Source organism: Trematomus bernacchii, unplaced genomic scaffold, assembly GCF_902827165.1.
Source record: "Trematomus bernacchii unplaced genomic scaffold, fTreBer1.1, whole genome shotgun sequence".
In the NCBI taxonomy this organism is placed as follows: domain Eukaryota; kingdom Metazoa; phylum Chordata; class Actinopteri; order Perciformes; family Nototheniidae; genus Trematomus; species Trematomus bernacchii.
In genome coordinates, this window is record NW_022987547.1 from 9614400 (window position 1) to 9670017 (window position 55618).

At 39.4% G+C, this 55618-nt stretch overlaps 6 protein-coding genes across 8 annotated transcripts; 4 read left to right on the forward strand and 2 right to left on the reverse strand.

Annotated features, from left to right (window-relative positions):
• The first annotated feature begins 3379 nt into the window (after positions 1 to 3379).
• Positions 3380 to 6177, forward strand: LOC117476696 (proteinase-activated receptor 1-like). The gene is made up of 2 exons (XM_034123399.1): positions 3380 to 3591; positions 4079 to 6177. The coding sequence occupies exons 1-2, from the start codon at positions 3516 to 3518 to the stop codon at positions 5332 to 5334; spliced, it is 1332 nt and encodes a 443-aa protein (XP_033979290.1). The 5' UTR covers positions 3380 to 3515; the 3' UTR covers positions 5335 to 6177.
• A 1189-nt stretch (positions 6178 to 7366) lies between these two features.
• On the forward strand, positions 7367 to 12617 carry f2rl1.1 (coagulation factor II (thrombin) receptor-like 1, tandem duplicate 1). 3 transcript variants are annotated; one of them, XM_034123346.1, is made up of 2 exons: positions 7367 to 7550; positions 11264 to 12617. In XM_034123346.1, exons 1-2 carry the CDS (start codon positions 7478 to 7480, stop codon positions 12322 to 12324), a joined length of 1134 nt encoding a protein of 377 aa, XP_033979237.1. In that variant the 5' UTR covers positions 7367 to 7477; the 3' UTR covers positions 12325 to 12617. The 3 variants fall into 3 exon arrangements, with proteins under 3 accessions (XP_033979237.1, XP_033979235.1, XP_033979236.1); XM_034123344.1 differs by having other exon boundaries at positions 7400 to 7550; positions 11261 to 12617; XM_034123345.1 differs by lacking the exon at positions 11264 to 12617 and adding an exon at positions 8552 to 10061 and having other exon boundaries at positions 7400 to 7550.
• A 1748-nt stretch (positions 12618 to 14365) lies between these two features.
• On the forward strand, positions 14366 to 17239 carry LOC117476783 (proteinase-activated receptor 2-like). Its single transcript, XM_034123524.1, has 2 exons — positions 14366 to 14611; positions 15383 to 17239. The coding sequence occupies exons 1-2, from the start codon at positions 14545 to 14547 to the stop codon at positions 16471 to 16473; spliced, it is 1158 nt and encodes a 385-aa protein (XP_033979415.1). The 5' UTR covers positions 14366 to 14544; the 3' UTR covers positions 16474 to 17239.
• Positions 17240 to 20610: 3371 nt separating this feature from the next.
• Positions 20611 to 21513, reverse strand: ch25hl2 (cholesterol 25-hydroxylase like 2). Its single transcript, XM_034123327.1, has one exon. It carries the CDS (start codon positions 21511 to 21513, stop codon positions 20611 to 20613), a length of 903 nt encoding a protein of 300 aa, XP_033979218.1.
• Positions 21514 to 27426: 5913 nt separating this feature from the next.
• On the forward strand, positions 27427 to 33429 carry s100z (S100 calcium binding protein Z). The gene is made up of 4 exons (XM_034123385.1): positions 27427 to 27513; positions 30175 to 30220; positions 30307 to 30456; positions 32962 to 33429. The coding sequence occupies exons 3-4, from the start codon at positions 30316 to 30318 to the stop codon at positions 33115 to 33117; spliced, it is 297 nt and encodes a 98-aa protein (XP_033979276.1). The 5' UTR covers positions 27427 to 27513; positions 30175 to 30220; positions 30307 to 30315; the 3' UTR covers positions 33118 to 33429.
• Positions 33430 to 40184: 6755 nt separating this feature from the next.
• crhbp (corticotropin releasing hormone binding protein) lies at positions 40185 to 44077 on the reverse strand. The gene is made up of 7 exons (XM_034123432.1): positions 43985 to 44077; positions 43790 to 43883; positions 43280 to 43437; positions 42358 to 42568; positions 41733 to 41878; positions 40870 to 40987; positions 40185 to 40790 (listed from the first exon to the last, which is right to left on the reverse strand). The coding sequence occupies exons 1-7, from the start codon at positions 44072 to 44074 to the stop codon at positions 40636 to 40638; spliced, it is 972 nt and encodes a 323-aa protein (XP_033979323.1). The 5' UTR covers positions 44075 to 44077; the 3' UTR covers positions 40185 to 40635.
• Between the last annotated feature and the right edge of the window lie 11541 nt (positions 44078 to 55618).

Sequence of the window (55618 nt, forward strand, 5' to 3'; positions counted from 1 at the left end):
CATTTCTTCTAAGGAATGTATTAAAGAAAAATAACATTTACGTCAGCCATAGATTTGTGTGGATTTAAGGATTCCTGTTGACCCACTGAGAGGTTCAACTTTGCCTTGGCATAACATCCTCTGTGCTTGCCTCATTGTTCACCTCCGTGTTTTTGTATGTCCCTTTCCCCAGCACTGTACCACCCTATTGTTGAATTCAGAGCCCGTTTGGACTGGACGATGCCCAGAGAGCAATAAAATGTGCCAAAGAGAAGACAGTAAACAACAGGAATCACACTGGCCTGGAGCTTTGCCACTGACTTCACTTTGGACCTAATCTCCCACAGTCTGTATCCTGCCTCCTCCTCTGAGCCGGAATGCTCTCATGTTAGTTTAGACCCGCCCAGACGCAGCAGGCTACACGAACAAAACATATCCTCCAAAGTGGACACCATGTCCAGCTGCACTCTCTCATGAAATAATAAAAAATGGATATAATGAATATTTCTATACAAACAGGGTTGTTTAGGTTGATGAATTCAGATCTTATCAGCCAGCCATGCAGTTTCCCTCTGCTCTACGGAGGTCTAATTGTTTTTTATGGCTCTACTGTTTTGGTTTACTCCCACAGCTCCCATAGCGTTGTTTATGGCTATCTATGGTTAAGAAAAAGCTCAGATAAACACAGTACACTTCCTGCCCAGCTTCAAACTCCTGAAAACAGTTTAGCTACCAGCTGGTCAAATATAGGCAAGGCAAGGCGAGGCGAGGCAAGTTTATTTATATGGCATATTTCAACAAAAAAGCAATTCAAAGTGCTTTGATCAAAAATCATTAAGACCTAGTGCATAAGAAACACATTATTATTACATTTAAACAGAAATAATGGAATATTTAGCAGCTGTAAAGTATAATATCTTTCTCGGATGAGTCCAACAGCAGAGCTAAAACAGTTATATTTGTTAGATGGACACAAATATGTCTCTAGATAAATGGTTTTGCTGAATAAGTGCTTGATGTGTAAATAAGAAGATTGATAACAGTTTGTGTACATGAATCTTTTATCTCATGAAGCTACAGCAAGCACTTAGTTAGCTTAACTTAGTTTAGCATTAAGACTGACAACAGCTAACCGGTCTCTTTTCAGGTAACAACATCTATACCAGGACTTTCAAAGGTCACTAATCTGCACAGAAAGAAGAGAATAACAACAGCAAGTTACTGGTTATGGGACTTATATACAGTATGTCAGACTATTTCCTGCAGTCAAAGGCTTGGATCGGTGGCTTAATCGTATCTCGACGTATAGGCCTTGCAAACTCTTGGTGATGACAGGACGACAGGAAGGATATAGCGTGCTAATCAGTGTTCTTTAGAGGTGTTGGTATATGTTTTCTATTTTTGGGCTTGCAAGGCTGACAGTTCCTCCATATTTACAGTCTGTATGAGAAGTTAAGTTAATCAGCTCTTGGCCCCGAGCTTCACATATAACAGACACAAAAATGGTAACCATCTCCTCATCTCTTAGTAAGTGAATAAGCTCATGTCCAAAACTGGCAAACTAAACTCCATATAAACAAGCATTAAAAGAAAACGTATAGACAAGCATAAAATAATCTGATATCTCAATTGGAGTTAACTGTGCCGTCTGTGCATTACAGAAGCTGTTTGAAAAAATGAGAACAGATCATTGTGACGAATATTTTCTTCAGGAAATGGGTTTAGTCTGTCTGTCTGTGAGCTCAGATATCAAGTCCCGGTGGATACAAAGCTCAGGATGAGTGAGTCAGACGAAGCCCACCCCATCCTGCCCCGTCATTGGCCTCTAACTAATTCAGAGAAAATACCCAGCACATTTCTCTTCATTTCTAACACACACTTTCTCTGTTCCCCATTTTTCTGAAGGTAAATGCTTACATGACTTCAGCTTGTTTAATCTGTACCAGAATCAGTGGGAACTCTCTTGCCATTTGCTAACATGTAAATAGTTACCATGTGTGTTTTCCTGGAGAAGAGGCCATTAGAGACTGAACATCAAGCAAGTAAACAAATAGTTTAAGTCTAATAAAGGAAAAGACGCCACAGCTGGTTTCTGTTCAAAATGGTGATCACTGTGATACACACATTCTAAAGGAATGTTTTGTTGTAAGAAAAATAATCACAAAGGGTCGAACAAACTGTGCATCATCATCCACAAATAGTATGTGCTCTAAAAATGGCTTTTTCTGTAATGTACTGTTTATCTAATTTGAAGTATGGCTGCGAAGAGGAAGTACTTTAGCATCTCCAGGGATTCTCCTCAGACATTCTGTCCTCCTTCGTCCCTTGAAAGTGTGTGGGTGGATGTTTGGATCTCACACAGACTTTAACTAATTACTTCAGCTCTGTATTCTGATACTCAGAAACAACACCATGGAAATCATATCCATACAATAGGCTATACTTCTATCCTGGTGTGAGCCCAATTCAGTTCCTGCTAGCTTACTATTTTCTAATAGATGTCTTTTTATGTGTAGTAAACCTGAGTTTTAATGCAAAACACTTTCTAAACTTTACATAAAACAGTAAAGTGTAATTCAACAAAGAAAACTTACTCACACGAGGTGGAGTCACTGATGCCCCCAACAACACTACTAACACCTCTGCTAAGTATAGAAAAAAATACATGTAAATCTACAGGAACATTGCATTAGATTTTCTTTTTACCTAAAATGTACTAACTAGTTAAAAGTATATTTTGGAATTACAGTGTTTAATTGTAAGTCTTTATTTTGTTAAGCATGGTTTGGATTTGCATTGGATGTTCTCAGATCAGGGCTTTTTCACCATGACACCAAAGCAAATCCCTTGTATGTGTAAACCAATACACTTGATTGTGATTGTGATTTAAGATGAAGACAGAGAATTTGTTGGAATAAAATCAAAAAAAAAAAATCACTTGGTTGCCTTTTTGTTGTTGTTGATGTTTTATTTTTGTAGTTAGTTATGCTGCTTATATGATGCTCTTATTGTGAAGCCCTTATCCACTTTAACGTTTTGAAAAAAGCTATTTAATAGTAAATACCTCTTTATAACCGTAATTAATTATATTTTGTGGCAACATCGGATTACATAAATGGTATGTTGCACTGTCAGACTAAAGTGAAGAAGAGTGACTGGATGAATTCTCAAGAATCCATTGTATTGCTATTTTTTGCAGCCACACTGGTTTCCATGGCATTAAAACACAAAAAATAAAGAAAAAAAGGTTCCCAATTCAAAGCAAATGGTTGGTCTTTGTTATGGGTCATTTGGATAATTGCCTTTTGGATGTGTCTGCTGCTGTATGCCGGGAAGCTGACATCAGAGCAGAGGAATGTCTCTGCTGAAGACCCTGCGGACTGTGGGCGGGTCGCAGCGCTGTGTCACTCTCTGGTGCTGAGGAGCCGCAGAAACCAGAAACCCACCGGAGGAGGCAAGAGAAACACCTAAACGCGGATTACCGATATTCAATATTTTATCTCCTGTTTTTGAGGCTTTATTTTCTCAGCAGCAACATGTTTTCAATGTGTCCAAAAACGTTGCTGTTGCTTCTGGTCGGTGCCTGTGCTGCCTCGGCTGCAGGCAACAGCGGTAAGAGGACTTTCATTCACTTTGTATTCATTTAAAGCAGCGTATTTAATAGGACAGATTGAATGATGTGGGCCCAAAATATATTCAGATTTGATCTTTAAAAAATGACTGAAACCATTAATCCAAATAATATGTTTTCATTATTCTTTTTTAAATACATTTCTCTAACAAATGGCTAATTGATTTACGGCTGAAACTACAATATCTATTATTTCAATCATCAATAAAGCTGCTGATAATACTCCTAAATTAATAATATTGTCTACAATTCACCATCATTTCCCAGGGCCCAGTTGAAATACTCAAATGATTGTTTTGTGATATTCAGATAATATATTAATTTTAATATATCAAAAGAAGAAAAAAAACTATATTGCCATATCAGGAACGATTTAATTATTGGCATTTTTTTATTAGAAAAGTGCTTATAACGTCCAGTAATACCCATAATAAACCAGCACTTTAATACATTTCTTTCTCTCTCCAGGTAATTTAACGGTGAGGACCTTTGCCGCCTTCAACCCTTCAGCCACATATGAACCGATAGAGATGCATGACTATGGTGAAGGTGGTGATGTCCAACTCAATGGCTCTAGTAAAGGTCGGATTCGTAATATCAACATCTCCAGAAGGCTGGACATCTCAGAGGAGGCGCTGCTGTTTCTAACGGGCCCCGTGTCCACCATCCTCATCCCGTCCTTCTACACGCTGGTCTGCCTCATCAGCGTTCCCATCAACATCTGTGCGGTGCTGGCCTTCGCTCGGAGGATCCGCCCTAAGAAACCAGCAGCCATCTACATGCTGAACCTGGCCTGTGCTGACCTGCTCTTCGCCGTGCTGCTCCCCTTCAAGATCTCCTACCACTTCGGTGGCAACAACTGGGTATTCGGCGGGCTCATGTGCCGTGTGGTCACTGCAGCGTTTTACTGGAACATGTATTGCTCTGTTCTCCTCATAGCTTGCATCAGCGTGGACCGGCTGGTCGCTGTAGTCTATCCCATCAACTCCCTGTCTTGGAGAAGGCCGAGGAATGCAAACTTAGCCTGTGTCTGCATGTGGATACTGTCCCTGGCTGGATCTGTGCCACTCGTCCTCTCCGACCAGACCTTTCACCTCAGAGAGTTGGACATCACCACCTGCCATGATGTCCAACGTGTCAATAAGCTCATCGGGCACTACAAGATCTACTTCATCACCCTCTGCTGCGTCCTCTTCTTCCTGCCTCTGCTCATCACGGTGGTGTCCTATGCTCGGGTGATCTGGGCGCTGAGCAGAGTCCCGCGCGGGGTTCCAGGACGCTCACGCAGAAGATCAAGAGCAGTGGTGATGGCTTTAACCGTGCTGGTGATGTTTGTGCTGTGCTTCACCCCCACAAACTGTCTTCTGTTGGCGCACTACCTGCAGTTTAACGAGGGTGTCGTTCAAAGCCAGGAGGCCCCCGATGGCTCCTACGCAGTCTATCTGGTGTTTATGTGTCTCGGGAGTCTCAACTGCCTCCTGGATCCTATGGTCTACTACTTTGGATCATCCCAATGCCAGCGACAACTTTCCAGCGCGCTAAGGTGTCAGAAGATCACAGAGGGCAGCAGCAGCAGTGAGTCTTCATCCAATTCATGCAGATCCAGCTCCAGGACAATTCTCAAATCCAGCCGTGCAGACAGCTCCAAAATAAGCACTCAGAGCACCAAGATGGACTCTTTCCAAGCGAACCTCCACAGCCAATACAAGAAGCTGCTCGTCTGATGGACTCACATTGAGCAGACTTCCTTGAAGTGACTTAACTGACTCCTACCTGTTTAAAACAGTATTTGACTATGAAGTCCAAGTATTGGCAAACAAAAAGCACAAGTTAATCTGTGGGGTTTATTATTCTAATCATTATAATAAAGGGAAGAGAACTGAACCTCATGCCAACAGAAATTACTTAAAGTCTTGGTTCCATAACAACAGATGTGCAATGACATTCAATGTGCCCTTTGAACGAAGTAGCCTCAGAAAAGGAAGGAAGTTCCGACTAGATAACAACTATTCTGCTGAACAGTTGATACTATGAAGTATATAGCCTTAAAAAAAGGAAGGAAGTTGGAATAAGATAACTCTGCTGAACATTTAATACTATGAAATGTTTTTACTTTTGCACTGTATGTGTAAGAGCTTATGAGTGTATAAGCTGCAAACATTGTTAGTATATAATGGAAGGAAACAACTATTTTTTTTTGTCTAGTGAAAAGCTTATTTTCAAGCACGAAAAAGCTTTCTTAATCATGTCTTACTTTTAAATATAAATAAATTTACCACTTTTTGTGTACCACTTTTGGTCTCTGAATGAATATGTTATATCATCATGTGTTTTAAAGATATCCATAGGCATAGGTTATTTCATGCTGCTCTCTGCGGGTCAAACATTTGAGTAGTTTATCATGTAAAGCAGTCAATTCACATCATTGTCATTCTTCTCCAGCAGGCAGCGCTACTACACTGTTAATAAAATGTAACCTGAAGGATAACCTTTTCACTGTGTATCTGTCTTAGCACAGTCATGTGATAGTGTAAAGGAATACTGACCGAATAAAAACTTCTTGAATATTTCAATACAAGCTAAAACACCACTTTTTCTGTTGGGATGTTATATTTTGCTATTTTCCATTTTTAAATAAGTACAAGTATCAGTTTGTATCCTGTGCAGCTGTCTATCTTGGCCAGGACACCCTTGAAAATGATGATTTAATCTCAATGGGACCTGAGGTTAAATTACTGCTTATTCAATATGAAGGAATTCATTGACAGACTAGTCTAATAAAGAAAGAAACTAGGGGACAGCCAGCAGTTCAAACAAAAGCATCGCAAAACACACGTGTGTGTATTTTTACATGTACCGCAGCTTCTGTTCTGCATTCTTCATTATGTTCACATGTACTGTAAAGCAGTAGAACACAGAAGTAGGTCTGAATAAGACATTAATTATATCATACTTTAGGAGATGAATCATCTTTGCGTTTCAAAGGTGATGCTAACATTATTGAGTAAAAGTAAAAATGCTAAATGTAAAAATACTCGTAAAACACGTAGAAAAACTGCATTCAAAGTCATACTCAAGTAAAAGATCCAAAGTAAATACAAAAATATAGTCAAAGTACTAATAGCAAAATTCCTGTTTTGCAGAATGTCCAATTTCAGACTTGTATATTACATTACCCAATTATATTGTTTGATATATTTATGTTCTCATCACTTTATTGTTGCAGCTGAAAGAAGGAGCTCATTTAAATTAAATTACTAAAGTTACTTCACTTTTACTGTTGGCTTACCTGTGGTACACCATCTTTTGTGGGTTGATTTCGATGTTGTCATAATCTGATTCTGCAAAGTAACTACAGCTGTCAAATAAATGTGGCTTACAATATTTGAGAAGGAGTTGAAAGTAGCATAACATTGAAATACTTAAGTCTTCAAGAGCTCAAAATTGTACCAGAGTAGTTTAGTAAATGTAATTAATAAAATGCAACCATTCTATAATAGAATATTGTAGTATTGCACATATCTAATCAGGGTCTTGATAGGAGGGCAATAAGCACCAAATGTTCATAAATAACACCTAACCAGATGCAATAAATAAAGGTAGAATGAACTGCTTAATATCAAAGTTATTTTAACACCATATTAGATATTATTATAGTGTGTGCACATTATTACCTGATAAACCGGCATCACTCTACTTCCGCCCACCCTATCTCTGTTCCGTGTCACGATACGCTACGTGAAATCACGTGACTGAGTGACATCACACAGGTGTCAAAACAGGTCTATATGAAGAAGGCATGGCAGTAAAGACATCGACATACAAAGCCACACCTGCGGACACTACTCCCTTTTATTTTTTGCAGTCATGGCTGTTAGCACGCAATGTTTTCACCTGTTCCTCCTTTTGTGCTGCCTGCAGACCTGCCTTTCAGAGCAAGGTAAAATCCATCCGTTTATTTCCATCTCTGTTGTTTTTATTATCTTCAAACAATTAACTCAGATAAGATTAGCGACCAGAAAGTGTTTTACTAACCTACATTTTGTCGGCAACAGGCCCCGATTGACCTTAGGCTTGGTTAGTCTTTCAAAACCAATCCGATATTACTCAATAACAAAAGTATATGCAAAGTAGAACGTTGTTAAACCGGATGACTCGTGCTGGAAACCCAAATTGTAATGTAGAGAATAGGCCAAAGAAACTGAGTCTCGTTGTGCAATAAATACATATACTCAAGTCCTTTTAAGTTACATTAAATATTGCTTTATACTTCACTTCATTTTGTAACTAGTTTTTATTACGTTACTTTATTATTTTTCTGTCCGGTGAAACTTTGGGAATTCTTAATGTTTATTGTACACTAAAGGATTTAGTGTTCCTTTAAAAGTTTAAGAAACAATTCCCAACTTCTTAATTGTATCTAAATACACTTTTTAATAACCATTTTGAGCATCTTCTTGAACTTGAATTATCATCACAAAGCTAAAAACATGGCTGCCTGTCTGGTCTCATTAAAAGCTGACTTTACAGGGCTCACATGACAGCGAAGCTACAAATATATGAATGTCTTACGCAATTTGATACATTGTTTTAAACTACACAACATTATATATAGGAGTTTAAAGTAAGCACAACCTTCAACATCTACTGCAGTAAAAATGGATCCTATGCAACCTAATAACACTTTTTTTCTTCTTGTTGTTGCAGAAACTACTTACAAACTTTTAATCAAGTAAAGTTTTAAATGCAGAACTTTTACTTGTAGTGGAGCATTTTCGAAGTGTGCTTTTGGTACCCTTGTGTCATTTTTAACTAAAGGATTGGAATACTTCTTCCAGTCTAACTGAGTTTACATGTAGTTAAATTCATAGTATGTTCCTTCAGGTATTGTTAACCGGTTTTATTTCTGCCTTTATCTGTTTTCATATCATGTTGTGACAGGTAGAGGCTTCATTGGTACAGAGACCAACGACGGGGTGTGGGTCAGCCCCCAAGCCCGAAAAGCCCTGAGCAGCAACCTCACCACGGTCTTCCTCCCCATCATCTACATCATCGTGTTTGCTGTGGGGCTGCCCACCAACGCCTTGGCAATCTGGGTGTTCCTCTTCCGGACCAAGACAAAGCACCCGTCCTCCATCTACATGGCCAACCTGGCGGTGTCTGACCTGCTCTTCATCATCTGGGTCCCCCTAAAGATAGCGTACCACTTCAACAGCAACAACTGGATCTACGGAGAAGGGTTGTGCAAAGTGATGGTGGCCTTTTTCTACGGCAACATGTACTGCTCCATCGCCTTCATCGCCTGTATCAGTGTTCAGCGTTACTGGGCCGTGGTCCACCCGCTGTCCCAGCACCAGAAGGACAACCGTGTAGCCATCGGCATCTCCGTCACCATCTGGTTGTTGGTGTGGCTCATCACCATCCCTCTGTACCTGTACGACCAAGAGGTGCGTGTCACCAACCTCGATATCTACACCTGCCATGACGTCACCAGGCCCAGTCAGAAGAAAATCGCTGCAGGCTACTTCCTGACAATGGGAACTCTTGGATTTGTCGCTCCCACCATCGTGATCATCATATCCTACGTCCAGATTCTCAGGGCTTTGAGGAACAGCATGGCGGACCCTGCCATCGCCAAGAAGCGCAGGAAGGCTGTGGTGTTGATCATCACGGTGCTGGTGATGTTTTTAGTGTGCTTCACCCCCAGTAACATCATGCTGCTGGTGCACTACATTCTCCTGTTGGGAGAGGCTGACAACAACCTGTACGGGTTTTACATCACCACGCTGTGCTTGGCGAGTCTCAACAGCTGCTTCGACCCTTTTATTTATTACTTCATCTCAGAAGACTTCAGGGACCATGTGAAGAACACGTTCCTCTGCAGGAGTGAGAGGACAGTGGAGAGGATGAGGGTCTCCTTCAGTGCCCTCAAATACTCCAAGAAGAACAGCACTTTCACGTCTAGTTCAGAGAACAATCCGACTCAGAGCACCGAGTGCTAGTGCATTGTTTTTTGATTCCTCATTATTAACTTTCCTCAGGTATAAACTAACATGGATTTCTTTGGGAAAAAACTTTGGAGTCATCTGTGTCAAAGAAATCCTACAAGCTCTGAGCTGTCTAAGTTACTGCTTCGGTTATTTCTAATTTTGTAAATATATTTAAATGTTTTTATATCTTAGCACTTTGCTGATGTATTCATCTGCAGTTTTATTTGATTTCAATGGGACTTACAACATTAAACTTTGGTATTTCTTTTTAAATGTGTGTGATATTTTAGACCAGGCTGTTAATTGAATGAATTTGTTGTCTTTGGCAGAGACCTTACATTTTGCATCTTGTATGATACAAGCCTGAAACATGTATTTATCTATATGTGTTTTTAAAGTATCCATTTCAAGTTGTTTAACCTTATTGTTAAAGTTGATCAATAAAAGTTTTTTAAAATGTTTCTTTCATTAGTACTTTCTGTAGACCCTGAAAAGTCTTGAACGGGTATTTCTGAACTCTTAGAAGGTATTTAAAAAAAAAGCATTATATTCTATTTACAAATATCTTGAAATATTTTTCTTTGCCTGCCAGAGTTACATTATAATGTTAGTGACAGCATGTTTTTGTATCCAGTTCCAGTCTGTCAGGAGATGTGTGTACCTCTAACTTAAAGGTAGGGTTGTTATGACAGTGGATGTTTTGCAGGAGGCAGTTTTATCCTTTGTACAATTTGTACTTGGTTACATTTCCTCTGCCTTTATTGTCAGGCAGGCAATTGTAAAGGTTAAGCTACATGTTCCTTTTTTTCAAAACAATGTTCGTATTTAACCTTTGCTGTAACTAGTTTTTATTACGTTACTTTATTATTTTTCTGTCCATTGAAACTTTGGGATTTCTTAATGTTTATTGTACACTAAAGGATTTAGTGTTCCTTTTTTTAAAAAAGTTTTAGAAACACTTCCCAACTTCTTAATTTTATCTAAATACACTTTTTAATAACCATTTTGAGCATCTTCTTGAACTTGAATTATCATCACAAAGCTAAAAACATGGCTGCCTGTCTGGTCTCATTAAAAGCTGACTTTACAGGGCTCACATGACAGCGAAGCTACACATATGAATATCTTACGCAATTTGATACATTGTTTTAAACTACACAACATTATATATAGGAGTTTAAAGTAAGCACAACCTTCAACATCTACTGCAGTAAAAATGGATCCTATGCAACCTAATAAAACTGGAAGTGATCTATTTTTTTTTCTTGTTGTTGCAGAAACTACTTACAAACTTTTAATCAAGTAAAGTTTTAAATGCAGAACTTTTACTTGTAGTGGAGCATTTTCGAAGTGTGCTTTTGGTACCCTTGTGTCATTTTTAACTAAAGGATTGGAATACTTCTTCCAGTCTAACTGAGTTTACATGTAGTTAAATTCATAGTATGTTCCTTCAGGTATTGTTAACCGGTTTTACTTCTGCCTTTATCTGTTTTCATATCATGTTGTAACAGTTAGAGGCTTCACTGGTACAGAGACCAACGACGGGGTGTGGGTCAGCCCCCAAGCCCGAAAAACCCTGAGCAGCAACCTCACCAACAACACTATTGTTAACCGGTTTTACTTCTGCCTTTATCTGTTTTCATATCATGTTGTGACTCAGAAGACAGAGGCTTCACTGGTACAGAGACCAACGACGGGGTGTGGGTCAGCCCCCAAGCCCGAAAAGCCCTGAGCAGCAACCTCACCACGGTCTTCCTCCCCATCATCTACATCATCGTGTTTGCTGTGGGGCTGCCCACCAACGCCTTGGCAATCTGGGTGTTCCTCTTCCGGACCAAGACAAAGCACCCGTCCTCCATTTACATGGCCAACCTGGCGGTGTCTGACCTGCTCTTCATCATCTGGGTCCCCCTAAAGATAGCGTACCACTTCAACAGCAACAACTGGATCTACGGAGAAGGGTTGTGCAAAGTGATGGTGGCCTTTTTCTACGGCAACATGTACTGCTCCATCGCCTTCATCGCCTGTATCAGTGTTCAGCGTTACTGGGCCGTGGTCCACCCGCTGTCCCAGCACCAGAAGGACAACCGTGTAGCCATCGGCATCTCCGTCACCATCTGGTTGTTGGTGTGGCTCATCACCATCCCTCTGTACCTGTACGACCAAGAGGTGCGTGTCACCAACCTCGATATCTACACCTGCCATGACGTCACCAGGCCCAGTCAGAAGAAAATCGCTGCAGGCTACTTCCTGACAATGGGAACTCTTGGATTTGTCGCTCCCACCATCGTGATCATCATATCCTACGTCCTGATTCTCAGGGCTTTGAGGAACAGCATGGCGGACCCTGCCATCGCCAAGAAGCGCAGGAAGGCTGTGGTGTTGATCATCACGGTGCTGGTGATGTTTTTAGTGTGCTTCACCCCCAGTAACATCATGCTGCTGGTGCACTACATTCTCCTGTTGGGAGAGGCTGACAACAACCTGTACGGGTTTTACATCACCACGCTGTGCTTGGCGAGTCTCAACAGCTGCTTCGACCCTTTTATTTATTACTTCATCTCAGAAGACTTCAGGGACCATGTGAAGAACACGTTCCTCTGCAGGAGTGAGAGGACAGTGGAGAGGATGAGGGTCTCCTTCAGTGCCCTCAAATACTCCAAGAAGAACAGCACTTTCACGTCTAGTTCAGAGAACAATCCGACTCAGAGCACCGAGTGCTAGTGCATTGTTTTTTGATTCCTCATTATTAACTTTCCTCAGGTATAAACTAACATGGATTTCTTTGGGAAAAAACTTTGGAGTCATCTGTGTCAAAGAAATCCTACAAGCTCTGAGCTGTCTAAGTTATTGCTTCGGTTATTTCTAATTTTGTAAATATATTTAAATGTTTTTATATCTTAGCACTTTCCTGATGTATTCATCTGCAGTTTTATTTGATTTCAATGGGACTTACAACATTAAACTTTGGTATTTCTTTGTAAATGTGTGTGATATTTTAGACCAGGCTGTTAATTTAAATGAATTTGTTGTCTTTGACCTTACATTTTGCATCTTGTATGATACAAGCCTGAAACATGTATTTATCTATATGTGTTTTTAAAGTATCCATTTCAAGTTGTTTAACCTTATTGTTAAAGTTGATCAATAAAAGTTTATAAAAAGGTTTCTTTCATTAGTACTTTCTGTAGACCCTGAAAAGTCTTGAACGGGTATTTCTGAACTCTTAGAAGGTATTAAAAAAAAAAGCATTATATTCTATTTACAAATATCTTGAAATATTTTTCTTTGCCTGCCAGAGTTACATTATAATGTTAGTGACAGCATGTTTTTGTATCCAGTTCCAGTCTGTCAGGAGATGTGTGTACCTCTAACTTAAAGGTAGGGTTGTTATGACAGTGGATGTTTTGCAGGAGGCAGTTTTATCCTTTGTACAATTTGTACTTGGTTACATTTCCTCTGCCTTTATTGTCAGGCAGGCAATTGTAAAGGTTAAGCTACATGTTCCTTTTTTTCAAAACAATGTTCGTATTTAACCTTTGCTGTAAACTCACTATTTATTGTCACAGTCTTATTGTAGCGAGAGTATAAATCCATTGGAAATTCATAGCTCATGATTTCGTCAGTCACTAGCAAAATGTCTCACTGCCCAATAATAGGATAGGTTTATTAAATTGTGAAACAAATAATTCGATTTTTAGGTGTTCTAAACTGGAAAAAGGTATTTTATCAAGCCCTCAAATGTAGGAGGTGCACAAAGGTTATAGACAACAGTCACATCAAATGACAATGGTGGTCTGTAAAGAGTCCAAAACAGAGGATATTTAGTGGAACAACATTCATAAATGTGTCCATTATATCTAAAATATCTTCATGAAACACGTTCTTATAATTATTTTATTTTATGATTTTGATGGTTACAAATTGATGTGTTGCTTTCCCTCAAAGAGGGGATACAATCTTTTGGATTTTAGACTTTTGGTCGGATGAATAAAGACAGTTTCAGATCACATTGTGACAGATATTTTTGAATATGTTGTATGTTTTAAAATCATTAACTTAAGAAAAAAATTGTCACATGTCTAAGTTGTAAATAATCAATATCTGCTGTGATTCAAGATTCAAATAACGTAGAATGTTCACAAAATGTACAAATTAATTAAAGAAAATATCATGTTCAATTAACAATGCCAAAGCCAATAAAAACATCACTAGAGTCGACTGTACATACCCATTAAAAATAGAGAACACAGAAAAAACTTTTTTAAACCACAGAAGTCAACAGTCTAACGTTAACACTCCCTTTAATGTGAGGTTACATCTCTTACGTTGATCTTATATCTAATGCAGTCTTTATATTACAAAATACTTGTTTTTTTTACATAGTCTATGCAGATGATTGTGCTGCATATTATATTTCTTGCTGTTACTAAAAGATTTAACAGATCCTAAACGTTTTTAAACGTTTTTTTTTAATATGGGTGTCATCATCCAAATTCAATGAATGTGTTTGCGTTTTGTTTTTTTAAATACATTTAGGCTATATTAATATGTAGAGAAGGTGTGAGAAAATAAGTAACACAAAAAACCGTTGCAAACAGTTACTTATTCAATGTTTCCATAGTAACCCACTAAGACTGTCAAACTGCCAGAATGAAGCTAAAATATCTAGTGCTCGTGTGTTTTATTTGTTTTGTTAAACGTATTAATATCTCATCTTTTATATATATTTATTATTTTTGATCTCCTCCCTGGTTGACTCCACAGAAACCCTCATGGGGAAACTACAGCAGGTAGGCGGGTCAGAGATGACGTACAGCCGCTCTACATAAGGTAGTCTCGGGGTGTGTCTCTCAAGGTTGAAGTTAGTGCGACATTTAAGGAGTTGTTAGAAGGTGAATTTATTAAAGAAGAGCAAAGCTGAGAGCGTGTAAACACACAGACATGGATTTAACTCGGTTACTGTCGCTACTTTTGATTTTCTGCTGCTTTTCGGCCTCATGTACAGCAGGTAAGACCGGAAGTTTCTCTCTTTATTGTGTCGAGGAGCCCACTTTACATACAGAGCTCGCGAGACATTACCAGACTCATCTCTAAATTAAGATACATTTACTGTAGTCATTTTTTATTATTTTAAACTAAAAGTTTTAAAAACGGTGTTGTAATAATTAGAGGGAATCTTTGGAAATTGTTATTTTTTACTTTGGGTGGTGGTCAGCTCCCAAACAGACAGGAGTGACGGGAAATGTAGGCACCCCCAGGCATTATCGTAATTGCCATAATATAGGCCTACCTCTTGATATTAAGGAAAAACTGCATATTTTAACTTTTGAACTCCATTATTATTATTTGTATTATTAACCGCTATTGTGGAGTAGTTCATTTGTCATTTTGTATTTTGTTTATTCATTTATTTCTCTGTACAGCACTTTTTTTCCTGTGGTTTCGAAGGGCTTTACAAATATAGCTGTATTTTATTGTACATTACATTGCTCAAGCTACAGTTGTACTTGTAGATATTGTAAAGAAAATTAAAGGCAGTTAGAAATACTTATTTTATTAAAGATTCATGCGCCAGTTATTTATCTTTTAACCTTTTGCCTAAAAAGTTTCAAAAAATTAACCATAGAACAATTATTTATTTATTTTGGTCAAACAATATTCCTTGACATAGGATATAAAACGACGAAGCATCTTAACTTTTAGTAATATACAAAGTTCAGTATCTTTTGTTTGAAAAATGATTAATCGAATATCATCATTTTGTCAATTTTTTTTGTAGGACAAGGCCGGGGATTCATTGGGGTTAAGAATGCTGTCAACTCAAATCAAGTTGTTGTGGACCAGCAAACAATTGACACACTGAAGAGTAATCTCACCACAGTCTTCATCCCTATCCTCTACATCATTGTGTTTGCGGTGGGACTTCCTGCCAACGGCATGGCCATCTGGGTGTTCCTCTTTAGGATGAAGAAGAAGCACCCGTCCTCCATCTACATGGCCAACTTAGCTCTGGCTGACTTGCTCTTTGTCATTTGGGCACCTCTAAAAATCCAATACCATTTTAACGGCAACAACTGGATCTACGGGGAGGCGCTGTGCAAAGTCTTTGTGAGCTTCTTCTATGGGAACATGTACTGCTCCGTGCTTTTCATCGCCTGCCTCAGTGTGCAGAGGTACTGGGTGGTGGCTCACCCTCTGTCCCAGCAGAGGAAGAACAACAAAGTGGCGGTCGGTGTTTGCGTGGCCATCTGGGCTTTCATCTGGATCACCAGCACGCCTCTGTACCTGTACGACCACACCGCACAACTCAAAGACCCCAACATCACCACCTGCCACGATGTCAACATCATCGAGGACCCTCTCAACCCGTTCCCCTCTGTGCGGCTGCCTTACTACTACTTCATCTTCATGGGATTGGTGGTGTTCCTGGTCCCTTGTATAGTGATCATGGTGGCGTATGTTCTGCTTCTCCGAGCACTGGGGAACAGCATGGAGGCCAGCACGGCAGCAAAGAACCGCCACAGAGCCGTGGTGCTGATCGTGACCGTTCTGTTTACTTTTCTGGTGTGCTTCATCCCCAGTAACATCATGCTGGTGGTGCACTACTCTCTCCTGAAGGATGGAGTGATTAATAACGGTTACAGCTTCTACATCTCCACATTATGCCTGGCCAGCCTCAACAGCTGCCTGGACCCGTTTATCTACTACTTTGTGTCCGAGGACTTCAGGAACCACGTGAAGAACACTCTCCTGTGCAGGAGCAGCCGGACCGTGGAGAGGATGAGGGTTTCATTCAGCTCCATGAAATACTCCAGGAAGAGCAAGTCGTACATGTCAGAGAGCGGGAACACACAGAGCAGCTCCTGCTAGAGGTCCGATGGATGAAGGAAACAATAGAAAGACTAAAGGGATATCAAGGCTGTGAAAACATGGTGCCCCACAGACATGGTACGCAGAAAGGTGTGTGATTAGTGCTGGTTAGTCATAACCACGTTACCTCAACACATCAGATAACCAAAGATGAACTATAAATGTGAATATGACTGTGCTGGGACGAGAGCGGAGGACTTTTAAAGATGTCAAATACTTAATTATGAACTGTTGTTTAGTGTTCAAATGTGAAACATGCATGTATATTTTCATTTTTATACATATTAATGGAGAGAAAGCCTGTTAAAGACTGATATTAAGTTCTCTTGGCCGCACGAAATATTTGCCAGGATTTTTGAATGACCAGTTCACTGCACTGAAGACCATTTGAAAGATTATTTTCATTAAGGATTGATTAAGGATTTATCTTGATTAATCAAATAGCGAAAAATGTCTATTCCATTTTCTCAAAGTCAAATATGATATCTTTCAATGTCAGTTTAATATCATATAAAACAAAGAAAAGTAGGACATGCATTTTTAAAACAAAGCAACAGATTTAGTAAAAGAACCAAATTGACTGGATATGTTCAGAAGAATAGAGCAATAGAGAATATCAAGTTAAGCGTTTCTTATTTAATATGAATTACTGTTATTAACAGCCAACATGCAGCCAGCATTTTTAATGTATTTTAAGTGTTGATTTAATGTTTGAGTTTGGTGTTATTGTTACATAGTTTCTTAAATAAATAATAAAACAACAGGATGCAGTTTCTGTGAAACTCCTTTAACATTACGTCACCGATTAAATTCCTGTGTGGAGTGAGTCACTCGTCTTCGTTTCATCACGCAGACGGGACTCATTATCATGGATCTCTCTTTCAGCCTTGTAAACATTTCAGGAATTCATGGAATGTGTTGTAGTGGTCTTTAGTTTAGAAAAGAGTGCAGGCCAGTTCTTTAAAACACATATGTTGTTGTTTACCAAGTTTTATTCACAATGTGTTCTGAAGGAAAACCCCCAAAATGGAATGAAGATGGAGGGGTTAGGAATGTTTTAGAGCGGGATGAAACATGTTGTGAGGATGAACGAAACAGGTTATCCTCCCACAAGTTTCAGTGTCAGCTGTATGTGAATCACAGAAACATCACTCCTATTCAACAGTATTTATTGCCACACTCACAATGCCTATCCTAAACCTAAAGGTTGATTACAACAAAGGTGTTCTTCTTGAAGACACTATGCTGTCAACAAAGGAGTATTGTGAAGCAAAGTAAACACCTCGGGGCTTTTATCTGTAGATAAGAAGTAGGTGAACTGACGTTTCGAGCTCCAGCCCCACCCGAAGAGTCATCCCCCTCCCCCAGGTATGCAAAGCTTCCTGTTTAATGATTGGTTGTCAGGGCAAGGTCAATGATTGTTGTGTGAGTGTCAGCTTACCTTTTGTCAGCACTCTGAGTGGAATACCTTCTTTTCACATGTTAAGGACTGAGCCACTCCCTGGCCGTGCTTCATCTATACAGCTACACCATGTGACCAGGACAAATAGAAACGTTAATTAATCATGTTTGATGGTTTCTGATTAAATGTGGCAATGAAGGATAACTGATTATAAAATATAGCCAGGAGGAGAAGAATCATTCAGATTAATGGATTACATATCTGACAGTTTTATGAAACAGAAAGGACAAATACTTATTTAAGAGCTGTTAAAAAAAGGTTTTAAACGTCAGTGATTCGTAGAAGTTGGGAAATCATTTATTTGATGGACTCATTATGAAGTATACAGGGTGTGCTTTTTGCAGCCGGAATGCATGATCATGTTGGATTGAAAGGCAGATTACTTCATGGTGAACATGATGCAAGTACCAAACATACCAAAATAAATGCATTTTTCTGGTATGTACTAACATGCTACATGTTCCTCATTCTTGCGAAATTGAAGCCTTTGCACAGCTTATCTATAAGAGCCATGAGAGGCAGGTGTGGCAAGAAAGAAAAGTCTTCCGTTTTGAAGGGCTATATTATTTTCACATGCACAAGCACATTTACAATGGTTGCACTCCATAACGCTCAAAGCATAACATCAGTGCCCAATGCTATACAATTTTGGTTTAATCCTTACAAAAACTAAGGTGTTAAAGACAACGTGTTGTAATTATACCTGATTGTCTTAATATGTTAAGAGATGTTGGTATGTAGATTGTGTTTACTGCAGAGGCAGGCTCATTGTCTTCACCTGTTTTTAAGCTGCTACAGCACACAGAGGTGAGATCATCTTCTAGTCTAACTCCAAAAAGCAGTTGTGCATAGATTCACCAAACAAACAATTTAATTACATATTTATTTAAAATCTCCTGGTGTATTTGACTTCAGCTATTTCTCATAGATGAGAGCTCAACTTTTATGGTTAAAAAATAAGGAACTAAGGGCCAAAGTTCTAGTTGAGCAACTACAGATGCCTACTCATATACACACCCACATGTGGCGGTGTGTGTTGCATATTTCCATGATGCATCATGTATGGTATGCTTTAAAGTTGTCGTAAATCACAACTCTGTAACCACAGGATTGACATATAGTAGAATATGAGTATGAGTACTTTTTTAAAAATCTGATAAGATTTCTTATTTAGTCTTCTGGTAGATTGCAGAACAATTCCCAGATGTTCAAAAAGTCTCTGGTAATCTCTAAACATTTTTAAAACGTCAGACAAGAATTCAACCCCTTTACAGGTCCTTGTCATGCATGTCAAAGCATGGGGATAAGGTTTATTTATTCATACATCAAATCCCAGTTATTCAAATGAGGACACAGACAGGTCTAAATGCATTTTCCTAAAAATAAGCAGGACCTGTTGTGACAGATCCTTGTACACCAGAAACACGTCAAACCAGTTCTGTCTGCAAGTGTTGTGACTTTGGGTGACTGGAAACAAAGAGAAAAGAGTCAGTGTGGGAATAGGTCATCACAACAGAGATAGGAACCACACAACACATTTCCTGTGTGTTATCATTCGATATGCTTCTGCCCCAAGATAAACATGTGTAACTGTTGTTCAAATACAGATGAATCTGTCAAAACAGGTGTTGCTGCTGTGTTTGCCTGATTTGTGCTGATTCATGTGGGGAGGAAATGGGACCTCTGCTGGTTTGTTTGTGGGAATGCAAGTCATACCAGGGTTGCTATATGGAACCTTTTTCTAGCACATTTAATCTGCAAAGCTTAGAAAACAAGTCAGGACATTTAGTTATTTAGTAAGACTAATACATAAAATAACCTATGCTTTTTTTTATACATTTAAAAACCGTGTGGATAAAGATAAACTAAAACCAAACCACACTTCTACAAAGGTAACATAGTCAGTCAGTTTACAATTATATTTAATCAAACATCTGAAATCAACTTAAAAATCTCTTTATTCTCATATAAACTTCTATTGATCCAATTCAGTAAGATACAGTATATAAAAGAAAAACTGCATTGGACACAAAGACATTATTGCAACTTTATTGGTCATTGTTGTATCACAAAGGTATTGTCTTTTTTGGGGATTTTTAATTAGAACTCTTCCAGTTTTGTATCAAAGACAGTCACAGATTAGCATTGCATTCACACATCATACTGGGGTGCAGCTAAAAGGCTGCTATTCATTCATGTGAGTGAGAGGGTCAGTGCAGAGGAGGGGGACAGGGACAGTGTACGAGCTAACGTGTGTTTAATCATTCCGACGGATCACACTATCTAACATCAGCGAATCCTAGATAAGGGCTCAAAACATGTTAGTCATGTCTGGAAAGTGACCTGAGAATGCCATAACATTACAACACATTAACATAAATGGGACATCTCTATGAATGAGAGATACATGTGCAACAGTATAGACAAAACAGATATAAAAGATAATCCTTACCAACAGTTTACCATAGAGTCAAATATTGACCTGATAAAAGATTCTAAACTGAGAAAAATCATCCTAGTTCAGTGGAAAAATACAGTGAGTCAATATGATAATATCAAAAAGACAGGAAAGGAAAACAGGTAAAGAGGTAAACTGGTTTGAAAAAACAACTGTGAAGTAAGATAAGTTACAAGAGAGGCAGTTCAGAGTGAAAAAGCACAGAGTCATTGAGAGATTATTTGAAGCGCTTTAGTTTTCTCTCCCTTTCATCTCGACTTGCTCCCCTGGAGCGGATGGGGGGAGTTGGAGGGGTGTCGGTGCCTCCCAGCCAGTCCCAGTGAGAGAAGAACGGGGCGAAGTGAGTGTTGGGCCGCCGGTGGTGAGCATCATGCTTGGGTGCGCCGCCCCAGAGGCCAAAGGGCACCACGTTATTCATGGACCAGGGGAAGTCGTAGCCGCAGTGGTCCTCGGTGGAGATGTAGATGTTGAGGACCATGAAGCCCCATGTTGTGAGGCAGTGGCACTGCAGCAGGAGGGGGTCAATTGTGGTCCAAAACCCCACGCTGAACAGCTCCCAGCCGGACATGTACTGTGTGACGAGGCTGAAGGGCTGGTGGTAGCGGTGGTGCACGGCGTGGAACATGTGGTACAACCATGGAACCCGGTGGTGCAGGAGGTGCCACAGGTAATACTGGGAGTCAAAGACAATCATGCAGGCAAAGATGCCCAGGAAGAAGCTGCAAAGAGTGGGGGCCTCGCAGGGCAACGGGACGGGGGGTCTCCACAGCCATTGGGCAACAGCAGCGGGGAAGATGTAGAGCAGATGGTTGTAGATGGTGACACCCAGAGTTGTCCAGATGTCAGGCCAGGTGACCGGGGTGTCCGGATAGAGCCTGTAGCGGTTGATGCATGGCCAGGTGGGGGCCAGCAGGTCAAGCATGGTGTAAAGGCTAACCACCAGGAAGTAAGTGGAGATGGAGAGGACCACGGGGAACAGAGGGCTGGCCAGGAGATCGCAGTGGTTCTGTTGGAGGTAGTCCCACGCAGGCTGCAGGAACACACCATTGGACTGCCAGCTTGTCCCGCTGTCCTCATCTGACACACAGGATAAAGTTCTGAGTAACCTACCTGTGCTCATCACTAACCCGGCTTTCAATTCCAAAATAAAAGCAAATTTGAGGGTCTAAATGAATAGAATGATCCAATCAGCTTCCTCGGATAGTTTAAGCAACCACACATTGTCTAGTGATGCTGTGCCAAATGGGACTGGTGGACTGTCTTAGCCTCTTATGTATGTTCAAGCCCAACCTCCGCTCCCCCCAAACTCCCCGTTTCTTAAAAGAAGGCGCTCTTTAAAGACCCTTTTTCATGGGCACAAGGACCCCAGCCAGGACTCAGGAGCGGGGTCACAGCAGCTCTCATTTCTGTCCCAAATCCTGGAGAGAGGGTTTCCGTTTACTTGTGATGTTGATTATGATGTCTTGGTCACGTAGAAGCATAGGAGTTGTGTATTTGATTAGATGTTATAATGAACTAAATTAATACATCACACATTAAACACTAAGTTACATAGTCTCAGCTGCATGTTTTAAAAAGCAGCCTGTTAATGTTTATGTCTCTATCATCCTCATATTAAAAACCCACGCACGCTCACGCACATACATGCATACACTTAGAGTCAGAACATGTGCCCAAAAGAGTAATTAATCATTAAGCTGTCAAAGGAGACATGAATTCAAAAGCACTTTGTTTCTGGTGGTGGATGGTGATTGGCTGACTGCTCAGTTTGAGTTTGTTTACAGAAATAATAACATCTCATTGAGGAAAACTAAACTGGCTTCTGCTTCTATGGTGTGACACAATCATTTTAAGAGAGCTGATAGCCATCTGCTTCTTATTTAGACATTCGTCATTTGTATTCTAAAATGAGCCATTCTGTATAATGAGTACTATGAATGTTGGTACTTTTAGTATATTTTGATGCTGATACGTTTCACTGAGTTCTCATGCACTGTAGTATTGCTACTTTTACCTAAGAGACATAAGTTACATACAAATGTGAGTGCTTTTTCCAGCACTTATTATTAAACAAAAATGTAACTTATGACTAGTATACTAAAAGAATTAGTACAATAATGCAAAATATAGAAACATTTTCAAATGGTCCTCAGAAAACAATAGTTAGAACTACATTTAATCATGATAAATACAATTGCATCATTGCCTTACATCGCGGGTTTGTTGCAATATACGTTTTTCACAGAGAGGAGCATTCAAAGTCAGTGTGGACATTAGTCACAGACTTATAACTAAAAGGTATTTTAGAGACAGGATACAAAAGTAGTGTGTGCAGTTACAACACTGGGGGAACACAAACTGTATGACCAGCACACTTTCTGATGCCACTGATCAGCCAATAGAGGGCAGTAAAAATCCATTCTTCACCAAAGACACAGCTACAGATGACACTCGCATGAGAAGAAATGCAACTGGATTTGAAAATAGTTTTACCAATCTTACTCTAAAGACAAGGTAGAGAACCCAACATTGGGTGCACTGAGGACATTTCTTCCTCTTTTTCACAGCCACTATGCTGGTTACAATATGTAACCAATCAATAACATATTTGAAGAGTCAAAATGCAAAGGGCCTATTAGATTACAGAGGTCACTGATTAATTGACAACACAGTGAGATCTGCTTCAGGCTCAAAGTCAAATTAAACCCAGAGGAAAAACTGTCAAAGTCACAGTCCAAAATAACTCATGTATAAAAACTGGCCACTGACTTATTGACTCCTAAGATACAAAAGTATTGACCATTTTTAAAACCGAGTACGGCTGTTTGCACATTGTCAAAAACAATAAGAAGAAGTTGCTTTAATGCCTGTTTGAGTCGATACAGACGTTCACAAACCTACTTTTGGTTTTGTGTTACCACCTACCAGACAGTTGTTGGTATACAGAAAATGAGAAGTGGAAGTTCTTTTGATGTGAGGGCACTGTGGAACCCTCACATCACTAACATGTAGTACTTGGTGTCTGAGGAGACGATGACAATGTGTGAGAGTCTCCTCCATTCGATCCCGAGGGAGAGCACACATCCGGAGACCTGCCACCACCATCTCCAAATATCACCTCACTTTCTGGCTGCTTGCTTGACTGGCTTGTATGCTCGTTTGTTATTAAAAACACAATGTTCTGTACTGAAGAGTAATCACATTCAGTGTATATTGCCCTTTTTGTTTTTACAAACATGAAAGCAATACATTAAACATAAAATGAAAAAGACACGGATCCTAATACAACACATCCAACTATTATAAAAAATAAAAAAGGCCTTTATCACACAATATTCATATTTATTTAAAAAACGTAAGTCAAACTGGTTCAGACAGTGAGAAAACTTCCTGCAGCTGTTTACACTGATCATGACTAGAGTGGAGGACAGCTTGAAATTTGCCTTCATATTTTTTTTTAAACCTGCCATAATTCCCAAACCCTACATTCCTGAGACATAATTTTTCATGAGAAACGTAGGAAAACATGTCGTAGCTTGAAAAATAAAAATAAATTAAGCAAAACAATTTAACAAAATGCCTCTTGAGGGCATGAAGTGACAAAAACTTTGAACATTTCTCCATTAAAGCCCATTGTACATTCAGGCTCATCTTTCCTCACAGCAGCAGCCACACACCTTTAGTTAATCTGCCAAAAAGGCCACATTATTAATCCGAAAGTACACAAAAAGCACACTTCAGATGCTCAAGGTCCTTGAGATGCTTCACGCATTGAAATTTCACCGATATCTGTTACGGTTCTTCAACAAAACGCTCACATGTAAGAGGTTTATCTCTCATTCAGAACAATGTAAACGTTGTGTATTGCTTGGAGGGGGGGGGGGCTTCAAATCATAATCTCGCCTAGGGCAGGGGTTCCCAACCTTTTTTCCCAAGAGCCCCCCCAAATGACTCCTGTTGGAAGTTGCGCCCCCCCCCCCACACACACACACAACAGCAACAGCGGTAATTAAAGTTTAAAAGTCTCAAAAATGCTTCAACTACTGTCACAAACTGGATGAATGTGAAGTATTTTGTTAAAGGAGGATGAAAGCGTAATCAAGGAGCACTATTAGAGTGACTTTGATGGTTATTGGACTCAGGATTAATTAATTTGGATTCCCGCTGTATCGCCACGTGCTGAAAAGTGCTATATAAATAAAATTGCCTTGCCTTGCCTTGCCTTGCTGTATGAAGAAATTAAAGGACGGCGCAAGTGGAAACAATTCACAAAGGGATTAAACTGTTTAAAACACATGCTCAAAGTAAGCCGGATTTTGCCGATGTGTTTATGTGGATACAAAAGTTGTAAATAATCTACAAAATGGAGGAGACCGATCTGATCGGAGCAACTGTGACAAATAATCTGAAACCGGCACGGACAATGACTATGTTTTAAAAATGCGCTTATCCAGAAAAGCCTGGTTTGGACACTTTACGGGCAGAAGAAACATTTCTATTAAAGAAAGAATTATACATTTCTGTCTTGTTATGCCTATAATAGCTACTAACTTGAATTTTTATTCAAATTAATTAATCAATAATTTTGTATATGTTATTGTAATGTAGAGACAAGGCTTTTAGTGACAATCATGAATTGCGTTACAATTATATGTAAAAAAAAAAGAAAAAAAAAAAGAAAAGTCTAAATATGATATTTGGCCTCAAATCATCTGAGACCTGGCGCCCCCCCTGCGATCTTTGGCGCCCCCCAGGTTGGGAACCACTGGCCTAGGGCACCAAAATGTCTAGGGCCAGCATATTATGGGGTGTCATCAAATACCATTGCCATGGCGACAGATCATTCGCCATCAAGTTAGTTCAAATATTCTGCTGCTTTTCCAAGCTTTTTTACTTTCTTTTCTTCTCTTATCACACATTCAAGCCCCCAGTGTTCATGTATCATTTCAGTCTAAATTCTTCACTTTCTTCTTACATTACATTTCAGCATAGCAGTTCAGCATCAGCTTTTCAGCATAAAGCATTCCCACTAGCAATTTCTTCAGGAATTGCATTCTCTAGTTTTTTAACTGTTGTGCAAGAGATGGTTATATGGAGCCATGGACAGAGAAACAGAGTTGTGGAAATGGCTCTGCCTCAATTATTTCAGTATACTTCTGTCTTTGTGTAAGGCTATTTGAAGCTGTGTGACAGCATGTGTGAACATCACTTTAGGTATGAAAGGAACAGGAACAGGTGCAGGTCAACACAGAGCCTGCAGTCACCACAGCAGAGGAGTGTGAGAGAACCTGAGAATAGAGAGTCAGTCTGAGACCTGCATGTTTGATCTCACACAGTGAAAAAAAGTGTCTCCCCTGTCATCTCCTGCAGGGGGTGGGGTGTGAACCTGATGTGGTGGCACATGGCACTGCTGGCCTTCACCAAGCTTTTAAATATCAGCCACCTCCTCCTGTTGTCTCTCTACTGGGCTCCACATCTCCAGTTTTAGGTTTGATACTCACTCTTCTTCCCGTTCTACACCTTTCCTGGGACACATTTGTTTTGTTTTAACAGGCAGTAGCCTACTCAGGACGTTTGTAGCTAGCTTTGAGCTAAATGCTAACAGTAGCACGCTAATATGCTAATGTTTAATAGGTGGAATGTTTAACATGCTCACCATCTTATTTTGGTGTGTTAGCATGCTAGCATTGGCTAATTAGCAGTAAACAAAAAGTGGAGATATTGCTGTTTGGCATGACATTATTAGTTTCAGGTACCGCAGGTCCTTCCTTCCTGCAGCGGTCAGACTATACAACCAGCACAGCCCCTAGTAGACCCCCCCTCCCCTACACACACCACAACCTTTATATATACAGTCTATGACCACAACACAGACTATATCACCCCTGGCTGCTAAATCCTAAGAACTGTTACAGGATTTGTATTTTGGAAAGTATTTTTCTTTTACTTTTCTTTTTTATATAATATTTGTATTATATCATAACTTAGTACTTTTTTCTTAACATTGGTAACATTAAGCTGTCTGTGGCTCTTTCCTGCTGTAACGATGCAAAGTTCCCCTCTGTGGGACTAATAAAGGTATTCTGATTCTGATTCTGATTCTGATTGGTGATAAGCTAATAAACCAGTAGCCTATAGGAAAAGTAACACTTTTGAACAGTTTATTAAAAGTTAGATAATCACCAAAGTGAATTATATATAATGAACGTCCATATTCAATTATGTAGTAACTGTTATATAGATATAGAAACAAAATGCAAAAATGTCACTTAAAACTAAAAGGGACACCTATTGTACTAAAAAGTATGTAAGAATGGTGCCCTAAAAGGCAAAGACAGAAGTGCAGAAAGTTAACAGTTTAGTCATTTGATTAACTTTTACAATCTTCGTTAAAAATTAAAAAATGTAGTTAGATATTACTGAATACAAATGTGCTCATTATAAATGTGTTGCTTGTCTTATTGCAGCAGGAAAAGGCTTAGGTGCAAACAAAATAAATATGGTCTATTGTTTTTGCAGTGACATTGAAGATGAACAGAAAATTATGCTCCATGATCATCTTTCAAGATAGGAGGCAAGCATTTCGTCACCTTAAAGATCTCTAGGACGGCTTTACAATGCATATTTTTCAAAAGATACAGGCTCCCACATGCAAAACAAATTAGTTTTCTCTCAAAATATTGAAATGAAATTAATGTAGAAAGGAGTCTTGTGTTTTATGTATACCGTTTGAGGGTAGACATACTCAGATTAATATTATAAACATGTCTTTCATTTAACTGAGACTGACCTGCGATAATATTTGTTTAGAAATGTAACTAAACTGCTGATGAATTGCACATTTTTTGCTGTTGTCTTAGTTGGGAATTATTGTTTTAAAATTATTTGAAAGCCTTTCAGTGTTGGATGTGGTGTTTTAATGGATGACTTTCCTTCCAACAGTCACTATTAGCTGCTGTGATGAGAAACTGTTTCATCATCTTAATAAATGGAAACCTATTTTTTCCTTTGCAGTGGCTGCATGTGGAAGAAAAGCTTTGGTGACACCTGATAACTAATGTCCCTCAGGAGTAGTCTTCGGGGGCTGAGGGCTGATCGGAGTGTTATTCTCCACTGGCAGGTATGACTCAGTGACGGAGGAGGGACTATGTGTGTGAGAGCGACCGTAGGACACAGAACGACCAAGGATGCCGTTGCTAAAAATAATCTGTACAATGGAAACATGAGGAGTTTGAGTCGCAAGGTGGGAATGAGAGAATGGTGGCCTGCTGGCAAGCAATGCAAGTCACTACGAGTTATATTTATTTTACTGATATGAAGTGAAACCAGAGTCTGCCTAAGAAGAAAACACAAAAGACTCTTTGTCGGGTAAAGTACACACAACTCAAAATCAATGGACTATAGATGTCTGTGACATAAGATTTTCAACTACATAATTACTCTAGCTATGTCAGATTGACAATAAAGAACCTTGAACCTTGAATGTGGCCATTGGGAAACATGTCTTCTAGAAATGAGCTTTTTTTAACTAATTTGCATCATGTGCAATATGTTTTAGGAGAAACACAAATAATTTTTGAGGAACATAATTACATGATGTCTAGTGACAACATATTTTATTTTCAAGGTTCTTTATTGTCAATCTGACATAGCTACAGAGTAATTATGTAGTTGGAAATCTTATGTCACAGGCTTCTCCAACAATGCAACATAATAACATAATAACAATAAGAGCAAGAGCAATACAAAAAGAAAAATAGTTATAAAATAAAGTGATGATGTGGAATAGTGCAGTACAAGTCTATATACAAGTTATTGGAATGATATATATATATATTAGGTATTAGATACATAATACTGAGTAGCAGATGAATGTTTTGAAGTTGTTTCAACAGTTCAATTTTTTAACAGTCTCACTGCCCGCGGGAAGAAACTGTCTCCGAATCTTCTTGTCCTTGCCAGGATGCTGCGGTAACGTCTGCCAGACGGCAACAGAAAGAACAGTTTGTGGCTGGGGTGATGGGGGTCTTTGATAATCCGTAGTGATTTCTTCCTGAGCCGCTGGGAGTAAAGGTCCTCCATGGATGGCAGCTCCGTCCTGGTGATGTTCTGTGCAGTTTTCACCACCCTCTGTAAAGCCTTACGATCGAGGTCGGTGCAGCTGCCGTACCAGGCCGTCATGCTGCCAGTCAGGATACTCTCTATCGTGCACCTGTAGAAGTTGCAGAGTATCCTGGAATCCATTTTGAACCTCCTCAACCTGCGGAGGAAGAAGAGCCGCTGTCGAGCTTTCTTGGTGATGGTGGTGGTGTGAAGAGACCATGTCAGGTCCTCAGTGATGTGGACCCCAAGGAACCTGAAGCTTTTGACTCTCCACCGTAGTCCCATTGATGGCGATGGGGGCGTGTCCCTCTCCCTGCTGCTTCCTGTAATCCACAATCAGCTCCTTTGTTTTGCTGATGTTGAGATGGAGGTTGTTATCCTGGCACCAAGATGTCAGGTTTTCGACCTCCTCTCTGTACGCCGTCTCGTCATCGTCTGTGATCTGGCCGATGACGGTCGTGTCATCAGCAAACTTCACGATGGTGTTGGAGCTGTGTGTGGCCACGCAGTCGTGGGTGAACAGGGAGTAGAGGAGAGGGCTGAGCACACAGCCTTGAGGGGCTCCGGTGTTGAGAATCAGGGTGGAGTTACAGTTAGAAAACACAGTAGCTGATTGCTTATCTGGCGTAGCTTTTTCCTTTTTGAGTTCAACGGTTGTTATCTTTAGTCCTTTCCTTTTGGTCATTTTGTGTAGTAATGTTTACATTTTTTGCAGTCTGGTTAAAATACAAAAAAAAGAGATTTGATGCATGAGAAACAATGCGTTTCCAAATGTACCTATAATAAGAGATTTACCTGAAATAACATGATTTCCCTAACCAAGTTTATTTGTTGCATAAACCTTATCACACACTCTTTGGCATCAAGGCCCTTGATGTTTTACGACAACCATCGGCCAGACCACCACCTTTTATAAAAAATAAATAGTTGCCACCTAATGAAAACCAAGCAACTATTACGTTTCCTTCCTTTCCAAAACTATGTATTTAGACAGAGTTGGGCAAGGGATGCTCACAATTCCCTTCCTTATTTGTCTTGGGACTATTCCCTAAAGCGGAAATAGCAAAAATGCATTGTGTTGACATTTATAGTACACTAAAATATCCCCATATCTCAGTGTGACCCTTCACATCGTTGTACTGATTTATCACTGCAATATCAAAGAAAATGCATTTGAATTCAAGCTACTTTCCCACACTGTACTGTAGATAAGGCTATTGGGTGACTGATTTAGATTCCTAATTTACATTTATTTCAATTAATATATTTCCCTAGTGTTAGCTCCCATTAACCATTCCTGAAGATGACACATATCAGGCCAGGCATGGAATCATTAAAAGATGAGTGTAAATGTGCTTCTAGCATTGTTACGAACACATAAAACAATCTTCCTTAAAGATGAATATACGTAGATCTCTTAACACATCCTCCTTTGAGGAAGTACTGCTGGAGTGACTTCAGGGATGTAAGGGATTCAGACAGGTGTGAAAGCCGTTGCATTGCCGATGAACTCCCACAGGGTTTCAGGGTTACACTGGTACAGGCTTTGTTTTTCACTTAACAGATTTAGACCTGGAAAAAAACACAGTTACCATGGGCATCTCACCTGTGGAATTAATTATCAGCGCAAAGATAGGGGAAGGCTCTCTAAGCTTCTGCTCATTTCCTCATAAACAAGCTCTGCTGCAACGTCTCTCGTCTCATCTGTTCAGGACTCTAACCAGGTAAGGACACTTCTCACATGGACATTTTTGTTTCTTACTGTATTGAAGTATTAGTTTATTATATTTAATGACATTTTCATGGTCAGGAAGCTGCAATGCCGAGCCAGCTGGAGGGTGCAATGGATGCACTGATAACGGTTTTCTACAACTACTCCGGAAACGATGGAGACAGATACAAGCTCAACAAGGGCGAGTTGAAGGAGCTCCTCAACAGCGAGCTCACCGACTTCCTCACGGTTAGTGGACATTTCAACATCTATAAGGAAGTTGATTTCATTAATTGTTTATTTAAATACAATTAGTTTAAAAAAGGGATACGCTTATAACCTACAAGTACAAAATAATAGCTTGGGAGGATCCTTTAAAAAATGAATAATGGTAGAAGTTAGTTGTAGGCCTTTTGCTCTGCCCATGTCATTATCTTTTTTGCTTTACAAAAATGAAGCAAGGGAAGTAAAAGAGCTTCATTACATGTCAGATGACAACATATTTTCAGTTATTAGCTGTTATTTCAACTGGCTGAATTATTTGAATAATACTGCGTTAAGCATTTTTGCTCTGTTTGCTAATATATTTATTCTAATTAGCAACTTGGTGACTTTAATTATGTTGATCTTTCCAAAAAATAAACACATTAATTCCTTGTGCATGTTTAAATAGTAGGAGTTAATCATGATACCTTTTTTTTGTGTGTGGGAGTGCTTTCTTGACAAATACTTGCTGTAAGTTACTCTCACATACAATGCCATAGTCGTATTGGAACTAAAGAGAAACATAACAAAGTTTTAGCATAAAGCTTCAGTCAGAGACTGATTTATATAGCATTTATTGTTCTTGCAGTGTTAAAGGATACGTGACTCCAGATTCATTCAGATATTTCTTAGCCTATCCCCAGGAACGTCATCTCATTGGAAGTGTGTTGGATTACCAAAGTGTGGCCTTTGCATCTCCTTCATTTCCTCAGTGGATCTATAGTGACCAATGGACGATGCTTCGCTGTTGCTGACTCGCTTTAAAGTTAAATGAAATAACCATGTTTTGTGAGGTTTACAGAGGAGCATTGTGACCTTGTCTCAGGAAATTGTTTTCTCATTGATTGCTATCCAGCTGTCAGAGTAACACTGCTGCTGGCTCTCACGTCATAGCAGCGTGCGAAATAAAGGATGTGCAGCGGGAGATAGATGAGGCCATTTCAGATAAGCCCCGGCCCCTGGGTCCGTGTGATAGCCGCCTGTACCAGATTTCACATGATTGAGACCAACACAAAGCGGACGAGGCCTGAGAGTCAAACCTCCGATGTCTTCAGATAGATTTTTTTATTTCCACTTCTGTTCCTCCCTCATGCGGTTGGGGAGCCTCAGGTGCTCACACATCAACATCAGTGGCCCGTATTGCCTCCAAATATAGACACCGCCGTGACGTCACCACATCCCCTCGGGCTACATTCCCCCCTGAGAGCAGCCAAACATTTGAACTCAGTTTCCTCCGACAGAAAACACTGACACTCCCAAACCAAGGCTGGATGCATCACTGTATATGTATTAGTTTAGAAATGACTGGTGGCTTTAAAAAGATGCTCCCATGGCAGGCTATTTGACTTTTTCAATAATTTTGTATCATTATTTCAATTTGAGTTTAGATCAAGTTGGCTCTCGGTTCAGGACTGGTATCTTTATTATCATTTAATTTTATTTTACAACTATTGTTTTTATTCATTCAAATATTTAATATTAAAGAATTTGTCCAACTTTCTTTTATTTATCAAGTGTCTCTCTTAAAAGATGATAATAAACATGTTTTTTACCATTTTGTTGAAAAATGTCCACAAGGCTAAATGGAAATGAGATATATTCGACAGAGCAACATAGATGAAAGATGTTGCCATTAATTAATTTTGTATTCTATATATATTGGAATATACTGTATAAGTATACACATTATTTACATATATATATATATAACAATCTGAAATAGTCAATCTTCTTATAGTTGTCCAAAATTTGATTTGATCTAGGCTATTTTTATTTTTATATTTATTATTTTACTTAAGGAGAAAGCATGAAATTCAACTTTAAAAAAAAGTAAATAACAAAAAATATATAGATTTTGTTATGAAGTCCTGATAGGAATCTTTTGATAAGAAATGTAGAATATTGTTTAGCATTTTTTCTCATTTCACCTTAACTCAAACAGCTTTTTAATTGATCTTTGAGTATTTTTGACTATTAGAAATGAAATAAATAACTCCCATGAGGGTTTGCCCTTAGTGTAGACTGTATTTTAATTTGAACCTTTGCCACAAAATGTTACTTCAATGAGTTAAACGGCGTAAAGATCACCGGTGCCTTGGAGGTTTAGAGGGTGTAAGAGGAAAGCCATGTCTTGTTTCTCAATCCTGGAGGAAATGAGCAAAAGCAATACATTTTGTGGAGTGTGATGAGCGGCAGCTCAGGGCTCATTTAGCCGCGACATCACTCTGCTCTCTGCTGGACACGCATGGACGCATCTGCCTCCAGGCAACATGAAGCTCCAATAACTATCCAATAACTACAGGGGTGTAACTTAACATGGAAATACTGATATTTCCTATATTATGACCCAAAATGGCTAGAACAGTGATCTGAAGTGTCAATACGATTAGTGACAAGTCCTATTTTACAGGGGAATAATAGAAATACTACGAGCCACAAAACCGATTCTTTGGTTGGGCTAATATTTTCTTTTAATTTTCCATTTTCTAGTCTCAGAAGGATCCGATGCTGGTGGAGAAAATCATGAATGACCTGGACTCTAACAAAGACAACGAGGTGGATTTCAATGAGTTTGTGGTGTTGGTGGCCGCTCTGACTGTTGCCTGCAACGACTTCTTCCAAGAGCAGCAGAAGAAAAAGGAGTAGACGTCTACAGAAAGAATCCACTACCTGTAAATCTTGTCAATGTCGTGCAATTAAAAACAGAACAGTAAATGTCCCGTCAGTAGAATAAGTTATATTAGGATACCCCAAGTATGTAGCATTGTGAATGTAATACTTAGGAAGTAGACACTCTACCCCGAAGTCACAATAGAAAATGTTGGTACCAAATTCAGCCTGGAGCTGTTAAACAACGACTTTGTGATCTTAGGTGGGAAATATGTGAATTTTAAAACCTAAAAGCTGCAATAAATGCAGGATGTGTATTATCCCATGTCTCAAGAATCACTGGTCTAAATGCAGAGCTTCTTCTGATCCAAATTAAAGTAGTGTTTATATTAGCGTTATCATTGTTACTTGGAAATAAAAAAGGAAAATGAATATGGTGTCATTGTATTTTTAAAATACTTGTCGTCTCTCCTAGTTTTGTCTTGACGGTCAAAGAACGTCCAGGTCATTACTGACGATTCATTGAATGGCATTAACCTTTAAAAGTCATCTTTGTCATCTATAAAATGTGTCTTTAAACCTTTGTCATCGTTTTGTATTCGTCCCTAAAATGTCAAAAGTTAAATACTCCACACTTGTCCTTGGAGGCGTTTTCACAGCCAGATGGTGCATTTAAGAGGAGATATTTCTGTCCCTTGTCCGTCTTGCTGTCAGTCTGAGTTCCCTGAGGAGGGACACGCTTTCCCTCATGTTAGGTCATTAAAACATGCACAGCATCTCGGTGGATAGGCCAACTGTTGTGTTTACGTTTTCAGATGTTCAGTCAGTGAAGTTTATAGCTTCAAAATGGTGTTTTGTTAGTTCTTTCCTTAGATATACTGATATTTTAGAAGATTTCTTTGGAAAACTTTAAAGTTCTGAGTCAGTCTTTCCAAATAACAACTTACAGTGTGTGACAAAATAATGTATTATAATAAAATCTTAACTTGAGTAGAAGTGCTAATACCACACTGTAAAAATACTACATTTCAATTAAAAGTACTGCATCGAGAATGGTAAGTAAAAGTATTTAAGTACGATTAGGAAAATGAACGTGTGTAAAAATACCAATTGCAGAAAAAACGTTTAAAATATTCTAAAGCAGCATGTCTTCACATTTAAGAAGATGGAAATGTGAAATATTTTTTAACAAAAAACTTCTTGCTGCCAATAAATTATTAGTTAACCGACTCGTGGTTTTAGTTACTTTAATATAATGTTGGATGGTTTGATCTAGATAAAAAATATTCATATTTGATACGTTTTTCCTAAGCATTGTGTGTCAAAATCTGAGATTATCAAGCAACTAGTAAATACATCTTTAAAATAAATGTAGTGCAGTAAAAGTACAAAATTGGCTTCCAAAATGTAGCAGACTAGTTTAAAGTAAAGATGGACCTTTATTGATCCTCCGAGGGGGAAATTCAGTTTTCCACTAAGTTTTTTTGTATACATGCACATTCTTCTTATATGGTACATGCATGCACACACAGTTGTGTTTTGTGTGCACACATGCACATACAGATACAAATACACACAGTTATATATTCACACATGCACATGCACAAAGTAGTATAAAATGAATACTTGGGTAGAGTACAAGTTTCTCAAATGTGTATTCAAGCTCAGTACTTGAATAAATGTACTTTCATAAGACACAAGATCAACTGATGGGACATCTCCTAAAAAAGGATGTTCTGGTAAAACAAAACTGATAAAAGCAACTGATTTGGGTGGGGTATTGTGTCTTTCTTGCAAGGGGTTTGTAGCCAAAAACAAGAAAAAAAATTGTTTTATGCTCAATCGTTTTCATGTTAAAATCGTATTCCTAAAGTACGAATATTAACTAAAGTAGAGAAACCGTACATCAAGTCTCTCTGAAATGTGATAGAGTGGAAGTAAACCAGTATAAAATGCAGTACTCCTCTGGAGTGCATTATGAGAGTGTGTGAGGGCGTGTGCTGTTATTAGGCACTCACTGGACATTTAACAGTTTTAATGACACATGGCGGTCCCTGTACGCTCGGACCACCTGGGTCTAGGAGCGTCTGCCAATCACTCGGACATGTCTTACCCTCCGGCAGTAATGCTGATATTGTCACCTTGGGGAGGACAAAAGTGTTTGCTCAAGCTGCTGTTACTGAGGAGTTTCCTCTGTATGTGCCTTTTCCCAGAATACCCAAGCAGGCAGTTAATTTGCGATGACATTCTTAGCTGTGACGTGGGGCGGGGGGAAATTACTGAAAGCATGTGCAGTGGCAAGTGTGATGCTTTTATGTGCGCAGATGGTGCTTGCACAAACGCTCACCGTTACAATGCAATTTGTCTTTGATTGGCTGTAATCGAGCAGGATAATCAGCATATCTCCCTTGGGAAGATGCCATGCAGTAATTATGTATTTCTTTTTCCATTTTTAAAAGGTTGCAATCAATTACAAGTGTCATTTGATCATTTTAAAATGTGATTATTTATAATCTCACCCTCTACTTTCACACAGACTCTTCAAAATAACTGTCTCCTCATTTCCTGTTACCAAACGTCATGTTCAGGAACTGGTCTCCAGCAGAGGAGACCTTTCCCACCCATCGTATAGTTTGAGTCATATGTCGTGAGCATCTCTGGTGGTAATTGAAATCAGTATAATCATGATGTCTGCTAAGTGTGGGAGGGGGGAATTACTGGCAATTAAAAAAGGCTTAAGACAAAAGAGCTAACACCTTATGTCCACATGCAACTGTTTCCAGCACGAGTCATTTGAAATATCTACAGATCAACGTCATTTGGAATAAATAGGGATAATTTGTGTTTCACGCAAACATTTGGCAGATTTTTATATCAGACAATAAATACATTAACTGGTCTGTTATTTACTGAGAAATGTGTATTCCCAGTGTCTGCTTCATGACTCCAAGAAATCAACGTTGAATAGCCATACAGAAAAGGGCAGATAAATACTTAAACTAAAGAAAACAAATAAGGAAAGTTTCATTGACCCCTCAGAAAGAAGGAGGATGATGGGAAAACGTACAATTAGACAAAGGATCAACTGGAAAGGACAGAAAAAGGCAAAATAAATAATAATTGTGTCTGTTAAACATGCCACAAACATAAAGCATAATGCCTGTAAGAGCACTATGTAGGTTTTTTTAACTTCATGAAGTGAATAAAAAGGAAATGTCCCAAAAAAAGTAGAGTAGAAAGCAGGGACACGATGAAGAAATATGGAGATTTCCTTAATTCATTTCAGTATACAGTATATATCAATATGTATCATGTCTGTCAGGCATAGCACAGTTTTCTCCCTAGTCCAAGTGTCAATCATCCAAATCAGGCTGCTACCTGCAATAAATGTCTTCAAAAATATGCCTCAAGCTATCATCTCCCACATGCTGTCCATCCTACTGTTCGTCACTTTGTGCGTCATCGCCCTCATTAAGACTGACCTGTGTGTGTGTGTGTGTGTGTGTGTGTGTGTGTGTGCGTGCGTGCGTGCGTGCGTGCGTGCGTGCGTGCGTGCGTGCGTGCGTGCGTGCGTGTGTGTGATGATATCGAATGCGGTATGGTCCTTGTGGATTAAAGCATTTTATCAGAACAAGAGTTACACAGCTGCACACCATGTTGACAGGATATAGACATTTATTGAGCATAATGCGAGACACAAGCTTTCTATACTACAGAGTATACTTTCACAGAGTATACTTCCATGATCACTCATGAGTTATGTACTTGGACCAATGACAAATGGATTATTTTTCACCCGATGAAAAATAAGGGATCACCGAAGATATTACATTTCATCTTGTGGGGGACAGCCAAAAAAGTGTGAACGTCATGGTGACGCAAGAGGAAAAGCCATTAAGGTTGATCCCATAGGCAACACAAACAAGATCCATTGTAATCCATGAAATAGAAACAAGAAGAACAAGAAATGTCCCTAAAAGGCATCACCAAAAATAAAGGTTCTTTAAAAAATCAGCAATGCCAGCCACTAATCAGTAAGTTAATAATATAGAAATGTATTAGCAAATGGAAAATAAACATTCTAAACAAAACAAAAAAACCCTAGACAAACATTATTAGAATAACTTTTCTTAAATATGCACCGATTTAAGTTCTGCTGAAGAATTCATGAGTCATTAGTATGAAGTTATGAGAGGCACGGCTCTCACAATATCGAGTGTCTGCATCCGCTTTTTAGCCCCTGCTGAGCGATTGACAAAGTATTGATAATTAAGCCTTTTTGAAAGGTCAGACTCAAATGTCACGCTTGATTTTCTCAATCTGTGGAGTAAGAAAGGTTTTCAATCAAACCGTCATCATCACAGTAAGCCTGTCAGTCGAAAACATGCGGATACATTTCAACAGTTTTGTAGTATATGACATCAAGGTGACTGATGTACAGCGTGGGAACCGGCCTCTACTTATAATGTAAAGAAAAACATATTAATTATCTATATAAAATATTTTTAAAAATGAATTATATCCTATAGATAGATCATGTTTTTGTAACTTATTCATTGGTGTATTCAACAGGCTTGTTCGTCGTGGAGCTGCCTGAGTGACGTGGAACAACAGATATTCCACTAAATTAGCCCATTATTTTTAATGTACATTCAAATAAATAAAATGTACAAAGATCGAAATGTATGAAATATAGAACTATATAAACTTGAAGAATGTTTTAGAGGATAAGGCTTGTGATATTATAATTTTCTAATTGTCAAAAAATCAAAGTGAAAGACTAAAAACACCACTGATATGATCCTACTAACAGTTATTGTAGTATATCCAAAGCCTGGTATATCTTCTATTTTGTATTTTCCTAGGCCTTTACCAAAGCATTTTCACATCAAAAAACTGAACATGTGAACAGACAAATGATGCTGTCCTGCTGAAAATCAATTTTGTCTTTTTATTTCTACATGTTGCTGTTCAATTTCTTGGTGGTAGTGAATGGGCTTGGACCTAACTAGAGTGATGGACAAACACATTGTTGTTGCTTTTTATGGGATTTAATGAATGTCCTATGATATTAAAATTAAAATGAGTAAAAGCTCACTAGAGGTGCTTACTCTTACAGTATGTGGATACACACGTGGATTTCCGCAGTCGGAGGTCATCACACACCCGTTCATCACCAGCTGTGGCTGCAGGTGTGTGTCGATGATAATACACCTGCAGGCCTTTAATCACTGCTTGCCCCATTGGTTTGTTCCATTCAAACCATCATTTCAGAGATATCGCCTGCTGCTTTCTCTGTGGTGACATTGAGGGGCGCTTATATACCAGAACTAGTCATAAAAGACGTGAAGGGGGGAGGGGGGGAGTGGCACGTGCTCCATGATAACCTGAAAGGTCTCTTGGTTGTTTGAGACATGAGCAAATTGTGAAATATATGGAATGTGCATTAATAGTGAATGGATGTTTATTTGTATATTATTGCAAATAACTGAGTGAGTGTAAAGTATTAAGACAGCTGGTCATTGACTATTTTTACATCTTTACATCCTCCCCCTAACCCACAAGTAAAAGAGTTCACAGTCATTTTGCATATCAGTGCTTTGAGCTAAATGCTACAACAGCCAGGGCCGTCCCTCCCTACAGGCCGATCATGCAGACTGCGTGGGGCCTCACCTTGCGGAGGGGGCCTCATCTTACGGCGGGTGCCTCAACTGAGCCGAAAATGCGGCGCACCTCTGCGTTTATGCGGCGCAATTAGTGTGGCGCGGCACGGTGTCGCCACTGCGAGGCTCCATTAGCACCCCCCCCCCCCCCGTCGACGCTTGCGAAACAGAGGGCCTCATCATATAACTTTGCGTGGGGCCTCATGTTGGCCAGGGACGGCCCTGACAACAGCACACAATGCTATTTAGCGGTTTTAAGATAAGAGATCAGATAGAACTTTATTGATCCCACTTTGGTATATTGTAGTATTTCTTTGTATTTGTAATGGTTACCATGTTTGCATTCTCTCTTTAGCTTTTTAGTATGCCAACATTTGTTCATTAGCACGTTTACACAAAGTAGAGCCAGGGCTGATAGGAATGTCAATAGTTTTGCTTGTATTTGGTAGAGAAAATAAATATTGTGCAAGTTTAAACTGCAGGTGATAATAGAAAAGAAGTCGAAGAATCGCCAAAGTCACTAGGATTCATCCTCTGGGAACCATGAATATCTGTACAAAACTTTATGACAATCCATCCAATAGATAAGATATTTGGGTGTGGACCACAATGATGGACCAACCAACCAACAATGTATTTCCTAAAGCCACGCCATTACCATCAATGTTGTGATTAGTGCATAGAGCTCCAATTCACAGCCATGTTTTGGTTGTCAGTAGCAGAAATGGTTAGAAGGCCCCCACCAGGCAAACATGCCAATTAATCACAGATGGACTTATAACACAAACTGACATCTTTGTTAAAACCTTGTCTTTTTAACTTAGATGTTTCAAAAATACCAAAAAAAGGTGCCTTTAAAGTTCATGTAATTTCTGTCCTGTTATTTTAGTGCAATCCTGAACAGAACAGAACTTGACAGGTGGAGAAATGAACACCTCACTAATAGGGTTCTCCACTCAAAACTACTGTATTGAAAATAATTTCATTGCGCAATTATCAGAAAAAATAGGAATATTGCAGGAATTTCCTTTGAACACCACCAGCCAGAAGAGGGTGATTGTCCTGTATCTAAATATAAGTGAATAGAATATATATCCAAAAATGTAATAAATGGATGAGATCGTAAAATGATTTTGAAGTTCATTTTCATTTGCTGTCTGTTCTGTCTTTAGAAATAATATTATTATGAAACGTATCTCAATTCCACAAACATAAAGCTTTCCCAGAGTGGAGAATTATACTTTTTTAACAATATATTTAAATATAAATTCCGTTCTTGCTCTTAATACAATGTCGTAATACTTTCGATTTTGTAAGTTGTGCATTGCTTTGTTTCTCACTGCGGCACACTTTAAGACAGGAAACATATTTGATTGCTTTGTCATGCAGTATAATTTTATTACAAAAACATTTTATACAAATGTAACTTTACAATGGCAATGGACACTTGTATTTATTATATTGAACATTGAAATGCCCTCTGCATCATCAGTGGCAGGATATGACAAAATGATACAGAAAAATGAACAGATGTGACGTTCATTTCAGAATCACTCCTTTACAAGAATGTTGACCATGTGTAACATTACAACAATAAAACATGATAAATACACACAATTGTACAAAAAGCAAAAGTGAAAGCAAAAGGACACTTCTTCAAGCTAAATCTGAAAGAATAAAAACAAAAACTGAAGTCCAGTAAATGTGGTAGTCTAAATGAATGTGTTTGTTTATATTATTATTCACTTTTCTGTCTATATCTCTGGATTCAGGCAATGTTGTCCAATCAGAGAGCCTGACTGAGGTGGATGTCTTGTTTTATTGATAAAATAATTGGGATAAAATGTTTGCGGTCAAATGATACATTTGTCACTTTGTGGTCCTGCAGGGATCAGTTGTTGAAACAGAAATCCTCCACGTTGTTGAGTTTGATGGTCTGCAGCTCCTGGCTGTCCAGTACTCTGTAGCTGAAGGACACTCTGCTGACGTAGTTCCCGCTGGACACCATCCTCACCACGGTGTTATCACAGCCGATCTTCATGTGGGCTGCAGGGCACAGCAACAGATTAGTTTAGCCTCAGTTCAACCAGTTTGGTATCATGAGAGGAGATCAGTGTGTACTCACTGGGTCCAGTGAAGGAGATGCAGAGGTCTGTGATGGGCAGCAGCTTCGATGTGTCGATGCCACTTCCTCCCAGCAGCTGCACGAAATCCCCTGATTCTGCACACCCAGGCATGGCCCTCTGTGGAAACCAATACAGGGTTTTAATGTAAGTGGCCAACACCATTCCCATTCAATTAATGAACATGTATAAGACTGCTTTAAAACCATATTCCAATGAGATACAGCGGGAGCACTTTTATCCATGAAGGAACAAGGTCAGGCAATTTCGATTAAGGTGATTGCAGCAATTTAACGCTCTTTGTATTTCTCGGCATACTTGAGTTGGTGTGTCTCGTCTCAGTTGCAACTTTCCTGCAGCTGAGCAGTGTTTGTGTTTTTATGATGTAAGATATGGTGTTTTTTTACTTCTTAAATCCCTCCTCGATCCAATATTTGTACTTTCTCAACAACATAAACAGTAACTTCGTCAAAAGACTTGAAAACATGTGTTATATTCAGGAGAAAAATGCAAAGAAGATGAAATGTCCTTGAACTCCGTAAGAAGTGTAAGAGAGCAGATTGATGGCTGGGTTTACAAAGCATGTGCATTTGAAACTGGAAACAACTGTTTGTGTCCTCTTATCTCCTGCCAATGAATTACTTAACAACCCTTCTACTGAAAATGAGTAATACTAAGCAAGAGAGCCTTTGTTTCGGGACAGACAGAGTGCTGTTGTGGCTGCTTTGAACATCCTGAACACATTTTAAGTAAGCTCTTTTGAAGGTGCTGGAGGAGTGCCAACACTTTGGGAAAAATAAGGTAAGGAAATAATCAAAATAAATCTTAAAGTGGATGTTGTTCAGAAATCAATGTGTTTTTTTACCTTAGGAAAGTTGTTGTAGTGCCCCAGGCTGAACTCGGAGACGTCGATGGCCACAGGATAAATGATGGAGAAGCTGCAGTTCCTGTGCTGCTGCGGGATCACCATAGTGTAACTGCCCTCTGGTGACTGGGAGATGACATTACAGGCTGCAGGGAGAAGAAGAAGTGGCAAAGGGAAGGACGTTACAAGGAGTTTCCTGATTCTCAATGTGAAGCAGGTACAACATACACAGAAATGCACACAGTTCATTGCAAATGAATGGCAATATTGACAAAAGGGAAAGGTTTTGGTAATGAGCAACCTTTCCATAGAAGAAAAAGAACAAAACTCATATTTACAAGATGAAAACTGTATTTCTAAGTATTGAAATTGGTTGGTAACACTAAATATAAAGCTGCAGCTTCAAGATATATCTATCATGAAAGCATGGGTAGAAGTGATTTTAGTTTGATAGAGAAATCAACACATTTGGAGGTACATATTTCCCTGAAAGACAGTATTTGCCATGTGATCATGTTCCTAATCCAGAAATGTATTGATGGCAAACTATCCCTTGTTGGTTCAATTGATGACTGAAAGCTCTTTTGTATGTCTTTTCTATTTGCTTATGCATGTGACTACTTACGGAAAGGGTTGATGTGTTTCCTGACTGTTAGGGTGAAGCTGCTGCCGGCGTTGTGAATGCGGAAGAAGACCATGGCCACGTTCTGAGAGGAGCGCACGCTTTTCCTCAGAGATCCAGAGTCACAGTAATCCACATAGCGCTCGTACAGAGGCAGAGGGTGATCCTGGGAGCTGGGGAACTTCTCTCCCTTCATCACCCAGCCGTCAAACACCTTCATGGGACAACCGGAGGAGAGTATTCAGATACAGTCACATGTGGTTTCAGCAGGGTTTTGTATCATTTAGTCACATTCGAATGCAATTATTGTTTTCACTGGACTATCATGACAACTTTGGCATGCAGAGTATCAGCGTGCTTTGTGAGTAAGCAGGTTATGTACAATTGCCTTATGGTAAAGGAGCTTTTTCTCTAATCAGGAAGTGTTTCTAAGCTTAGTCAAGCAGGTTCACTGACCCGCGTCTGGAAGCATGACAACTAACACAGGCTCTACATAAACACACACATTTTCTTACATTAGGGCTAAAAACATTCATGTTTATCACTGATATTCCCAAGGTAATTTAAAGATATAATAATATTATAGCTCTGCATTTCTGGCAGAATCTTATTTCAAGTGTTGATTTTTAACTAGCTATCCTCTCTATCTTTTATGAGTTATATTGTTTTTGTTGCATTTGTTATATTCCCTATTTTGCCTGATGTGCCATATAAAAAAAGCTAACCTTACCGTGATGACTGAATATAAACATCATTATACTGTAGATAGATGTAAGGAAATGTTTCCATGTAACAGCTATATCTTTTTGGATTTAATTTGCTATTTTAGCCCCATGTCCAAGAACTATGCTGTTTGATTGGATTGTTTTTGAACAAATAAGAGGATTTGGGTAATTGGATTATTTGTGGGAAGTTGTTTGTTTACCGTGATGAAGTCCCCTGCCCTGCAGTCGATGTCAACATTGTCATAATCCACACTGATCACTTCGTTGGGCTCAGCCATGAAGAAAACAGCGCAGCTGAGCTGAGGACGCTCTGCTGTGAAGGTGAACTGACCCTCCACTGCCACCATGTCCAGACACCCTGACACAGAGACATCAGTTTGCAATATTAAAATACATCACTGTCACTGACAGAACCACTAGAAAACAGCAGGTAGAAAATGTTTTAAGTATATCAAGAGATTGCATTTAATTGCAATTATTTATTTATGTGCATGTACATGTCCTTATAAAACAAACTGAAAACTAAACTTGAGAGAAAAGGGAGTAGTCTGTTCTGTTCAAAACTGACAATTAAAACAATTATAAAGACATTACATTTAAGATATGAAAAATGCAAGCATGTGATTATATCTTGCTCATACTGTACACACATTAAGTCTATAACCCTCAGATATAGGCACAACAAAAAACATAGATTTAAATTGACTTACTTAAGGGTCGACGGTAAATGAATTCCTCAGGTGTTTCTCTCTTGAGCTCCGAGTTGAAAAATGAAAATAATTCATCTTTTGAAATCTCGTTGTTCTGCAGAGGGGGAGGGGGGAAAGTGTTCACACAAAGTGAAACGACATCCTCAATGTGAATCTGTACAGAAGTGAAATTACCCAAAAGTTTGAAGCACTTACCTCGATGTATCTGGTGTCTCCCTTGAGGACAGACAGGCTCAACACCAGGAAGAAGAGCTGCTCTCGGAAGGTGCGCTCCATAACCCGCATCTCTGTCTGTCTGCAAGGCGCACCTGAGCGGAGGATCTGAGCCGCTCTGCGACCGGAGAGGCTTTTATAGGACCCGCGAGGCTGCCACCGACTCACAGACACCGTGTACCCCCCCCCCCCGCACAACCAGATGCGTGGTCGTGACAGGGATGGACAAGCATGTGTTGAGCCAAAGAGAGAGAGTATGCAATTAATGATTTCAAGCACTGTCATATTACGAGGTGTTACATTGACTTGCAAAGTAACTCACATTAGTTGTTTGGTTGAAGTTTTTTAAATTGTTTAGAATATACAGTATATCTATAGTAGCCTATAGATGTCTGTTGTAATTGCACAGTGCTTTGGAAATACCATTATGTTAATGCGAAAGCAGCCATTTGAAACAAGGGATTTCTATAATATTAAGTGTCTGCATTTAATTAGGGTAGGCTACTATATCAAATTGTATTGTGTAGAAAAGACTGCATCAGTATAATATAATTTTTTTTTAAAGTGACATGTATTTGAGATTAGATTAGACTCTCCTGTAATCCTTTTTGGCAACCTGTTTTTGTTCATGCTAATAAAGCTATTTCAATTGAAGAATTGAGTGAGGGGGGAGTTTAAACCAACATAAATCAGGTTGCTCAAATCCGTCGTCAGTGCTGATTATAAAACTACAATGATGCCAAATTATTTAAATGTCACCTCACTTTATTCGGATTATAACCTGACACTTTTCTGCCTTGCAGGTAAAACTGAACATAGTATGTGTTGGATCCAGTGGAGCAACACAGCTTCAGTTGAAAGATTGGTCGATTGCTTTCTTACCATGCACAATATCTACATTGCATCATCTTGTATATCTGCTATTGTACATGTGCAGTGGCGGCCGGCCCATAGGGGCGCTAGGGGCGCCGCCCCCCCTCTTCCCACATTAAAAATAAAAAAAATATAAAAAAATATATTTAAATAATATATATATTTTTTTAATTTATTTTTTTAATAAACAAGGTAAATATTATATAATTGGTATCAGTAAAATGTATAATCTACAATAAAATCTCGTTTAAAATTGTGTTACGATGTCTAAAGTTACTGATAAGTCACATGTTTCCTGCCTGGCCTTGCCCGTGTATCATTACCCTCTCTCGTCTGGGCGCTATGCACAGCGCCCAGACGAGAGTGCAGCAAGTGCAGCAGAAGCCAACTGTTGCTATCTTTAAACTATGCCGCCGAAACATAATTTCAGTCAATCAGCGTCGTCAAATCTGATGGTCACAGGGCGCCTACGTCAGCGCCCGGTGCAGTCTGTGAGGTGTTTGGACTCGTATCCAAGGAGACAAAACAGGAAGCTGTCATACACTCTGGAAGCTACCATTAGCAGCTAATGAAAACTCAGTTTTTGACATAAAAATGGAATTATGGATCATCAATCATTTTTCAAAGTGACAGACACATTGGATTAACCTAAGGATTAACCTTCAGCTGCGTTTTTCTCGTTTTTGATCAGAATTGTTATCCTGCAAAAGGTGAGCATATCTCCGTGTTTTGCTACCTAAAGCTACTTCGTGTGATGTCTGTATTTGCTTCCCCTGCTGTCGCGAGTTCTGATCGCTCAGTGATGATACTTATATTTCTAGAATCTGTGTGTGTGCATATCCGATAAGTATATCGATTGATTTATACCTAGAGTGCGTTAGCATTTTTTCGCTCAGGGCTCATTTAGACGCTTCTTGTGAGACTTGTGTTTTGTTTCGGTAAACATGGTTCATATCATCAGTTAGCTGCGTTTCCTCTGAGTAGGACACATGAATAGTTTATTACATTTTAAGAAGCCCTGAGACGCAGTTTCGTGAGAAAAAAAACGGGGGGGAAAAAGCCCCTTAACAGGTTAAATGGGAATTAAATAATTTTAAGTAATTTTGAGTGTTCCCAAAGCCCCGGTGTTCTGCAGTTTGTGTGGGCCTACTGTACTGTTGCACAGTTTATGCTGTAGAAACTATGTCCAGGACAAGGTGTTTGGAAGTTTTGGAAGATTCATAGCTAACCACACTGAAGTTATGGAGGTATTGATCAGTCTTCTCATATTTTTAAGCCTCAAATTGTCCTTCCACCCCCCCCCCCTCTAACATCACCAGAAGTCATAATTTAGGGGGTCTTTTCTCAAAAAGATTTCCCCCTGGTATTGTTTGATCGCCATTTCCACAGCCCCACCTAAAATATTTTCCACCAGCCGCCACTGTACATGTGTCATGTCTCTATCAGTACATGCAATGTTTACATTCGTGCTGACTTTAAATAAGTCACACATTGACTTGCATTCACCCGTAGGAAAGGTGTGATGCAAATGAAGTATGATATAATTCAGATTAGACACATTGGAGAGAGTAGGCCTACAACGAAATGCAGTTTTCATCCAACCAGAAAGTGCAAAGAGCAGATAAAGTGCCTGAGGTAACAATACGGTTTCTTCCCGCGGGCAGTGAGACTGTTAAAAAATTGAACTGTTGAAACAACTTCAAACATTCAACTGCTACTCAGTAGTATGTATCTAATACCTAATATATATATATATCATTCCAATAACTTGTATATAGACTCATACTGCACTATTCCACATCATAACTTTATTTCATTTTTATAACTATTATTATTTTTGTATTGCTCATGCTCTTATTGTTATTATGTTATGTTATTATGTTGCATTGTTGGAGAAGCCTGTGACATAAGATTTTCAACTGCATAATTACTCTGTAGCTATGTCAGATTGACAATAAAGAACCTTGAACCTTGAACCTTGAACCTTGAATACGGCTATTGTGGAGTGTTTTTCTTTTTACTTATATTTATATTATTTGGTCTACATTTTGTTTATTTAGACTTGGTCTTATCTAGGACAGGACTGGACCTTGCCTTGAACTCGATTAAGTTGGTCTTGAGTCCAGCCCTGCATGGAGCTGAAACAAACACACTCACAACTACAGGTTGTAGAGTTTCCAATGTGTCTTCAGTCTTTATAGAGAAACATGACTGCATTGAAACAGAATATATATTAAAGGTAGGGTAGGTAAGTTTGAGAAACCGGCTTGAGATACACTTTTTGTTATATTCCATGGAATGCTCTTAACATCCCGATAGCAATGAATATCTTAAGTGCTTTGACAAAAAATCCATAACAAAATGTCATCTGTGGAAGCCGTAATACTGTAAAAAGTACGACCAATCATTTTAGCCGGCCCGGCTAAAATAACTGGATGGCCTACCTGCCTGTCAGCCTTCCATCTGTGCACAAACTTATCTCGTGCCCTCATTGGTCATGTGCGCGTTCGTGTGTGTTGGAGGAGGGGCTCTGTAAGGAAGTGGCAGATTTTCTCTGGTTGTGTATTTTCAAATTCTAGCGAGCCGGTTTCTCAAATGTACCTACCCTACCTTTAAGGTGAAATAGAGGAGAGTAGAAATTATGTGAGATTAATTGATATCGTTTACTGACTGATTGTACAATTTGACAGCAACATCTTGTCCACGTGACCACCTGCTGTGCTTTCTGCAGCACTCACTTCACACTCACATTCACTAAGCTGCTTTCACGCCGGCCGTGTGTGACGCGGTCCTCACAAACCAGAGAGCCTTCAGCGCTGTAGTCTGGCTCATTTCGAGGAGAGTGATAAAACATGCCGTTTCTGAAACATAATCCTATCATTTTGTATCCCAGTCCTTGATTATGAACTGGAAAACATTCACAAGAATTGTTGTCATTATGCATGAACAGAAATAGTATTGTGTTTCTACACATCTGGCTCAAACACTGGACAGCTGGCATATGTTACTAATTTACGAGCCTGACAACACTGTGAAGTAAAGTAACTTACAATCAAAGAATTGTTGTTCTGGTTTTTGAAAAGTTATTGGTTGCCTTCACAGACTTGAGTGTGGAGGACACAGTGCTGGTCCTCCATCTGTCCCCCCCGAGGACTGCAGGTGCCCCCGGCTCCGGGAAAGGTCAGTCCATTCAAATGCAGAAATTGGGCCTCGGTGTAATCCGAGTGTTTTTAGGAAACAACATGTTTGTGTCCCCGAGATGAGGAATGGATGAACAGAGTTTGGGATATCCATAGAAATAACAGTTTGAAACTTTTACTTTTCACTCTTTTGTCACTCAAAGGATCAAGTAAAAATGCAAATCTACTTTTGAAGTTTCTTCCTGATATTGATGCTGAATAATTTAAGTAAATCAATGTATCATTAACGATTTCAGTTTCAATCAAATAAGATATTAAATTAAAATAAAGTCAATGTTTTTTGGCATAAAGCCACTATCTTATCGTCCTGATATTTTTCTGGCTTTGAAACACGGTACTAAGGTTTTCTGTCCTGCTGGGCCATTGATTAAAGGGTTATCTAAAACTGCATTGGACTGAATTTTTTTAAGATGATTAGAATTTAATGAATAAATGAAACTTATTTACAGAAGTGGCTCTTAAATTGAAGGATCAGTAATGGAAGTGATGACTTGTTAGCAGCCCTCTCAGAGAGACACACAGTTGCGGTCTAACTGTTTGTAGTAGTCTGTGACCTTCATAATTACATATATTCTTAAAAAATGAACCATATTACGTCCCCCAGGTTCAATTTCATTCAACCATTGGTGCATCCTTTATGCATGCACTTACATCCATCCATTTTATTTAAGTATCACCAGATTAGGGGTGTTACAGGCATTAGATAGATAAAGTAACCCGACTATTGCTCTGTACATGCTTTAATAGTTTTTTGATTATTTTGATTATTGGTAGTCACACATGTCATCTTCTATATGCCCTTTCAACCCGATGACTTTAGCATGAACGTCTTATCTCACAAAGCCAAAGCGTTTTTCATTACAGCAAATATAGAACATTTGCATTCGGACTTTCCCATTCACCACTCATTAAAACACATTCTGACCCTTAGAAGTGATGTACACAGGGAGTTGTATTTGGTTTGTGGGTGCATTTGCAGAGATGCTGTCCACTTGAGGAATATAAGCTTTTTATTTAGCCTTGAGAGGTCTGGTTGAATAGAAGAAGCAATTGAGTACTGCTGGTGAAGTTTCATTATGGCTCCATCCAATCTGTTGCTCCCCATTGTGTCCTCTCTGGAAGTTATGTACAATATATTTTAGTGGAGTGGACTCGGACATGAATAATGTCCACTTTAGCAAATGAGTCCGTTCAAATATGCTGGAGGAAGGACTCACATCTGCACGAGTTTCAGCATTTAACAATGTCTGTCTCGAAATAGCACGAGTGCCACTAATGCTCAGCTGTTTCATCAATGATGTGGCTTTTACATTACATGTTACTTGTTAGACGCTTTTATCCAAAGCGACTTACATACTCAATACTGTGGACAATCCCCACACGAGCAATTTGGGGTGAAGTGTCTTGCCCAGGGACACAACGACATGCTGACTGCAGTGGGGTTTGAACCTGTGACCCCCTGATCTGAACACCAACGCACTAATCCACTGCGCCACACGCCTCCCACACGGCCTCAGATTATTGTTATAATATTGTTATGCTCATTTCCAGGTTCATCTTTGTATGTTGTGCCTCTCTTGACATGTCTCCATGCTTTAATGTTCAAAAAGCTCTTTATTTTGCTCATACTGCCTGTGCTGCAGCACCTCTTTTCACCCTCTGTCTGAAACCAGAGCCCAGTCTGCTCTGTTGTGATGGGTCAACCCCCTTAGCCTATCACGTACAATGTGTGAGAAAAAGAAAAGAAAAGAAAAACATTGGGGTAATATTGATTGATCAGTTAAAGCAAATGGAAGTCTGTCTCCTTGACCAGCCTCCACCTGTTGTCATTATATCTAACCCATACATCTTTCATTAAAGGTCAGACATCAATCTTTGTGCCCCTGACTGAGACTAAAACCTAATAAATGTATCTACAAGACAAAATGTAACTTTTCAGACGATAAAGCTTTATTTGCCAAGAGTTTTTTATTAAAAATTGAAAGTGATAAAAGCAGACAGACCCACACATGCTGATATACACTCATCCTTCCTCGCAGAGCGTGAGCCACACACAGTGAGTGAGATGCTGTGACTCCACTGAGAGCTGCACTTGTATCTGCTTCCCTCTGACACTGATAAACAGCCCTCACATTCAGCAGAGCATGTTAATGAAAATATACATCTCTCTTATGCTATATGCAATAAGAAAACTGCATTTATTATCACAGGATTAACTGTCACACAGGTTGATTGTCTCTTGTTGATACCTTTTGATGCTAACACTAATATAAAGGTGGGTTTGATCATATCATTTTGAGTTTACTGCTAAACTCTGGTGCCGTCACCTTACATCAGTGCTGACGTGCAAGACGTCAGAGGCCTACAAGAAATATCTTTCACCTGACATCCAGCTGCTCCAGTGGATTAGAAAAGGTTATTGGATATTTGTTCAGGACCAAAGTCACAAAGTTAGTTTTTCATGTCCTACGTCACATGAAAACAGGAAGAATACTAAATCAAATATCGTCTGGTAAGACAGCGTACACCTCTTTTGTAAAAGACAAAGCAGTGCTACATTCAAGGGCATGTAAATTGAGATGTAATTGGGTGAATGAAGTCAGGTTTTATTCACATATGCCCAGAGCCATATTTTTGGAAACATTTGAACATGCATTTATGAAATAATTGCATCAACTTCTCTATTTTAAATGTCCTTGTTGTTGACTCCATATTGACATTTCCTGGCTAAAATCCCTGAGTTTCTCCCCCCCCCCCCCCTCCCCCGGCCTGAAACGCCTCCATTGGACTCCTTTGTTTACTTCCGTAACATAGTGACATCACTATGTAACACTTGTGCTTCTTTTGGCTAGCGCTCCAACGCATTGTATGATAGGCTGAGGGGCAGGACATCTCCAAGCGGTGGACCAATCACAACAGAGCCGGCCAGCTCAGAGCAGACTGGGCTCTGGTTTCAGACAGAGGGTGAAAAGAGCTGCTGCAGCACAGGCAGTATGAGAAAAATAAAGAGCTTTTTCAACATTAGTGCATGGAGACGTAGACGCACTAAATCAGGGGTCGGCAACCTTTTTGATATGCCGACGATCGTGACTTATCAACAGGGGGGGGGGGGGTGAGGAGTTCCACGCTCGTGAACTGTCAACAGAAGCCTCGCATTGTGTGGACCTGTCAACGCAACTTACATGATGGCGAATTTAACAAACAAATTTAAATAATTGGTTTAAACGGCATAATAATAAGGACGACCGTCCGTTCTGTGATTCTCCAGAACACACAGATGGCCAGTCCGCCCCTTTGTAGCATATTATTTTGATGAGAGATGAGCAGATCGCCACTGGGCTTTTAACTAAAGACACAGCCACGTAAAAACTGCGGCATTTGTACAGCTCCTTATGGCTACTGCAATTAAGTGCTTTCCTCCGTGGTGAAACGATCAGCACTGCACCACGGAGGAAAGCGACAGAAAGTCGCCTGGAGTTAAAGAGAGCGGGGCTGCGTTGCGTGCATGGCTTCCTTCTGCAGGTAACGGGGAGACGCGCTTTGGCGGCGGTCTCGTTCAGGATCCGAAAATACAATTTTTATATTTTGCACACTTATTCCGATTATTCCTTGTGTGCCACTGGTTACGCCATTGGCACGCGTGCCAGGGGTTGCCGACCCCTGCACTAAATACAAATATAAGCCTCAATATGAGCATAATAGGGCTCCTTTAATACACATGAAGTTTTGTAATGTCAATTGTACAGTGAATTATAGTGAAAGTAATAACAAATAATGTAGAACAAATATGAGCTTTTTAGTAAATATTTCTGTCAATAAAGTTATTCTGTTAAAAATAGAAAACAAATGTGATATTCGGACGTCAGATGTCCTCAAATAAGTACAATTATTGGTGTTATCATTTAAAATGTGCCCTTCACTTCTCACATATGGTGTTCCTCTGAACATGTTAATGTTAAAGACACTTCCTCGTAACTAACCGGGGTTATAAGAATATTATGTACTGTCATTGAACTGTCAGAACAAAAACATTTCTCTAACGTCTTCACAAATCATTCACCAACACAAGAAAACTGATGAGTGATTTGAATGCAGAGGAGAACGGTCTGTGACAGCCTCGTGACCTCAGACCTCATGTGTGTGTGCTCACTCGTGAAAATACGGACAAGTGTGAAAGCCCACTGCGTGCATCAAAGTGTAACATAAGCAGTCTGCACCCTTTGTGTGTGTTTGTGTAAGACGGATTCAGTGCAGCCATGCATAATTCAGATCTAGGGAAACAAAGGCCTGCTTATGTCATAACAGGGTAAGCTACAAATTCCTGCAAGTTGAGCAGAAGAGACTGAAATCCAGCTTCCTGGTAAACAGGATGAGAGCGCGGTCAGCATCTTTGGCTTTCATGTGTCTTCCAAGAAGGACTTTCACCTATTTTACATATTTATGTATCTGTCAAACACCTGGCAATACTGAGTATTCATTGTGTTTCTTCTGAGTCATTATATTGGCTAAAACCCATTCATATGGCTTTGTTTCCTATCTTTTCATTTAAAAAACTGCCAAGCTTTTCTTATTTACATTTTGCATTATTGTCTCCTTTGAAAAATGTGCCATCCTTTAAACTCCACCGTCATGATTTATGAGAAATATATTTTAAATAGTCATATCTATCTAAACGTTCTCAGTTTGCATCTTTAATGACAGATTCTCTCCGCAAACCTAAGTCAGTCATGAGGCTAGGGCTTTTTTTATATTGTAAAACATAATTGTATTATACAATATGAATTATATTTTTATTTACTCAATTTTATTTATATTTTACATTTAATCTCAAAGTTTATTCTATTATAAACTTTTTATAGTGAAATTAGATGGATGGATGGATGGATGGATGGATGGATGGATGGATGGATAGAGAGATAGATAGATAGATAGATAGATAGATAGATAGATAGATAGATAGATAGATAGATAGATAGATAGATAGATAGATAGATAGATAGATAGCTCGCTCGCTAGCTCGCTCGCTCGCTCGCTCGCTCGCTCCTAGGCTGCTGGCTGCTGCTAGCTCGCTCTGCTCGCTCGCTCGCTCGCTCGCTCGCTCGCTCGCTCTCGCTCGCTCGCTCGCTGCTCGCTCGCTCGCTCTCTCTCGCTCGCTCGCTCGCTCGCTCGCTCGCTCGCTCGTCCTCGCTCGCTCGCTCGCTCGCTCGCTCGCTCGTCTCGCTCGCTGCTCGCTCGCTCGCTCGCTCGCTCGCTCGCTCGCTGGCTGGCTGGCTGGCTGGCTGGCTGGCTGGCTCGCTCCTTGGCTCGCTCGCTCGCTCGCTCGCTCTCGCTCGCTCGCTCGCTCGCTCTCGCTCGCTCGCTCGCTCGCCGCTCGCTCGCTCGCTCGCTCGCTCGCTCGCTCGCTCGCTCGCGCCGCTCGCTCGCTCGCTCGCTGGCTGGCTGGCTGGCTGGCTGCTGGCTCGCTCTCGCTCGCTCGTCGCTCGCTCGCTCGCTCTCTCTCGCTCGCAAATAAAAAAATAAATAGCAAATTTTAAAATATACAAATCTGCAGTAGTACATATATCACAAATAATACACAATATCAAATATCCCGGATAAATTAAAATGATCTATAAAAGACCAAAGGAGTAACAGAAATATAGATTAATACTCCAGAGCAGAGACATATGATTTTGATTATTGACCAACATGAATGACTTATTTTGCATCTCATGTTTCTCTTGTTCTCTTTGTTGTAATCAGTGATAACTCTTTTGATTTTCCTTGAGAGAACAAGTCACAGCTTTTGATCAAAACAGTATTTATTTGTGTCACTTTGATATTCCTGGACACTCCCTTCCAAGCTTCTTAGCTTCTACTGTAGTTATATTAAAAGAGAAGAAGAAATAATTAACAAGTTGTATAGCAGAAAAAAAGAAAAAGCAGCTGAATGGAGCTGGTCAAATCTCATCTACCGTACTTCTCCTGCCCTCTGCTGGCCACGTGAAGATCAATCCAAAGAAACGTCCTTTTTTCATATTTAACACTTTTTCTTAATCTTTCTGTGTCAAACCTTCTGATTGAACAAATCAAATAAATATAAAACAAGCATACAAAAGTATCTTCCACTTCTTCTGATAATTATATAATTATATAGTGCATTTTAATACACATGATCATATCAAATACAAATATAATAAAGAAGAAGAAGAAGAATTGTTCATTGCACGTTAAAACCAAGCAGTTCTTCCACATTCCTGTTCCTGGCATACAACTCAACTGTGATTAGTATTTACAGTTTGATTTACAGTACAAATAAAAGGGGAAAGCATAAGAACAGGTAAGTGGACCATGAGCTCAGACTGTTTTGTCAACTCAATTTTTCAGGCCAACTATGAACTGTCGAGCTTGAAGGAGCTCACGTTATAATTCACATGCTCATCAACTTCTTGTAAATCTGGTACAGTATGTAGACAACTTGTGTATATTTTACGGTGGCCGGCAGGTGCAAACAAGGAACAACGGCCAAAAACCATAGACTGCCAAAAGCCAAAAACGCATACATAAGCAGGAAACAGCTGCAAATAATGAAATGAAAAACAAACAAACCCTGAAAATGAATACAACAAAAAAACGCTGCATTTACAGAAATTATGCAAACTAAATACAACACACAAACCCCGAAAACAAACGCAACAGAAAAACGCTGCAAATACAAAAACGATATGCAAAGTCAAAAACACATACAATCCCCAAAACACACAATGCTCCAGGCCTCTAGGGGGCGCGTTACGTGGAACAGATTGATGTCTGACCAGACAGAGAGAACGAACGAGAGTGATGGAAATTGAAGCCGGAGGAAAACAAAGTTGATTGAAGTGGACAAAGTCGATATATAAGAAGGTACGTTTTGTTTTGTTTTGATACAAAGAGCGTCATATTTACCCAGCTAGCGTTAGCTTGTTTGGTAAAAGACCTTGCAAGTCAAGAGACAGCATTGTGCACCTAAATGTAACTCTTGACATCACATAGATATATTATAGGTGCAGAGAGGAGTTGGTTTATTGTGCCCCAATGTAAATCCTAATGTGAGAGTTAAAGGACGGTTAACAATATAATGTACCTTGGTCAGTTTGGATTTATCGTGGCATTTATCCTTAATTAAAGTGAATTTATTTGTATTTCAGTCAGTCATTTGTGTGTAGGCCTATGCAGGTGTGGGACATTCCAAATGTTCCAAAAGTGAGCACTCAACTGACAACAGTTTGCCAGGGTAAAATAAAACATTGTCAACATATTATTTTGTGCCACAAGAAGCAGAATGTTTTAACAGTACAGTAGTTTGAATATATTTTTTGTTTACCTTTATCAGACCTCTCAGGCACCCACAACCAGCGTCTGATCGAGTAAGACTAATTAAAAATGTAATTATACCATGTAGGTTTGAATTTGTGAACATGAAATAAATAAATACCTTTGTGTGCTAATGACATGTCATTAGATCAACTGCACTTATTTCCTGGGTAAAAATAGGATGGAGCACCAACCCCATTCCAGGAAGAGG

Coding starts and splice junctions, on each gene's coding strand:
- LOC117476696 (XM_034123399.1), top strand. CDS start 3,516: ATGTTTTCAATGTGTCCAAAAACGTTGCTGTTGCTTCTGGTCGGTGCC. Junction 3,592..4,078: donor CTCGGCTGCAGGCAACAGCG/GTAAGAGGACTT, acceptor TTCTCTCTCCAG/GTAATTTAACGGTGAGGACC.
- f2rl1.1 (XM_034123344.1), top strand. CDS start 7,478: ATGGCTGTTAGCACGCAATGTTTTCACCTGTTCCTCCTTTTGTGCTGC. Junction 7,551..11,260: donor GACCTGCCTTTCAGAGCAAG/GTAAAATCCATC, acceptor GTTGTGACTCAG/AAGACAGAGGCTTCACTGGT.
- LOC117476783 (XM_034123524.1), top strand. CDS start 14,545: ATGGATTTAACTCGGTTACTGTCGCTACTTTTGATTTTCTGCTGCTTT. Junction 14,612..15,382: donor TTCGGCCTCATGTACAGCAG/GTAAGACCGGAA, acceptor TTTTTTTTGTAG/GACAAGGCCGGGGATTCATT.
- ch25hl2 (XM_034123327.1), bottom strand. CDS start 21,513: ATGAGCACAGGTAGGTTACTCAGAACTTTATCCTGTGTGTCAGATGAG.
- s100z (XM_034123385.1), top strand. CDS start 30,316: ATGCCGAGCCAGCTGGAGGGTGCAATGGATGCACTGATAACGGTTTTC. Junction 30,457..32,961: donor AGCTCACCGACTTCCTCACG/GTTAGTGGACAT, acceptor TCCATTTTCTAG/TCTCAGAAGGATCCGATGCT.
- crhbp (XM_034123432.1), bottom strand. CDS start 44,074: ATGCGGGTTATGGAGCGCACCTTCCGAGAGCAGCTCTTCTTCCTGGTG. Junction 41,879..42,357: donor GAAACACATCAACCCTTTCC/GTAAGTAGTCAC, acceptor TTCTCCCTGCAG/CCTGTAATGTCATCTCCCAG. Junction 40,988..41,732: donor ACTACAACAACTTTCCTAAG/GTAAAAAAACAC, acceptor TGGTTTCCACAG/AGGGCCATGCCTGGGTGTGC.